The 60,798-nt window shown below is 33.3% G+C and overlaps 2 protein-coding genes across 3 annotated transcripts; both read right to left on the reverse strand.

Annotated features, from left to right (window-relative positions):
• Positions 1 to 2,701: 2,701 nt before the first annotated feature.
• LOC133190234 (jouberin-like) lies at positions 2,702 to 32,878 on the reverse strand. The gene is made up of 32 exons (XM_061325745.1): positions 32,849 to 32,878; positions 29,949 to 30,032; positions 28,604 to 28,670; positions 28,181 to 28,226; positions 26,562 to 26,694; positions 26,152 to 26,242; positions 25,339 to 26,047; positions 24,814 to 24,892; positions 24,127 to 24,310; positions 23,787 to 23,882; positions 23,608 to 23,701; positions 22,730 to 22,825; positions 20,374 to 20,472; positions 19,670 to 19,798; positions 19,186 to 19,247; positions 17,996 to 18,182; positions 17,493 to 17,608; positions 17,211 to 17,376; positions 16,769 to 16,910; positions 16,494 to 16,641; positions 16,078 to 16,211; positions 15,720 to 15,860; positions 15,510 to 15,603; positions 12,800 to 12,929; positions 12,539 to 12,643; positions 11,987 to 12,119; positions 11,820 to 11,890; positions 11,483 to 11,548; positions 11,185 to 11,347; positions 10,629 to 10,705; positions 10,427 to 10,515; positions 2,702 to 4,655 (listed from the first exon to the last, which is right to left on the reverse strand). The coding sequence occupies exons 1-32, from the start codon at positions 32,859 to 32,861 to the stop codon at positions 4,544 to 4,546; spliced, it is 4,056 nt and encodes a 1,351-aa protein (XP_061181729.1). The 5' UTR covers positions 32,862 to 32,878; the 3' UTR covers positions 2,702 to 4,543.
• Positions 32,879 to 40,559: 7,681 nt separating this feature from the next.
• LOC133190235 (protein grainyhead-like) lies at positions 40,560 to 60,544 on the reverse strand. Of its 2 annotated transcripts, none has more exons than XM_061325746.1 (18): positions 60,122 to 60,544; positions 51,823 to 52,074; positions 48,118 to 48,298; positions 45,503 to 46,495; positions 44,549 to 44,703; positions 44,239 to 44,333; positions 44,063 to 44,127; positions 43,827 to 43,938; positions 43,599 to 43,696; positions 42,962 to 43,018; positions 42,690 to 42,785; positions 42,446 to 42,518; positions 42,145 to 42,278; positions 41,968 to 42,020; positions 41,772 to 41,857; positions 41,573 to 41,658; positions 41,398 to 41,462; positions 40,560 to 41,282 (listed from the first exon to the last, which is right to left on the reverse strand). In XM_061325746.1, exons 1-18 carry the CDS (start codon positions 60,172 to 60,174, stop codon positions 41,144 to 41,146), a joined length of 2,793 nt encoding a protein of 930 aa, XP_061181730.1. In that variant the 5' UTR covers positions 60,175 to 60,544; the 3' UTR covers positions 40,560 to 41,143. The 2 variants fall into 2 exon arrangements, with proteins under 2 accessions (XP_061181730.1, XP_061181731.1); XM_061325747.1 differs by lacking the exon at positions 60,122 to 60,544 and adding an exon at positions 57,138 to 57,562.
• Positions 60,545 to 60,798: the final 254 nt, after the last annotated feature.

The following is a 60,798-nucleotide window of genomic DNA, read 5'->3' on the forward strand; positions in this document are numbered from 1 at the left end:
TAAATGTCCTTAAAGATGATATATTTATTACAATATTACAACACTGTATAACAGGACCCTGAAAATAATTCGGGGGGGGGGGGGGGGGGGGACTCAAGACAGTTCAATACCATTTGAACAATGATACACACGAGTTACAACTGTTCTTCAATAAATATAGCATTTATAAGAAGGTTAAGTGTTTCTTCTGACAGACAAAAAGCGGCATACAAGAAAACAAGAGGCCCATGGGCCACATCGTTCACCTGAGCTCATTGGCTAGGAAGAAGCAGAAATCAGTTCAGTATTGAAAGGGGGATGGGGGGACTTTAATCTAAACTACTTCAAGATGCTTCCATATCAATATTACTAATCATGGCTTTGCTGAATTAAAGAATTTTAGAGATTTGTTTCCTATGTTTTCCACCGTCTGTAGAGCTCTCGCTCCGTGATTGGAAAGTCAGGGGTTCGAGCCCCGGCCGCGACTGACTTAAGTCGATAAAAAATAGCAACTGTTCCTTCGCCAAGCGCTCGGCACTTTGAAGTGAAAGTTGCGGGTCCTTCAGATGAGACCTTAATAACGAGGCCCCATGTCACGGCAGGCGTAGGCACGAAAAGATCCCTCACTGCTCAATGGCCCTAAGTGCCGAGTAAAGGTCTAAATTTGAAGCCCTTCATCGGTATATGGTAAAGTCTCTATATGAGTGAAAAATTCTTGAACGGGATACAATCAATCAATCAATCCTATGTTTTCCAATGTATAACTCTGATCTCTCATTGTGGCCCCACACTACCCACCCTAAATTTGAACAAATTTGAAGCTACACTACCTGAGGATGCTTCTTGAATAATATGACTAATCATGGCTTTGCTGTTCTTGAGCAGAAGATTTTTTCAAGATGATTCCTATATTTTTTTCTAATGCAAAACTTAATCGACCCTCTGTTGTATCCCCATGATTTGAACAAACTTGATTCTACAATACCTAAGGTTGCTTCTGTATAAATATGACTAATAATGGCTTAGTTGTTCTTGAGAAGAAGATTTTAAAGATATTTCCTATGTAAAAGCTTTTTACAGTAGAAAAGGATTTATCAAGAAAAACTTTCAAAAAGGTAATTAACTAAGCAGTAATTAATTAACAAAGATTGCATTGAAGTCTATGGGGACAAGCAATTTGTTTAAAAAAATATTCAAATTATAAGAATATTAATAAATACTGTGGTGGAAAGATGCATTAAAACATTAGAAATAAAATGACAATTGAAAACGATTTTTTTTACCAGATAAGTTTTTTTAAAATTCATTTTTTTTTTATTAATTAAAAATAGAGGGAGATAACCCCTACATGTACCAAAATTCAAGGTCATAAATTAGGACACATCCCACCCTTACATGCTAATAGTAATAAATGGGAATTATGTCTAAATATACTGAGTTAATACACCTACACATCTGTTATGTATTCAATTTCATTGAATCTGTTGCTATTACGGATGGAATACCTTAACTTCTTTATTTCTGATTCAGCATCCTACTTCTTCAACTAGCTTCTGAATGCCTGACTTTCCCAAAGCTTTTGCCTTATATACCCTTTCGTTTGGCTAGTCCATTCCAAGAGTTGTCAGGTCATTCCATTATTTGAGGTCTTCAACGCGTTTTACTCGAATGCCGCTTAACCATTACACCTATATGTTCCTATGGTGAACTTTGACCCACTGTTGTGGCCCCGCCCTATTCCTGGGGGTCATGATTTGAACAAACTTGAATCTGGTCTACCTGAGGATACTTCTGTAATAATATGACTAATAATGGCTTAGCTGTTCATGAGAAGATTTTGAAAGAGATTTTCCTATATATATTCCTATGGTGAACTTTGACCCCCTGTTGTGGCCCTGTCCTACCCCTAGGGGTCATGATTGGAACAACTTGAATCTACACTACCTGAGGATACTTCTGTTATAATATGACTAATCATGGCTTTGCTGTTCTAGAAAAGAAGATTTTTAAAGACGTTTCCTATAAATTCCTTTATAAAATTTCGACCCCCTCTTGTGGCCCTGCCCTACCGTCGGGGGTCATGATATGTATAAAATTGAATCTACAGTACGTAATGAAGCTTTCACATAACTTTTATCTTTTCTTGCCAAGTGGTTCTATAAAAGATGCCACCAAATTTTCACGTATTCTTAATTATCTCCCCCTTGAAACAGGGCGTGGCACTTCCTGTGAACAAATTTTAATCCCCTTCACCCAAGGATGCTTTGTGGCAAGTTTGGTTGAAATTGGCCCAGTGATTCTTGAGAAGAAGTCGAAATGTGAAAAGTTTACGCACTATAGACGACAGACGGACGCAGGACACTCTTTGATCAGAAAAGCTCACTTGATCGAGCCTTCAGCTCAGGTGAGCTAAAAAGCTGTGTAAAAGAATGGAAGGACTACTTGTGCATGGTGTCCCCATCTATCAATAAATTTACAGCATATCAGCCTTTTTTTTAACCAGTGTAAACTCTGGATTGGTCCCTTGGGATCTTTACTAAGAGGGAAAAAACACACACATATATCATTCATGATTTTTCCGAACTTTTCTTGTATATATGTGACTGATGACTGATACATGAGCTAGATAAAACAAAAAAGGAATATAAGGTCTTAAAATACATTACACTCACTTAATAGGTTGCAAAGCACTACACACTACAGAAGAAGAAACAAGATAATGTTTCTGATTTAAAATTTATTATCTAATTTGTATGAATGACATCATTTTATATCAATTACATGTACATTCATATATCTATCTAATTTAGCCATCAAAAACTATTTTTGCATAGAATATGTGCTGAGTTAGTCTAATTTCAACCCAAATGACTAGTTCATTTCTAGGAGAAAAAGTGGACTTCATTGAGTTAAAATTAATGAATAAACTGAAACTTAGCAAAACTCTTGGTCATCAAGTTCAGTACAATCTTGCTTTAGATCTAAGTTAAAATAATAGCATAAAAAACCCAATAACCAAATTTAATATCTGTTGATAACTGAAATGTAAAATATTGGTCATCTAACTGGAGATTCTATTTAAAACTTACGGTGAGTCATAACTGAATTTAATACATGTATATAGATGTCTACACAGGAATATTTTCACATTAAAAAAAAACTATCACATTTTTTTTTACCAAAATGATCACCCACATACTAGTACCCATTTTTTTTAGTTTGAAAGAAATAAAAAAAAAAACATGTACATATAAATTAAGCCTCAACAAAAGAATTTCTGTATGTTGAAAACAGCTAGTCCATGTTCAAATACAAAGATGGCTGTATTTAAAGTAAGATAATGGCTACACAGGCAATGAGACAGAATCACCTATGTGTCACACAGTACTGAGGAGAAACTCATAGTTGTATGTTGCATCATGAAAAATCATCTGTTCAAACAAGACTCTTATCCAACCTTTCAATAATCAATGATTTGAAACTCAATTTTCTACATTATAAAATCAGCTGAAAAAAAACTTCTCTTTTTAACATCATTTCTGTGCAAATATTTTGATGTTTTATTTAAACGGTGCCTATTGATTAATGAAGATAGTTATGAGGTGTAATTGCATTATCGATGGTAAAACTTGTCAAATTTGTCAATATCATTGTCTGTACTCACTATAAAAACCATGTAATAGCTCCTAATGTGAATAAAAACCTGGGAAAACATGTCAATTTGGAGGGAAGCATTTTCTAAGTATCACAGTAAATTCATTTACCTAAGACAAACACAGATTGCATAATGCAATTGGAATTTTACATTTCAATGCAGGACGGCTCAACAAAGTGTACAATGAGAATTACACAGATCTACTTGAAGTTAATGTACATACAAATAAATACATCTACTGATTACTAAACGTATAAATTATGTAACAAAAATACAAAAATATCATCTGAGAATTATGTACAAGAAATATCTTTGGCACATTGGTAACAACCTGATAAAACGTTTAGTTATACAATATCTAATTAGACCTTCTTGATTAGCCAACAACTGCAAAATCAGCACTTCTCTAATTATTTCTAGCATGTATGCATGATTCCTGCATATATTTTAATGATTTAGAGCACCATTTTCTATAATTCTTTTTGATCATTCACTGCAAGATCAGTAAATAACTTAAATTCAGTAAACAAAAGTTCAAAAATGTAATGAAAAGCTTTGAACATTGTCACACATTTATGAATACTTTAATCCATCACAAAATCTTATTATGTGAAAAATAGGAAATATCACAAATTTCTTTCGTGTTTTATGTATGTATTCTGTTTCATTTAAAATATTGTAGTTTTGTTTTTTTTTTTTAACATTTCATGACTTTTACTTTCATAAATCAGCTACTGAATCATATCATGTTGTTTTAAAGATTGAAAAAAATCTACATAAGTCACATATCTAATGAAATTCCTGAACTAAGCTGCAGAGAATAATAATATTAATATATTGTAAATACAACCTCATTAGCTGATCACATATCACAGTGAAAAAAAGGAATAATATTGTTTTGTTTTGTAATCAGGCAGTTGACTCATTGATGACTACATGCTTTTTCTTCTTGCCCTTGCTATCCAGGGACCCCGTCAAGTCTACCTCGCTTCCTGTACCCACGTCTCCGCGATTCTTCTTTCTGTAAAAATAATAAACTTATGATAAATAAGTCCAACAAAATGGAACAATTTCTTAGAAGCTTGTGACTCTTTAATTTTTCAGGTATGAAAAACAACTATTTCCATAAAATGTCCTGCCTACTATTTTGATTGTTAGAAAAGAATATTGCTTGAGGAAAGTGGGACATTCAATTAACAGGTACAGGTATATATATAAAACTTCTTGTTAGACCAACTTTTCATGGTCTGAAGGTTAATGACTCTAAATATAATGGATGTTCAAAATTCTGCATTATTCAGATTTTTGGGAGAGAAAAAATGCTGAAAAAAAAAATGTTTCATTTTCTTGGAGCCCTTTAACAAAGTTGAAGCTAATATTTTGTAAGTATATGAAGTCTAACATTTTGATATCCATGAAGTATCAATTAATTACAAACCACAATATATAGCAGAGCTTGACATATGGATGAAGAGTATTCACCTTCATTCATTCTATGACCAAGAGATCATTGACCTTTTACCTGTTTATTTCTCATCAAGCTATACACTAAAACATGCTTAAATCAAACATGCTTATAATGAATTGACACCTACAGCGAAGTGATTTTCATTCCCCATGGCTTTAAAATATATTGTAAACTTAAAACAGATATAATGAATTACCTTTTTAATAAAGCAAAATCATCCAAAACTGGCACTTCATTATAAACCTGTTTTACAGTATTTTACTTAATTATCGTCTCCGTGCCCAGGAGGACTTCTGAGGCTATTTACAGTATTTTACCTACTTCCTTATCCTCTCCGTGCCCAGGAGGACACATGAGGCTGTTTACAGTATTTTACTTAGTACTTAATTATCCTCTCCGTGCCCAGGAGGACACATGAGGCCGTTTACAGTATTTTACTTTACTTATCCTCTCAGTGCCTAGGAGGACACATGCGGCCGTTTACAGTATCTTAAATGATTCTCAATTTGAATCCTAGTAAGATTATTTCTATTCTCTTCTTTATAACTGTTTGTGCTATTTTTTAATTTATAACAGGGTGTATATAAGTCTTTAGTCATTCATTTTCTCTTGAATTATCAGGACTAACTTTTTCAGTAAATTTCCAGTAAACAAAAAAAATGTAATACTATATAGTTATTATTACGTTAATTATTATTAGAGTATTACATTTTATTTGTTTATGGAAAATTTCGGTAAAATTTATGTCCCATGCAGCACCTTTCCCTGGCTTCACCGTGACCCAGGCAGCCCCAATCCTGGATTTCAACACGTCTCAGGCAGCCCAAATTCCGGGCTTCACCCCAATACCCAGGCAGCCACAATCCTAGGCTTCACCATGGTCCGGGCAGTCCCAATCCTGGATTTTAACATGACTCAGACAGCCCCAATCCTGGATTTCAACATGACTCAGGCAGCCCCAATCCCAGGCTTCACCCAATACCCAGGTAGCCCCAGTCCTTGGATTTACCCATTACTCAGATAGCTCCAAACATCCTACTTATCAAATGACTTTTTGCCTTGTGCCTGATGATTATTTTTATAAAAGAGAGTGGTCATTTCATTCTAAATCTTATTTTTAATTTAGACAACTTAAAACTTCCATTATCATCATACTTTTAAAATATATATTTTAGATTTTTAAACTATTGAATATACGCTCTTCAATATTATATACATAATTTTTTTCTCCAAGAATTTGTGATTGAAGTACACTATATTGCTCTTTTAATAAGTTTACTCATAAAAAATTGATATACATTACCAGTCATTTGTGCAAGATTCCAGAGGATGGTATTTCCTGTATAATTCTATTGGAAATCCCTTCAATTCCTGATATTACAATTTTTTGCTTTATATATTACTTAAGTAATTTTGAAAACAGTTTAGAAATCAGAAGATATAATACAGTCATGTACTTATAAATATTTTTGGTATATTTCAAAGATATACAAAACAGAATTTCTAGGAATGTGTCATCAGACCTTTACTACATGTACTATTATTTCATAGAAGATCCATGCAGAAGTCATGTGTACATGTAGCTTCTGTCTAACATGAAACCAATAAAATAGGACTTGAAGTATCGGGTAGTTAGTCAAGTGTCTCCTATGAATATAATGGAAAACTTTTATCTTTTAGGGGAAAAGCTCATGTAATTTACTGAGTGAACAAATCTAAAGGTTGACAGTCAGAAAGCACAATACACAGTAACTAATTTGATATTAATGATATACAGTGCTTTACTGGAACAAATCCTGAAAGATATCTATACTGAATAAAACATACACTGCATCTACAGATCAAACTGCCATTGTGTCCCCAGCTGCCTGTTTTAAAGCAGTAATGGTACACCTTAATTGTATGGCTGCTAGTCAAACTGCATTTCACTTTCCTCTTGGAGAAAAAAATGATGATGTCGTGTCCCATAAATAATTGATATTAAAATATTTCCTTTTGACAGAACAAATACCCTCACCAGGTAATGAGGGGACTGATGGACAAAGATAGGCAAACAATTTCAAACTAAATGGAAATGGGTTTTAATATTTCATCATCTTTGCCTTTCAACCAGAGCACTGAAACACAGCATGACTTCACAGGTGACTGCCCTTGAAAATATATGAAGTTAAACAAAAAATCTAATTCCTTTAGTGGAATGGAGTTCTCCAATATAGGTCTATTGTTTTTGAATAAATTACAATGAATTTTTCCTATCAAATGTGAAGTTGTCTTGAATGTCATTTATTATTCTGTTGTTTAGTTTTTCTTTACGACTCCCATTTTTAGAAAAAACTATATAATACTATAATAACTACATATATAGTATTACATATATTTTTTTTGTTTACTGCAAATTTCAGTAAAATTGATAGGTATGCCTACTTCTGTGGTTAAAGCAAATGAAAAATCTTTCTCTTCTCTCATTTGTCACACACTATAAAGAGAACACAAAGAATGCAGGTAACTGATGATTTATGAAACCTACCCAATTATACAGTTTTATGAAACCTACCCAATTATACAGTTTTAAACATCATGATTTTTTCTTTGTAATTTTAAAAGCTCAGCATGGGTAAGCAATAAAAAATCAATTTTAAACAATGAAAGTACTGGTCTAATCAGGTCAGTTCAGATCTTTATGCAATATTAATGACACAAACCAAAATGTTAACTCAAAATCCAGATGTTGTATCTTAAAAAGTTCTTAAAAAACAGATGTTGCTAAATACTCCACAATAAGAAAAAGCAAAACCAATCGTCTCACAATTGCAGTTAAAATGTTAAATTATTGATTTTATATATCCCCATTGGTGATTAAGTAGACAGCATCTTTAAAATGGTAGACTACTTTATTATTTCACTCAGAAAACAATCAGGGAATAGAATAGGTAAGGGGCAAAGATCAATATTGATGAGTTTTTAATCTATTAATGGCAGAAAAAGTGGTACATGTACTAGCATTGAAATTATGTTTAATTACATGGCGAATTAAGAAGTAATCTGTAGCAGTATATGTAAAGACAAAATCCTGAATTTCTGTTTTAAAAGCAAATTTTATACACATTGGATTTTCTATCTTTTATGGTATACTTCAAGTGAGCATACATGTTATACATGCTACAAATCCTACCCATACAGGCAACAGTGTCTGCAGAGCTGGGCATGAGGATTATTGACTGATAAAAACTTGGGATAACTCTTCTCAAAGTAAAAATATATATTAACTGGACTTCAGTTATACACTATAATGATAAAAACTTGGGGTAACTCTTCTCAAAGTTAAATATATGTATAACTGGACTTCAGTATATATATATATATAAGACCAGTATGTGGAGTAGTAGTATAAGGCATCCATTAATTGGGGTCTGTACTTCTGACTGTATTTTTGATTTGAACATAAACTTCAATATCTGATTTGAACATGAACTTCAATATCTGATTTGAACATGAACTTCAATATCCACAGCTCTGCTACATGTAAATTGTAAAGTTTATATACAGTGCCATCAAGTAAGAGATATATATCCAGGTTCAACTGTACACGATTTCACTGACCTATATATGTAGATACTTAAACTAAAGGGATGCCATTGCCCTCATTCCCTGCCAGGACTTCCATTATCGCCTATGTGCAAGTTTCTTTCAAAACACATTGACATCAAATTGTTAACCAAACCATGTTGCCTACAGTTATTACATATGCCTATCAAGATTTGTCTATCCCAACCAAAAAACATTAAATTTTCCAAAAACAATTGTGACAAAGTCAACAGTAGTGACCACTTCTTGATATTTGGTGGTATGACCTAGGAAAACAATTCTATTTTGTTTTCTCTTACATCCATCAAGGATATTGTCTGGCTGTGAATACACAAATGCATAGAACACAGAAAGCAAAATTGTTTGAAAGTTTGTTGTAGAAACTTGACCTTTGAACTGACTTTAAAAAATTTTTAAAATATCAACTTCTGGTCTCTTAACCCACTGAACTGTACAAGTTTAAAAGTATGAAGGTGATATATTATGACGAATGTGTCTGTGTGACAATAACTGAGTTGGTGTAACATTAAAGTTTCTCTACTCTCGTCCCTCAATAGGGATGCACATTTTTGGACCCTCCAACCAGAACGGAACAATATTAGATTGTTTTTGATCATGAAACTGTCTTGATTTTTATGCTCTCGTAATCAAAGATTCGGAGGTATATATATAGTTTTTCCCCTGTCCATCTGTCTGTCTGTCTGTTGTTTTTTTTTTTTTTTTTTTGTTTTGAAAAATAAAAACCAGAATACTTAAGAAGAGTTACTGTCCAGATTCCAAAGTGTGACAGATGGATAAGGTGGTCACTCTCACACCGATTCTCTGGGACTTGTCAGCAAGAGACAACAAATATTTGTTTTGTTTCATTCCAAGTTTTCATCCCATATCATTGCCTGTGTTTGTTTTAGTTACATAATCAATGTCCTCATACATCAATCAAATTAAATATTTAGGATTTCAAATGAGAAAATGATGTAATTTGCTACGTTTTATTAGTGATATTGATGATCATTTTACGGAACGATTGATCTAAATATAAGCCATCCTAATCACAATATAAGATAAATTCAATTCTGATGAAATATTCAGATACAGGCTACTGAAACTAGAATCCTTGCTTTGTGATAAAAAAGATTACGTAAAATGTTTTTTTCATGGCTGATCCCTCGACATTTACACACCACAGTTAATGTTATCCATCAAAAATGTTATTTTCAGTGAGCGAACAATAACATAAATTGCAATTTGAAAATTAAATTCCAAACCATAAATGTACCATCATAAACAAATTGTATATTAAAATAAGTGAATTATAGTTAGTTTTCAAACACTTTTTTTTACCCATTTATTCACTTGCTGAAATAAAATTGACAATAAATCTACATGTTACATACAGCTATTCTAACAGTACTTAAAATATAATAGAACGGGGTCAGCAAAACTGGCTACCTTCACAGTATGGAGTTGTTAAAACATTTGCTTTGAAAAATTTAAAAAAATTATTTGAAATTCCTGAAAATAATTTCCATTCTGTAATAAAGGATATTTAACTTCTGATTTTCAAGCAATATATGCAGATACCATGTGCATGATAACTTTATAACATATTCAAACAATTTTTTTTTTGTGTAGTGTTCAATAAAAAAAAGAGAAAAAAAACTACAAAAGCTAGAAACAAATAAAGATAATAAGTATACCTGTATAAGCCCTATACATGAAGAGATTAAATGAATGCTTACTTTGGCTTGGCTTCCAGTAGGTCTTCATCAGATTCCTCAGCACCAGACAGGAACTTCAGCTCACCGGTCTTAGTTCTGTAGGCCGTGTACTACATAACAGACACAACAATACAGGAATTAATGGTATCGTTATTGGTATCAGTAGAGCACTATTCATATGAAGCTAGAATACCCTACATTATGTAAGGAGTTTTCCACTCACCTTTTTCTTGACTGCTGTTTCATCATCATCCTCATCACTGTCATCAATAGGTCTGTTGTCTGCAATGCTGTCTGAATCTGGAAAAAGAAGTACCATACAGTAAAACATAAGACAATAGCCAGCAATTCTATAACACTGTCCTACGTATCAAGGTATAGAGTACCCTGCACTCAAAATCCTACGAAAATAAATCTGTTAAATTGACAAAGCATAGACATAGATTGTTTGTCATTAATGCAAGCTAATGGATACAACTGTGTTCCTACTCTCTTACTAATTACATACTATGCTTCAGTTCTGTAATATTCTGCTTAAATTAACTGAGAAAAAAGAAATAGACATACATGCAGTTCATACCAAGTCAAGAAAATGGACATAACTTTTTTAAAATAAAAACATTTTGGGTGATTAAATATTGACAGAGTTTAATATATTTATGGAAAACCTTTAAAAAAATATTTCAGCAATCGCACAAGGAACATCAGATTACGTATTTCACAATGAATGAAAGAATTACAGGAAAACATAGCTGTACACTCATGTGTAAATTACATACCCTCTTCAGCCACATAGCTGGAGGGAAAGAACCCTTGCTGACCATCAGGGAGTTCTCCCATCCACCAATTATCATTGTCTTTGTAAAGTACAGTTATAACATCTCCCTTAAATATTGTCAGCTCATCAGAACGCTGGGCTCTGTAGTCATACAGGGCTACCACCTACAGAAAACATTCAGATCAGATCATCACAATTCAAAGGACCAAAGATTGCAAAGGAAATTTAAAATTTTAATAATGAATGAATTCTATTTATTTAATCAAACCTGATCCTATTTATCAGTAAGATTTGCTCACCTGTTTCTGGCCGACTGATTTACCAGCAGGAGCTTGGAAGGAGAACTGGGCTTTCCCACCTTGTTGCTGAAAGTATATTACAAAGACAATTACTTTTTCATTGTCTGTTATGTACACATAATATTCATTTCATATGAAAAAAACCCATTGACTTTCAAAACTTCACAGGAATTACACAAAAACTATCTCAATTTTCTTTCTTTCTGTTTTGGTTTTTCTTTTTTCCTTTCATGTTTAGCATTACATGTATATTTGGTTTTCGTTTGTTTATTTATTATCTATCTATTTTTATTTTTTTTTCTTTTTGATAAAGAGAAATCTTGTTTTAGATACTTACTTGTGTGAGGGAGATTGTTGGTGCTCTGCCAACAAACGTTGGACTAGAGCTTCTTGCACCATGGCGACCAACTGAAAACAAGGATAAAAAACATAAATTTCTTGTACTTCAGTGTTTGTGAAAGTAATAATTTTTAGTTTATTTCTAAAACTTGATATGTGGCCTACCCTCTGTAAATCCTGGTCTCCAATCAGTATCTCCGGTCTTCAGATAAAGGTTTTGATTGGAGAACTGCTGCTGCTGCATGATACCAGTCATGGTACGAGATGCATGGGGTGAGAATGCCTGAGGGGAGGCCATCTAAACAGTAAGAAGTCTCATTTATATGGATGTACATGTAACCTGACTCAGAATAGTACCGACTCATATATTATGTTATAAATACTGAACAAGTGGAATATTTAGCGGGACGCAAATTTAGTGATTTATCCCAAAAATTTGGTATATATTTTCTAGTGAGAAGTAATTATAGCGATTTTATAATGTCAAGAAAGATAGCTATAACAACCGATATGGAATAAATTGTTAGTGATATTCAATTTTAGCAATCTCAAACCCCTCGCTAATAATGGCGAAATTGAATCCTCACTAAAAATCCTGCTTATACAGTGATACATTTCAATATTATCTTCATTCTGTTTCATAATAATAATTTCAACTGATTACATACTATTTTTCCACTTACAACTTCTGACTGATTTATAATAATGAATAAATACCATGGTTCTAGGGGTCATGGAACCCATCATCAATCCCGTGTGGCCCATGCGTGGGGTAGAAAGTGGAACCCCAGGCAGATCCATGGCAGGGGCAGTTATCTGAGCCTAAAGATAAAACACTAAACTGTAACATGGTGCAAGATTTTACTTTATAGCTTACTCTCAACAGTTAACAGATGTACTTGTACAGTAGTGATTTAAATTATCATGAGGAAGTACTTTGTACAGAGCTAAATTCTGTAAACTAGAGGTCATACTAACTGTAGCACTATTGAGTTTTCTCATCACTTTCTCAAATCTGGCGGTAGCATGTGCCTGGAATTCATCTTTTGTCAGAATTCTGGTTCCTAGAGTTGATGTGGCTTTCATTGTGTCCTCTTTTCTAGGGGACCTTAGAAATAAAAGATTTAAAATTCATTTTATAGATAGTTAAAAAAAATAATTACAAGTCTTTGAGATGGTTTTGAGGAAATAAAGTCTCAAGCATATATGTAGCTCTTGCCACTTAATTCCGTACAACACAGATCAATACATGAATCTATTTTTTACAGAACTTAAGATCTTTTTATCCTTATAATTTTCATTTGAGAGTCTCTGGATGATAACTATATATACCTTTAGTCTACGTATGTCACTATATACACCTTTAGTCTATGTATGTCACTATCTACACCTTTAGTCTACGTATGTCACTATCTACACCTTCAGTCTACGTATGTCACTATCTACACCTTTAGTCTATGTATGTCACTATCTACACCTTTAGTCTATGTATGTCACTATCTACACCTTTAGTCTATGTTTGTCACTATCTACACCTTCAATCTACGTATGTCATTATCTACACCTTTAGTCTATGTATGTCACTATCTACACCTTTAGTCTATGTATGTCACTATTTACACCTTTAGTCTATGTTTGTCACTATCTACACCTTTAGTCTACGTTTGTCACTATCTACACCTTTAGTCTATGTATGTCACTATCTACACCTTTAGTCTATGGATACACAATGGAGAAGTAAAGGTAAGATTGGTTCAAAAGGAGAGAATAAACAGACTAGAATTTACACAAATATATCTTTGACTTTAAAATTTAATTTTACTTATTCAAGGACACTACACATCCTGACTCATGATAAGAATGAACCAGACTGGGCAAGAGGAATAAAACTGACATTCAGCCTAGAGATTATAAAGGTTATACAGTGAAACCTGTCTTATCTGACATGCTGTTGGAAATAAAATCAATGTCGGATTAGGCAGTGTGTCAGATTATCCAGTGTTGAATATTTCTAAGCATAATTATCATCAGTGTCAGATGACTTCATACAAAAAAAAATCGTTTTTCAATAGGTTTAGAATACACGTATATATAATTGTCAAAGCGTTTGCATGATTGTGTTTCTTTTTTGTATAAGATATACCTGATTAGCATTTCTTTGAGAAACAACATTTGTGATATAGAATTAGTAACTCTGTAGTAATATACAATGATTTTTTTCATGGACAAAACAGATGGAATTGCCAATCGCTTCGCGATGTTGCAACTTAATTTTTACTTATTGACAGTATAGTAAATAAAAGTAAATATTTCGTTTACCTTCTCTACACCAGTGGTATTATTTTTTTCAAAAGATTTTCGCCATTGTTTATTTTTCAACATAGACTGTGCTATTAATACCATCTTGCAACTTTTTATACAAACGGGACGTACTGTAGATTCCTTATTTTTCTCGAGTACTTATTATCACGAAATGGGTCTTTCACGTCAAATCGCGAGAACAATAATTCGCGAGTGGACGGTTGATTAAGGGATTTTATATTGATTTCAGCACCATAAAAATAAAAGCGAGTAATTTTATTTCACGAGTGGTGCTTCTCGCGTAATTACGCAATAATTAATTCCTCGCGTATATTTAGGAATCTACAGTAACTCTAAAACATTGTGATTGCGATTGAATTTTAATCAAACAGACGTAATATTTTAAAATTTAGTGGACAACTTAAAGCGGTATTTTTTGGTTCCAGCAAATCTTTTATGTGCACAGCCTCGCTTTATTAAGTGTATATTAACCCAGAAATGAAATGTTTCCCATTAGACAAGATGCAGCCTTCAAATTGTGTATTGTGTACATGCTACATAGAAGTTCGCCATACTTATCTTTTTATTTTCATTACATGGCTTTACAAAGGACTCTGGCTGCATATTTGATTTTAATTTCAAACTAAAAATCTTATTTATTCTGTAAGGTAAAGGCGATCTTAATATCATGTACTATTTTTATTTTCTGTCGCTTGGATGCTATTTTGTCAATGCGAGAATAAAATTGATAACTACAAAGAGAAATGATTGCCTTACTTTCAATTTCAAAAACCGTTCATTTTTCTGCTTAAATAAACACTTTCAAACTCGTACGTGTAATTAACTACTCTCTAAGAAGACCAGTCTTGTGACCAAATGAGACATTCATGTTACCTGGCCAGCGGCCAATTACGGTACACCAGTGTAATTATGTCGGATTACTCAGGTGAAATAATAAAGTAATTATCTAGTTTTGTTGACAAAAAAGTGCTGGAATTCGGAATGTACAGTGGTCGGAATATACAGTGTTTTATTCTATATAAATCATAAAGATTTTTGGGGGAATAAAATATGAGGACAGAAAGTCCAGTGTGCCGGATTGCACAGCTGTCGGATTGGACAGTGGGCACTGTATTATGGTCTTGATCTTTCTGAGATTTTACACTTAAGTCTGTTTTTGATCTTGACCCTAAGTTAGAGAGCTGGTTTAAGGCCCTCCTTCATCAAAGGGACATTTTATGAGTAGGGCAAGAAGGTTTAAAGAACAGAGAAAGATGATATACATGTACTATGGACTATTCTTTAACGGATATACACATAGACTGGTATCACTATAAAATTCTTGCAGAGCTAGAACATGAACAGATATTCTAAAATTGATACACACCCAGGTAATGTAGTAGAATGTGAAATCTCTTCAGGTTGTGTGTACTCTGGTACATTGATTTGTCTAGGGGATAATCCAGCATCTATCTGAGCAACTACAATGCATGAAAAGATCCGATTTGATATGCATGTTAATGTATTTGTTTTTACTTGTTTCTTTAACAGAAAATGTGAATATTGTGAAGTTTGATTGTAGTAAATAAGGAATTACTGTGAGGATCATAGTTATAGATGAGGATTGGTTGGTTGTCACCCAGGGAACACAGCGCCATCATGTGGTCTCTAGGGTGATACTCCACATCTGTCACAGGGTACTGATAATTCAGCTCAGAGAACATGGCCACCTGGTCACCTGAGAAAAACATACAAAGCAAATAAGAATAATACAATATTTTTATTATTTTCCTTATCTTTTGAAGGGGAAGACTTAATCTGCAATCCCGCACATTTAATATTTGATTTTTTTTTTATTTGAATATTTATTCTTCTAGTAATATAAAATATTAATGACTGTTCACCATTACACAGTTATATTGATTTTAGCTACACATGATGATAAATTATCTTACCTGTCTCTGTGTTCCAGGCATACGCAAAATTATCCTCACTCCCAGCGAAGACAAATGACCCACATGGAGTCAAAGTACTGTGAATTTCTTCTCTAAAATTCAGGGCACCAATGTATTTCTGCATCACTCTTTGTCTGAAAACAAAAACCAAATCTTAATGATTAACTATTCAATATAATTTCATTTTAATTTTGTCACTTTAATACACTGCTTCCCCTGAAAATTCTTCCTTGCTCCTCCCATTACCCTTCCAGGGAACAAAACTTTGTCAAAGAGGTTGATTAATATGAATAAAATTTTTCATACATATATCTTTGATTCTCTTTTTTCCGATCTTTAAATATCTTTACCTATGTAAATGTATTTTACTGAGCCACTCTTCATTTGAAAACATCTTCTTCACAAAATTAACTTACACCCTGAGATCAAACATTCTGATGATGTTGTCCCTGCTGTGTACCAGGAGTCGTCTCCCATTCTGATGAAGGGTCAGGCAGTTTATGGGGACATCCTTAAGCTCGGGGTCAAATATTTTTTGGTAAAGCGTCCAGTCTCTCTCCCATCCTGTAAAAAAAAAATAAATTCTAATCAGTCTGCAAATACCAAGGGAAAATCAATTATTTATTCTAAACAAGCAGATCAATTTAATTAATTGTCAGTATATTTGTTACAGAATATTGCTGAATTTTACCTAATCTAGGTTCTTGTTCACCAACAAACACATTGAATATTAGGACATTTCCTGCACTGTCTCCAGAATACATCTTTCCACCATCTTCTTCAAATATCAGTGTGTTTACTAGCCCTCTATGGTCCTCTATTTCCTGTTTCAGCTATAGATAAACATTGCACTATGTATCCATTGTATGTCTATGTTTTAGTTCTGTTTATTTAACAATAGTGTGGGCTTTAATCAACTCTTAAAAGAGGTCTTTAGGCCTTACAATCATCTGAGCGTCACCAAGTAAGTATGCCTTGAATCATGTGTTCTTTTTATCCTTAGCTATCCCTTAATAAAACATGAGAGCCCTAATGCATCTTCTAAATATTTATAGGGCAATGAAGTGAACAAATTTTCCTTAGGTACGGACCTTAATTTTAAAACTTCTTCAAAATAAAAATCAGAAACTTACAACTCCATGTTGCTCTGGACCACTGATGTCCCAAACACGGATCACCTGATCATAACCTCCCGTGGCAATCACAGTGTCCAGTCGGGGGTGAAATTTTGCTGTGTACACAAAGCCAGGATGGGGAAGGAGTTTCTCAGAGAATTCAAAATTTTCCATGTTCCAAACTCTAAAAATGTCATAGTTCTAAATATTTAGTAATGTTACAGTACATAAAACTCAATGATATAATCATTCAGATCACACAATAAATTTCTTCTATAACATGGTCAGTAATGCTGTCACCTTGCTGTTCCATCTGAAGATGCAGACAGAAGATGTGTGTCTCGTTTGGACCAGCTCAGATCATACACCAGGCCAAAGTGGCCTTTTAATTTTCCTCTCAGCTCAAATGATGGCACCTTGATAAAACACAGAAAAATTTCAGAGATCTTTTTTTTGATTCACCAAAAATGTGTAATTGGGAACAGCTGTGTGAGACATGCAATATATTAGTGCTTCAATAGCTATACTTACAGGCCCCTGAAGTCTAAGTCAAAAATCACAGGACAATACAAATATCCCCAAAACTGAGGAGTTTTTTTCCACAATTAAAGACTATCAGATGCAGGGACATGTTCAATGTATATCATTATGTTTTCATAAAATTATAATTTGCAAAAATATTTTAAAATATATACAAGTATATACATATATTTACCTCGTAAATTAATATCAGATACATATGTATATGTGTATATTTACTTCGTAAATTAATATCGGATACATATGTATATACATATATTTACCTCGTAAATTAATATCGGATACTGATCTCTATCATTACAAGCACAAGCTAAGCTTCGCCCATCATGTGAGAACCTTAGCATAAAACATCCCTTCCTCCCAGCTGGGAGGGTAGCATGGAGGGTGTTCGGAATCCGGCAGGTCTGACCAGCCAACCGTGACCATGAGGACAAAGTTTTATGTTCTCCCCTACAACGACATCAAATATCTCTTACTGATCTGCTTCACTTACTGTACAAACTAGTATGAAATGTTCCACATGTAATTTATGTGGAATACAAAGCTATTCTGCATTATGTGTCCATATATACAGTTGAACTTCGGTATCTCGAACTCATATGTCTTAAATACCAAGGATATGTTAAAGTGAGTTGAAAGTCTCAACCACTATATTCTTATTGTATTTTAACCTCAAAATCTCGAACCTTTTGGATATCTCAAAGTTTTCCTCGGTTCCACTGAGATCGAGAAAATGAAGTTTAACTGTATATGCTTTCTTAGTATATATATACATAAGTTTGTGGATCAAAGACAAAATAAAACAGCATATCTCTGAAAATGGAAATACATCCAGCGTAGAATTGTAGAAAAGGAGCAAAATTTATGCTAATTGGAATGGTTATCAATATTCTTTAATGTAATCAAGAAATTTGAAACACATGCATACATTCTCTAGCTTATAAACTGAGTCCATTGCTGGAGTCTACTGATAACAATCTATCTTGATATTCATGACCTTTTTTGTTACTTTTTCATTTTTAGTTTATGAGAACACTTTCTTGGTCACAGTCTTCTGAGTGTTTATTGAGTTTTTTTAAAAATAAAATAGGAATCTGGATGTTACATGGAGGAATAAACAGGGCACAATATTGTGTTTGTTAGTCATGCTTTTGTGAAGGAAGAGAAACATCACTTGTGAATTTCAACTTAACGATTCAACATGATTGTGATATCAATCAACAATTAATTGTAACAAACTAGCCTGTACACAAGCTGAATGCTCAAACAAAAGTCTTACCATTTTTTCTTCCTTTAAAAACATGAAGTAAAACTGTTATGAGGACATTGATAAAGAGCAGCCTATACATGAACTACATTACTGAAAAAATAATGCAGTCAAAGAAATGGGTTACGTGTCTTGTCATGATACTGAACTTTAACTTAAAGGAAATTTTAATGAGAAACTCCCTACTTTTTCTTTTCTCCCCATTGTGTACTTTTCTTCAGATCTGTGTATGTACGGTGGCCAACCTCCTACAAAACATTCATTTGAGCAAACTTTAAAGTATAATCGACCAACAGGCAATATATTATACATGTGTATGAGAAAACAAACTCCAGCTTTCTTTAATCTGTATACATGTACTAGAATCACAGGAAAAAATTACTTAATATGATAATAATTTTAGACTTTCTTCTTCATTGAAAAACAAAACGATCTACAAGTAATCCCTTTAAGTGTCTTTATACCATATATACTCGCCTATAAGTCGGTTGTATTTTTTAAGCTTAAATTAGAGGGATTGACCCCCTTAAAAACCAATCTTTTTATAACTCGCATATAAGTTGGATAAAGAGTTTTGGACCAAAGTTTAACTCCCAAAAAACACTGACTTATAGGCGAGCATATACGGTAAGTGTTTTCTAAACATGCATTCTTAAAATAAGTAACAAACCTCCTGTGTAGCAAACATGGACCTCATCAGGGCTGGTTCCACATCCCGTGGGGGGTGGATTCCTTTGATGGTGACGTACAGAGTGGAGGGGTAAGGCTCCCTCTTCATGCTTCTCCACCACTTGTAGACCTGACCATGTGTAACAGGACAATGCCATAATTAACCCATAATGTAAGAGATACAAATATGTCTGAGCTAAGTTACATTGGACTAATCTGTATTACGTACATGTATGTGTAATCATAATTATTATATTGTAAACATACTTCTTTTAGCGTTAATCATATTTTAGCACCTTTTGTGCTGCTCCTTGTCCGCTAATTTATATACAGGCTAATATATGATTAAAACAAAAAACTGTTGTTGTTAAAACTCTAAAGCACTAATTTATGATTGTGCTAATCTGATGAAGAGGACAACTGCACCAAATTTAGATTGTGCTAATTTAAGAACATTCATAGTATGTCATGCCCCACAATGCCCTAATTTGGAAATAATTCTATTCTATTCTGTATATGTGAATATAATTAAGATGATTTAAACTGTTGTTCCTGAATAATGCAGATGGTTTAATCTGTGTTCCTGTATAAAGCTTTGAAACTTTTAAGATTGCTTACTGTCACTTTTCAGTGCTTAAATGGAATATAATATGAGTTTACAATGTTTTTTTAAAGATATGAAATGTTAAGCTAACAAAATTCTACCTCCAGCTGGTTGGGTTTGGGGCGAGAGTTATTGGGAGGGATGAATAACTGCAGCCTCACTTTGGAACCAACATTTAATTTGTCATTATTTCCACGAATCTGAAAAAAGGAAAAAAAGGAATGATTTGGAGTTGATTAATATACAACCACCAAATTCAATAATTTTCTTTTAAAGCTGTTAAGAATTGTAATTTTTGAAAATATAAGCCAACTTTTACCATACTTTGCATTAGGATGTTTTCTCTGAATCAATTTTCACCCTGTTTTATTTTCGCCTCTTTTCCCTCATTGGGGGCAAATTAAAAACAGAGAAAATTCAAAGAAGATACAAATATCTTTTAAACACAACTGTGTCTGGGTGAATTTAAAACGGGGCAAAATCATTTGCAAGTGTGAAAAGGCAAAAATAATATTGGGGTGAAAATAACCCTGTATACAGTATTCAAAACCAGAGATTTAATTACCCTTAATCAAACTTGAACTAGGTATCTATCTATTCTTCTATGCATAAAATATATCAACAGAAATTCTGAAAAACAACCCAGTCACAATCTAGAGCTCTCTTTATGGAACTTAGTCAAATAAGTTGCAAAGAACAATGTATGCAAACATATGATTATAACAGACTTGTCGAAATCCCTCGGTCCTGTCGGCAAGGCCGATAAAAAATTGTCTGGACCGATAACTCTCAAGAAAATGTCGGTCCAAATGACCGTTTGAAAAAATCGAGAGTGAAGCAAAGTTTAAAAAGATCGGGATCGTGGTGTTCAGGTGAAGGTCACAAAAACAGCAGAAATGGCCGTGTGGTGATGATGGTCGATTAAATTTGTTACAGCAAATACATTAAAACGTGCCATTTATGTGTCTGATTAAAGACTCTCTATTCTAAGAAAAGAAACTTGTGAGATTGAAGGCTGTTGATTATAATAAAGAGCATTTTAGTGCAGTTATTTATTTTCCTTTCTCAGCGTCAAAATAAAGTAAATGTATCTGGTCTGACAAAACTTTGTCCGGTCCAACAAAACATTTGACTTTGTCAGACCAAATGTCTGTCAGTGATTTCAAAATTTCGACAAGTCTGTTATAAATAAGAGATTTCTCAACTCAAAACACATTTAAAGGAAAAAAAATTGCTTGTAAGACAAATTCAGATTTTAAAACTAGAAATATGTCCATAGGACATGAATGCCCCACCGAGGGCATATCAGTAATGCAATATTTTAACACAAATTGAGAAAAGTGAGGTCAAGGTCAAAGGAAAGGTCAAGGTGAAAAAATATAGCTGCAGTTGAATAGCTTACATCAGTATGTATCAGCATATGAAGTTTGACACTAATTTAAGAAAAGTGAGGTCAAGGTCAAAGGAAAGGTCAAGGTCAAAAATTGTTGATGCAGTTGAAAAGGTTAGATCAGTATGTATCAGCATATGAAGTTTGAAAAAAAATATTATGAATGATTTCTTTAAAACTGAGCTAAACACTTTTTAAAAAAAAAAGTGAGGTCAAGGTCAAAGGAAAGGTCAAGGTCAAAAAGTATTGATGCAGTTGAATAGCTCTCATCAGTATGTATCAGCATATGAAGTTTGACACTAATTTAAGAGTGAGATCAAGGTCAAAGGAAAGGTCAAGGTCAAAACGTGTTGATGCAGTTGAATAGTTCTCATTATGTATCAGAATTTGATGTTTGATAACACTATCTTGAATGGTATCTTTAAAACTGAGCTAAACACTAATTTAAGAAAAGTGAGGTCAAGGTCAAAAGAAAAGTCAAGGTCAAAAAATGTTGATGCAGTTGAATAGCTTACATCAGTATGTATCAGCATTTGAAGTTTGATAACACTATCTTGAATGGTTTCTTTAAAACTGAGCTAAACACTAATTTAAGAAAACGAGGTCAAGGTCAAAAGAAAGGTCAAGGTCAAAAAAAGTTGATGCAGTTGCATAGCTCTCATCAATATCTATCAGCATATGAAGTTTGATAAAAATATCTATGATAGTTTCTTTGAAACTGAGCTTTGAACAGAGCTAAACGCAAAGTGTGACGGAAGGACAGACAGAAGGACGGAAGGACAGAAGGACGGAAGACGGACATGACAAACACTATATGCCCCGGCCATATTCATGGCGGGGCATAAAAATATTGTACATTGTGTCAGCAGAAAAGGATTTACAGTGTATGTTAAAATTTATTTACAAAGGAATTTCCTTGAAAACATGAACATTACAGTGTAGATACTAGTAGTTGACTTTCCAATGGTTGGACCCTTAGATATAGTCAAAAACTAATAATAAGGCGGCTTATTTGATAAAATTATTAAATGACTAAAGACAAAAGATGAGGTAAGATCAAACCATACCTTTAAGAAAGCCCACGCTATTCTGTACCAGCCTCCCTCTCGCTTTAGGTTGGAAAACTGTTTACTGGCAGTGTTCATGCTCACAAAATCAAGCACCTAATAATAACATAATTGAAATAAACATAAACTTAAGAACTCCCTGGAATATCTTCCTCTGATTATGAATCAACTTGATATTCAAACTACAGTCAACCTGTATTAAGCAGTCACTTGCGGGAACCATCAAAAGTGACCTTTATAGACAGGTGACCTTTGAATAGATGTTCATCTTTTTCAAGAAAAATTCTTTTCCAATTTATGTTAGTTCTGTGTTTTACAATACTACATCATAGAATATTAAAGAAAGATGTGTATTGGACAACAATGGTCTCACTATGATTTTTTATGAATTTTAAATAGTCTCAAGATTAAGTCAAAATAATTTGAACATAGTGTTGGAAAAGTTCTTGTATCCACCTGCATTCAATGGCAATCACAAAGGTCAAAGGGGAATCAATAAGTTTCACCTTTGTACAAATATAAAATTAAATCCTGAATCACCTTGATATTATGGCAATGAGAGAAATACAAAACAAGCACAAATTTCAACCAAGAAGTCTAAAACTTAAACCTCTGGCTTGTGTGAGTTCAGAAAGTCAATCTAAATAAAATTAAATGTTTATCTTCTTGAGATGCAGTAGCAGATTTGGAATATTTAACTTTAATTAGATTGTACAGAAAAGTTTATCTAAAGCACATTAACAAAAACCTAAAGCAGAAAAGATGGCATTTATAAAATTAACAGGTTCATATTATTAAATTTGCAATTGGATTCATTGATTCACCAAATTATTTTCAAATACACACTTCCTTGTCCAGGAAAAGAAGGAAAAATTTACCTCAAAGAAGACAATGACTTTAAGATCTGTCTCTATAAAGTAGTTGAAATTCTCATTAAACAGGAGTAGCTCTTCCCAGACAGGAATCACTGACCTTCAAACAAAAAACAAAGATGAGTACTATTCAATACTGACTGTCCCTTGTAAGTATACACAGTAATCTGTCGATAAGTACTTACTTTCTCTCTTTAAAATCAAACGGTTGGGTCATAATTGGAAGGATTTTGTCGACTTGTTCGTTCTCTGTCTCAAAATATGCAGTCACCGCTCGGTCCCTACAACAGGAAAAGAAATTATTACATGCAGTAATAAATATTATAAATTATGACAAAATACATGTATATGTACTTAGTCTAGTTTTTTGATCATCTACACATATACATGTGCATGTTTTTAACTTTATGCAAAAGCACAGCAAATATTTAACTACAAATTATAAAGGGAAAATATTCAGTAATTAATGGCCAAATTTTTTTTTTTTTAAATACACCAGAGAAATCTGGGGATTCTGATCCATACTTGTGTTGTTTTTGGAGGTAGGTTCCTGTCTCTTCATCCACAATGTGGACTCTGACCACTGGGTGGAGAATGTGGAAGTCGTTCTTTAGTTTATCCGTCCGGTGGATCGTCACCGACAAAACCTCACCCTCGTCTTCCACCTTCATCCTCTCCTCGCGTTTCCTCTCCAACTCTGCCTCATCCACTAAAAAATTTTATCAACTTTTATTTCTAATATTTTTTTTTTTAATCAATGAAAACTGTTACTATTACTGTTCATTAAGGATCCTCTCTACACCAGTGCAAAATGTTTTTTGGACACTGAGAAAATTATACTGTATACATGTGTAAATATTAAGCTTATCTATTGAGTTTTCAATATATGATATGTGGCATTTACCCCCAGGAAAAATGTTAAAAGACTGCAAAGTTTCAATGAACAGAAATCACTGTTGTTTACTTCAGTGGATAAAATATATGCAAATGAAGTTTCCAGTTAATTTATCTTAGCCTTTTAAAATGTTCAGAATGCTTGAATTGATCACAGATTGAGTAATACACTGAAGATTTCAATTTATTTGAATTCAGATCTAAGGGCAGATCACTCTAACTGCAGAAAAATACCACAGAATCAGAACTCTTTAGTGTGCAGTGTACAGAGGGTTCTTAATTCATCACAGACACAGAAATCAAGCTGGAAATACAGACCTGGCTCCTTTTTCTTCTTTTTGTCTTTTTTCTTGGCTGGCTTTTTGACATCTGTTTCTTCATCTGGTGATAAATCCTCCTGAAATTCATTGCAAAAAGAGACTGATAAATTATTTTCTGAATGGACTTGTCCTAAAATGTTCAGCACAGATAAAATTTATAACAATTCTTACTGGGGCATTGATAAACTACTGTAAGGTCTGTATGCATATTATATTTCGAATAAGTTTTTCAAATTTATTCCAATGAAAAATATTCAAGGTATACATATCATTATTGCCAAACCTCAGTAAAATAAGAATTTAAAGTTGTTTTTCCCATACTACAACCCAGAACTGAATTTACATATTGAGACTATCTCTGGAAATTAGATCTAAACAGTATTCTTGCAGACAGTACATAATTCATAGTATCACACTATATGTACTCTGATTCCAGAAAAATCTTTTCACCTTTTTTTCTCCTATGAGTACATAAAATAATAAACATTTCATACCTATAGAGGATTATATACCAGATACACACCTCTCCCTCTTCTTGATCCTCCCCTTCCTCTTTCTCTTCCTCATCCTCCTCTCCCTTCTTCTTTTTCTTCTTCTTCTTCTGTTTGGCCTCAGCCTTTTCCTCTGTCTGCTCCTCACCTTTTTCCTCAGTCTTGGTGTCTTTCTTTTTCCTCTTCTTTTTCCCTGCTGTATCAGATACCACAGACTCCTCAGACGGCGACATCGGTCTCTCTTCCTCAGACTCTTTCCCCTTTTTCTTCTTGCCTTTACTTTTTGTTGGTGTGGGGGGTACAGATTCTTCAGAAGGTGATAAAGGTCTGGTGTCCTCATCTTCTGTCTCTTCTCCTTTCTTCTTCTTCTTCTTCCCTTTCTTGGGAGCAGTCACTGACTCCTCTGATGGAGACAAAGGACGTTCTTCTTCACTAGCTTCCACATCTTTCATCTTCTTCTTCTTCTTCTCTGACCTTGGAGGAGATGTTGGCTCTGATAATGGCTGCTCATCTTCACTTTTAGCTGCAGGCTTCTTTTTCTTCTTCTTCCCTGTTTCTGCTGGTTCACTCTCAGCTGGGGATAAAGGTCTCTCATCTTCGGAGACAGCTTCTTTCTTTTTCTTCCTGGCTGCCTTTGTTGGAGTTTCTGTCGTGGTCTCACCATCCGGTGGCTTTTTCTTCTTTTTCGGTGTTGTGGCTAGCTCATCTATTGTCATAGTTTTGTCTTCAATCAGTGTGTCACTGTAAAAGATTGGGTTTAGAGATACATGTACGTTTGAATATATGAAACAGAAGAGCACATAGCATTGGAATAAATTTATTAGAAAATAAAAATGGATGATTACGTGTCAATTTTCTCAGTGGGCTTTTTCTTTTTCTTCTTCTTGGTATTATCAACTTTCTCCTCATCATTTACAAAAGCTGAATTGTCCTTTGCTGTAATTTATCAAAAATATACACAGGTATACATGTCAATAATTCTTTTTAAATAGTAATTACTAGTTTATATGAAAACTTGCATTATGAGTTGAAACACTGTCCAAATACAAACTGACATTCCTTAATTAGGTAACTAAAGGTACATGTACAAAAAATTTTACTTCAGTGGCTTTTAACATATTCATGTACATGTACAGTATATCAACAAATACCCCAAAAATATCATAAAATATCTAGAAAAATAATAATAAAAAAAGTAGAAGCTAGAAGTATTCATTATCCCTCTGATAAAGGTTGGTTTTTCTCTAACACTGACCTTGTTCCTGCAGCTTCTGTCGTCGTTTGTTACTTTTTTCATTTTTTGGACTGTTGTCGGGGTCGTAGGTATTAGCTTTAATGGCCGCGTCCTCTTCCTTCTGTAAACCCTCTCCTTTCCTCAGAGATTCCAGCTACAAAGTACGAATCATTCATCTAAAATCTTTTTTTTCAGATTTTTTTGGTTTTATATACAAAGTTTGTAAGGTTTAAAAAACAAATACAAATAAATATATACCTGTACAGTGCGGTCTCGTTATTACGATGTTCATTTTGTCACGGGAAAATATCGTAATACCGAGGGCAACGTAATAAAAGTTCCCAATAAAATCCATTAAAACATCGTTTTGAAAGTTTGTTATTTTTGTGGAAGATGTATTTTTGCCCTTTTGTTCCCTTCTTCTGTTCTAATTCCTAATCAAAACGCTAATACATATATAATTTATTAACAACTTATCTTGAATAGATATCTTCATAGTGATATTTCTTCTATTTCTTTCATTTTAAAAGAAATGCGTATATTTCTTATAAAAACTTCGGCGATCTATCGGATCTTCATTTATCTACCGCCATTTCCTTACTTTTACTTTCATTTCTGACTCTGTAGATAATGCGTTCATAAAAAATTCAACAAGCCGTCTTTGTATTCAATTTATAGTCGTTTACTACATAACAACAACAATTTTTAGTGAGCTTTTGGGTGTTCAATGAGCTTAGAGCAGCAGTGAACAACTGATGAAAGAGTTTGACTGGCATATTTAAGGACGGAATTTGACAATGTACAAGCTATATGTCAAAATAAATTTAATTTTTTAAATTACTGAACAGAGTTCAATTAGCAGTTCAGCAATTATCGATTTGTATTTCTGCTGACACCTGTGAGGTAGTCCAAGCCACAATCAAAGCTGTTAAAACGTAAGTGAAGTTCAAATTTGGCCAAAATTATGTTTGATACCCAAGCTGTCCATTACCGCAATTTAATTGCAAACGAAATTACACGTATTAAACATACATGCACAAGATTAAATGTAACCTTTTATTTAATAAATTAATTTTATTTATTAACCAAAGTATAAAAGATAAAATAAACTTTACAGACATACATAAACTTGAGAATACGTTTATAAATAAACAGTTTAAATTTAATTGTTTAACAATGGCTTTGACACGATGTCTCCAGTTCTGCTGACCTCGCTAGAAGAGTCAAGGTGGGTGCAGTCAAGCGTCACTAATCACCTAACGGCCCTGCAAGTTAACATTCTGTCAGAGCACAGGTGTTTCAATGTTTATTTAGCGTCTCCTTAAGTCTCTACCGTCGATCAACACTGAATAAACACGGAGTGAAAAAAAATTTTGGACAGAATTTTTACATCGTAATACCGAGTCCCGGCATTCTAGGACATCGTAATAAACGGTTCTATTTTGTATAGATTTGTTAAGAAATGGTTTTGTGCTTTGAATTTACAACGTAATAAGCGTTCTATCTTATAAAACCGTCACCGTAATAACGAGTCCGCACTGTATAAATTTTACATTGCACATTTTTCTTCAAAGTTAACATGATCAACTGTACAGATCTAAGTAGTTTTACACAATTTTTAATGATTCCTATTAACATACCACAGCCTCTGTCTCTGCCTTCTTCTTTTTCTTCTTTTTGGCTCCACTGAAATTTATTTAAATGTTTAACTTGCTTTTAAATGCCATTTAATTGTTCTTTATACAAGTGTTTCTGCTCCCACTGATAGAGGAATATTACTTTATAAAATACATTATCCATGATGATTCTAAAAATAGTATATATCTGTAAATTTTGATTCAACCATATTGAAAAAGTCAGACCATTTCCCTGTAAGGATTAGGGGATAGGGCATAATAGACCATTTAGCACAAGAAATAATTTTACAATGGGTCGATAATAATTATTACAAGAATTTTCTCCATTATCAATACAAGGTCAAGGCAAATTTTAAAAAAATGTCTACCTCCATGAAACAGATATTTTTTTTATATTCATTCTGAAATCTTCAGAAATGATCTTACTCTGTGGCCTGATCCACTGCCTGCTGAAGAAGCTGGTCAAACTTAGAACTGTTGCTCTTCATATCCGCTGAAAACAAACAAAAAAAGAGATTCAGTCTTAATAACATGTATTGATCATGTTGATAACAACATAATTTGTTTGTGTTTTTGTAAGTTAATGAATTTTATTTCCATCAGCATCAAATAATTGTAAAACTACATACATTTATCCTTGCAAGAATATTATATTTTTTATCAATACATATAATTCTAAATTTTGTTTCTTTAACAAATACAGTTCAAACATCATTATCTCAAATTTGATGAGACAGGAAATATACTTTCCGATTTCTGTGTATTCAAGACTTTGGGGTTAACCTATCGATTTTCAAGGTTCTGAAGTTTTTACAGTGTATAACCATTTGGAAATGTAAATGACAAGGAGTATGCCATCACTTATTTATCAAAAGGAAGTTGCTTGCAAAATTAAATGCACATGCATCTGTTCACATTAAAGATGGAACAGTAAGTAAATAATTTATACATAATTAGGGGGTAATCATCTGTTTTTTTATACAATATTGAGGATTGATACTTGATTGTGAATCTTTATTTTTGACTATTAGTATTTTTATTATCATATTTATTGTCTTTGTCTTGACCTATCATACAAAAAGAGGGTATGTATAGGCTTTGCCTGTTTCCCCATCCTTACTGATTTATTAAATAAAATATTGTTCACAAGTGAATCCAATGCATACTGTTTTCAGCCTCTAAGCTTTATGTGTCAGTACATGTACATTGCAGAGTTTCCAAACCACAAAACCAACAGAAAATCTAAAAGTCCAATAAAATTTGCTATATTACTGGTCCACATGACTGATTACCGGTATTATCTGCCTTAACCATATGCATCTGGCAGTTTTTGTTGAACCGGAAAAGTTTGTCTTTTCTTCATAATTTCAAAACACTATAGTGAGTACCCTTTTCAAAATTTTCTACTAAGTGTTTATTGTACTCTGATCTATGTATGTCTAACAATGGGTGTTGTACTGATCTGCAGAAACATTTAAACACTTGATGTAAACTACAACATGACCAGTCCCAACCAGCAGCTATTTTTTTTAATTACATCATGAATTATATTAGAATTTATTTAGACTGATAGACTTGCTTCAAACTGGTAATATTTGGTTTTCTGAAACTCTGCATTGTCATGACAATAACAAATATGTGTGTAGCAGGATGGAATTTGTTTCGAGTATACTGGAGAACCTCATACTAAGAACTACAAAGAAACTCTGCAACTAGCCAGACACATAAATATTAAACCCTATTATACAATATACATTAACATCTAAATTACCAAGTGGAATTTCATCTTCCTGTTTGGCCTTCCCAGACTTTGGTCTGGTCTTTTTATTCTTTTTTGCTTTGTCTTTTGTTGCAACTACAGATGAAAAAAATTGAAATATACATTAAAAATACACCAAAGACAGACTATCACAAACTCTTAAATAATTAATACAGTCGTACAATGAGATTCTCCATTTTAGGTAGTAAATAAGACTTCCTGTTTTAAAAATTGACTACAAAAATGAAGCAAGGTTTGAAAATAATTTGCCACTTAGTTAGAATAATCTAACTGTGTCTCGGGACAAGCCCTCACCACAGTTAGAATACGTCCCATATACTTGCAATGTAGCACATCGGAGTGGATTCACTCCGAAATGATTTTGAAGAATACAAAAGGAGTCGCACTGAAAATAACTACCAAATTAATCATAACAAACCTTTTTGAGATGGTATATGTCTTTTAACCTAAAAAATAATCCATATAAATACGAAAATTCAACTCATTTTCTCAACGTTTTTTCCTCGCTTCAAATTTAACGCCATATTGACATTCAAAACTTTCTGGATTGTTCATAGAAAATGCACAGAGTACGAGTTATCGCCCGTGTTTATTTTGCAACATTGCCAATACACAGAACGAATTCTATTGTTAAACCGGGTCTGTAGGACAATATCATTTTAACGATAGAATGTTCTATCTATTTGCCACTAGAAAGTTAGTTCATTGTTAATCTTATGAATAGCATTTGTTGAAAAGTTAAAGCAAATATTTGGAAGAACTTTTTTTAAGCAAAAGAAATAAGTACCGCGATATATGGAGATATCAGATTCAGTATACATGAATTATAGCACATATCATGAATTTGGCAAACAAATTCCATATTAAAGACAATAAAAATAACTGACTAGGTTTGAAATCAAAAACAAAAGTTTATAAATGCAATTAAAGGGTAAACATCATCAAAAAAGACTTTTATTCATAGATGTTGATAGAACCAGGGCTCGAGCTGTGATTCGCCATTTGCGCCAATTGCGAATTTTTTCCAAAAGTGGCAAAAAGAAATTCAAAAGTGGCGAAAATGGATATTTTTTTTTTAGATATACCATACAAAAGTGTGTGTACTCCTGGCTATCTCCTTTGTTTATTCAATGTATACAGATTATCCCCTTTATTTATTTAATGCAAGCAAACGTGTGAATTCAGGGTGTGAAAACTCCATGAAACTTACAAAACAATATGCAGGTAGGAAATCACGTCTCGCTTGAACGCACACAGCTGACTAGGTTAATTTAGCCTGGAGCAGTGAGGGGATACAAAATTACTTGAAATAATATAAGATGGATTAAACAAGGAAAGACAAAGTGTTTTTGGGAGATGAAGTTAGTTAATAAAAAAAATTTTATCAATAAAATCTGGATCTATATAGATTGTTTTTTAAAACCGAAAGTAGGAAAACATGACGAAAATTGCAGAGCATGGCTGCTAATTTTACCTGATTAAAGACTTAAAAGTCAAAATAGTGTGTTCATTATACCATAAACTGACAAAGAGTGAAAGATACTGGCTTGGAAACAATACAATACTTTTGTCAAATGCGCTGAATTATTTTCAGTTATATGAATTTACATGCATACACCAAGTGTCCAAACTGTTGAAGTAAGCCAAGTTTTAAACCTGATTTTCATTACCTCTTTTCACACTAAATTGTTGATATGATTAAAATTTTCAATTACATTATTTTTTTTCAATTTAAAAAAATGTCATATATCTTACTAAGTCTGTAACCCCCCCTCCCAGGGCTAAAAAAATGTTATGAACAAGAGGTTGTATGTTCGTTCGCCCTAAAACTTGTTCGCCCTTGACGCCGTTCGCCCTAATTCCCGTTCGCCCAGAGTCCGATCGCCCTAAATCTTGTTCGCACAGGGTCCGTTCGCCTTATTTATATTGCAGAAAGTTGAATAATGAACCAATGGATTTTTTAAATAAATTATATGTACATTGGTACATAAATTGCACACGGGAGACAACAGAAGTATGCATGTGTATCAAAGACCCGGCAGACCAACAGAAATTAACGTCTCAGTCCTTTAATTGTTTTCAAAACATAACGCAGATTGTATGATCCCCTAAATTACAGTGACATTATTAAGTATAATTAAAACAGTTAAGCATGTAACAGTGTAAAGAGCATAAATATCAAATTTGAATTATTTGATTAAGATTACGGTAAATAAAAAAAATTCTGTAGCAACATTTGAAAAAAAAAAACACCAAGTCATAAAATATTGAATAAAATTAATGATAAATGTTGATATTTACTATATACTATATAGGGCGAACAAGAATTATGGCGAACGGACCCTGCGCGAACGGACTCATGCGAACAGGTAGATAGGGCGAACGAACCTGATACCTGAACAAGAGGGCATCTACTTTCAAGAGTTGGCTAACATCAGTATCAAATTAAATGTATAAATGTAGAAATAATTCCTAATATATTAGTTTTGTCAGTGGATACAACGTTAAATTTTACAATTTTAAAACAATGCCTGTGATATAAACAAATTGAAATAGTGCTATTAGTGGAGTGTTTAGCATATATACACTTGTCGAGACGAGATGTAAGAATGCGATTCCTTTCATCGCGAAAAGTGGCGAAAAATATTTTCGCTCCAGTGGGAGCTCTGGATAGAACGCAGCAAATTTTATATATATACAAACACGTTTGATCTTGTTTTCGACACCAAACAGACCAAATTACTCGTCAATTCCATAAAATATTCTAAAATCAAAGATCATATGGTTGATATCCATATTTCTAAAGAAATATTTCAACAATGCATCCGAGATCTACGAAAAGATAGAGCTGCAAATGTACAATAAATATTGAAGTCAACAAATGTTCCTACCGTCGTCGGCCATCTTTGTTTACATTCTACTCCGCACCGAAAGGGTATTTAAATTTCATTTGCTGATAATTTTTCCGGATCGATGTAAAAATAGTTCCATGCTGGAGACAAATTAAAATATTCAAAAGTTAGTTTAACAACTGTTAAAAGTGGTATTATGCAAAATTTTGTTTATTTTTAACGGCGATTGAGTTAGAAATACGGTAAATGTATGTCAAAAATGAATTTCTAAATAAGATGTTCAATCAACTTCTTAATTTCCCTAGTTTGCGCTTTACAAAATAATAATACTTCCATATAAATTATATGTATAATAAAGTTTTTGTTAAAAAATATTTTTACTTAAGCTCGAAATACACAAGCAATAAAGAGAATAATTAGAATAATACGGGGACCGTAATGGTGGAGTTGCGAATCACAGAGATAGCATTCATACAACCACAGATGCATGGGGACGAGATACCCTAAGGATTCTTCGACTTTTTAAAAATAAAATATTTTTTTTCTTTGACATATTTACAAAGTATTACAAATGAAAAATCCACAATATTATCGAAAACTAATTATTATAAATATTATAACAATTCACACTCACTGATATATGGAATTCCATATACGACAGTCAACTGCTTACTGCCAACCTCTACTGGTTATAGATGATCTTGCGTGTTTTGTTATCTTTAATATCTTTTATGCGCATGCTTGAATATATAAACCCTATTATTGGAAGGATATTACAATAATTACAAAAAATTGGCTGATCCAGGAACTTTTAACAATAGCTTTTTTGACGCGGGAGAGATTAAAGGTTTATAACATCAAAAAACATTTTGGGGGGGGGGGGGGGGGGGCAAACTCTTAGTAGGATCTTGGGTTCATTCATTTATTTCCTCTATTACAGAGATTTTTTAGCATGACATCTATATATTTAATAAATTATAAATTAATCGAAATGTAAGGAATAAAAAGAATACATATTGTAAGTAGGGTCATTCTACACATAGATGCCCAAATAGTGTCCCGCGTGTTTATCAAGATTTTGCATGAAATTGATATAATTTTGAACATCGCTTTCTGCATCAAGGGAAAGATGTAATGTATTTATGCTTGATATTAGTTATGAAAATTTTTCAAAACAGCATATTCATTTAACAAAAAAAAATAAAATTATCAAGGATGGCAAAAAACACGATGTCCCAAATCTTGGTTTTACGCACATGTTGATTAAATAGTATTAATTAACTGTCCTTAAGTTCTTTTTTAAAAACTTATTAGCAATTGATAAACATACTGATTCATGCATTTAATGCAAATCCCAATTTCTACATTTGATTTTAGAAAAAAAATCCATGTAAAAGTTGTCCCAATTTTTTATGTCATTACCGTAACGTAATTTCAATTTTCCCTGTTTCTGAAAGACAAAGGCGCGTTTTTTATGAATATCACGTAACTGTATATACCCGGGAAAATTTTTGCAGATGATGCAGGGTGGACGCTAATTGGCAAGCGATGTAAGTAGCTAAAACTTAGTCCTACCAATTTAAAACTTTAATAGTATATTTATTGTGTGTCATTACCGAATGCAAAAAAAAAAAAATACAAATATATTAACCTGAATTGAAAAGTTGATTTAGTCGGCGATTTTGTGTATTTCTCTAACGACTCAGACCCTATCAGCAGCCATGATGATACGAATGGCCCTGTAGATCATTAAAAAAAATGAAATTTGTCATTACCATAACGGGTCATTACCGTGACACTTTTTGTGAAACATTATCGTTACGGTAATGACAATATGTGACGGTAGTGATATTTTAATTTATCTATGTAATTATATCTATCATGTAATAAGGTAATTCACAAATATACTGAATAACTTAGTGCTATTCATCAATTTATTATATTATCTACAGTAAAGACTACCAAATAAAATATCATATACTGAATATATATAAATAAAAGTATAATATCTATTTAGATTATAAAACATTTTATTTCAGGCTAAACTTGAAGAAGAAACTATTAAAAAAGATTTAATAAGAACTGAAAAATTAAACAGTTTTATCAGAGAAAACACTGGTTGGACTTTTAAGTAATCGCCCCAGCGATCAACATCTCCATATTTGGGCAGGTCTTGTGGCTGATGCTTTTGATAAGTGGGTACATACCAAGGAGCTTCTAATTTTACAAAACAAAGTAGCAAAGCACCCTTACTTAAATGGCACTGTCGGCAAAAGAGAGAGCGCGAAGATGAAGAGAGCGACAGAAGAACGATCCCGAAAAGCATCAGAAATACTTGCAGGCAGAAAAAGAAAAGATATATATCAAGAAAAAACAGCGGAAAATTGAAAAATGTGTCACAGATGACTGAGAGACAGAAACGAGCAGTGCGTAAAAGATGGAGAACAAATCAAAAACAGAAGAGAAAAATGGACAAATATATTCTAGATGTGTTAACAACAAACACTCCTCCAGATTCCCCAGACGACAGAGCATCAGTTGCTTTTCCCATGGACTCGCGGAAGTCTTCTGGAAGGAAAAAAGTCAGAAAAGACCGTGCAAAGGCTTACAGGGAAATAAAGAAATTAAAAGATAAACTGCAGAAGAAAGAAAAGGATATTGAAAAATACAGAAAACGTTTGCTCAGAGAAAAGGCAAAATACGCTAGAAATGCAACAGACTCACCGAGAACAAGAACTAAAAAATTACTCAGAGGCCAAAGTGTTTCAAAAGAAGTAAAGCGTATGCTGAACTTTCATCATGCAATCATAAAAGGATTGAGGGAAAAGTATAAACATGCAAGGAAAAGAAAAACCCAAAAGACAATTGTCAACATTTATTTATCAATTTCTATCTTGTCACGGAGGCAGAGGTGGAGGCAATTCAGAAGTATCTCCCATTGAACCTAGACACGGTGCCACAGACGATGAAACTTCACCAGGTATTCTTGTTCGAAATTTTCTATAATTTGTACAGTAAGTATATCAGTGCAAATTTCATAATCTCGTTTTATTTGTAGGTGTTCACAAATAGAAGACACGCCGTAGAAGTTCGTGTCCTGAGTTGCTTTTGCAGAAAACCAGGCATGTGCAATTGCTTTGCACCCACTTCATTCACCTTCACTTATGAAGCTTAGACAACCTCTCCGACTACATCAACTGAAAATTCAGTAGACACTTTCCAAAAGTCCATAGATAGCCAGTTAGTGGGAAAATATGATGATGTTCCATATCCTGGTATAGTACAAAACGTTGACGATGATGTTGAAGTACAAGTAATGCACGAAATCGGAAATAATCGATACTTTTGGTCGATGATACCAGATATATTGTGGTACGAACATTCACAACTTCTTTGCGAAATAAGTGAACCAACAAAGGTTGGTTCTAGGCATTATCAGCTTTTAAAGTCTGATTGGGCTAAAGTGGTTAAAGTGATTGATGTGTAAAAAATGTTAAACTGACAAAATTACGAGATTTTATTCATATTCTGTTCAATCTGCAAGTTTTGAAATTGCTTTGTATTTCATGTTTTTTAAATAAAACTTTGTTCTTGTGTGTATGATTATCAAGTGTCTCTTGTAAATGGTGTTAATCAATGTCCGTTAATACGTATTGTATATACGGTCATTACCGTAACGCCTTGTCATTACCGTTGGTCAAAGTCATTACCATAACACACACTAAAAATTGTAATATATTTTGAAATAATAGACACAAACAACTTTTTTCTTATTCTTGGAATTATTAAGACTTCTTTATGTATGACCAAGACGTTATGGTAAAACTATGGTGTCAATCAGACCAAAAAAGAACAAAGACATAATGCACAAACTTAAGAATTTGATATAACATAGTGTTATTTTTGCATACCATTAAAAATAATTATATGTCTCTCAATTTTCTTGATGTTTATAATTGCTTCCGCTTCATTTTATTAATGATATATAAAATACTTGTTGAAATAGATCATTTGAATGATTAATATGAGACTTGATTCGTGTCACGGTAATGACATACATCAACGAGTAATACATTTTAAAAATGTCAATTGATTGAATGTTATAACCAAGAACTTCACTGCTGATAGTATTAACTCATTGTAGTGTTCCTAAAAATAGTAGAAACATCGAAATTATCCATATTTATATATTTTTTAAAATCAAATATTCAAGATATTGTTTGGGCATCTCTGTGTAGAATGACCCAGTAATGAAAGAAAAACAAAATCAAAAAGAGAAGAAATACACGGGAGGGGGGGGGGGGGCTCAACCCGACAGAAATCTCTTGACAAGTAATAAAAAGGTCACAGGTGTCATTATTGAGGGTGCACTACTGTATAGTATATGTTGGTTATTTACTGGGGACTACCCCCACCACTCCTTGTAACAAGACCTTTCTTTGCGTACCAGCATTTTTGACCTCTTGGCCTTGACCTTGCAGCTTGAATTGCAGTTGAGAATCTAACCTTGGCCGTGAGCAGCTATACGGATGCATCATTGTTTCCCAAACACATCTTGTTTTCTATATACTAGTAATTCTGCAGCGTTAATTTTTCAGAGAAAATACATGTATAGAAACAAAAAAAAAATAATTTTTATGTAAAGAAAGACAGCAGTTCGTAGAAAAATCATGTTTCACTCTTCCAAACTGATCATTATATTGTGTGAGTGCTATATATAGAATTTGATATATAGGTAACGCAGCGTCTTCAGAGAATGAACATGGTGAAGAAAATAAAAAGTGATCTCAAAAAACCTACAAACAATGCAAATCTGTGAATAGGCATAAACAATGCAAATCTGTGAACAGGCATAAAACACGTACCCATGGAAAGAAGATGGGCGAACAAGGCGAGCGAAATGCCAACATGTAAGGTACGACAAATATGAAGGTGAAAAAATAAATCTTAATAACAAAATTTTCTTTGATATTTCATCTAACATTAAAGTATACTTTATGTAAAATCTCCAGAATTTGCACAAATCTCACAAAGATTGAAATTGTCATGCTGGATCACATAAGCTTTGTTGTTTGACTTATAATGACATGGACACGGATTTATCCAAAAAAAAAAACAAAACAAAGGAGTTATCTCTCCTTTTACACTTAAAATGCTAAGGTACCTGAACAAAACTTGTACCGTGATCATTTCCATTAATTTATTTTGGATGTCACGAGTAATTAATTGTATCAATGATACACATTTAAAAATAAATACCATTACAGTCACCGTGTTCGAATCAATACGATGTAAGACCAGAGACATACATGTATGATATTCATCCGCATTGTTGTGGCGAAATCCATCTCGCTTGGTGTGCGGAAGGAGGCAAAGTTCAAGGTAAGATTACAGGTGAGCATACAATGTAGAATTTCAGGTGGATAAAATTACTGTGAAAATTCGGGAACCCTTTAGCTTGGTATAGTACTCAGGTCTCTGGTGAATAAAATACACAGTATAATATACACAATAAACGGGAAGGAATATCGTTGTGGCCTTGCTGGGAAGGAGTCAGTAAAACTATAGGTTTCAGATCCATGGTGTTCACTATGAATAGGGATCTGCATAATGCAAACTTAATTTTGATTATGTTGTAATCCTCAAGGAATTTTACTTCTTTTATATTCCGTCTGTAGTTCATCAGATCCAAAGAAGTTTTTTTTTAAATAAGAAGGGGGGAGGTAAAAAAACAACTATCTTTACCAGAGGGTAAAGCCTGGATTGTCAAAACCATTGAATTAGGAGAGGCGTTGTTACTAATCTGGAAATATTATAATATTCTAAAGGTTATGGATAAAGTTCTATTCTTTCCTATAAATATTAACATAAATAACTCTGGCTTGTTTTAAAAAATGTTTGTCAATTGCACACATCTCTGACTTCGATAACAATATCATTACAACCTTGATGATAAGAAAAATCGCAATTTAATTGGTGTATCCTACAACCAGAGTGGGTGGATTGTACATGTATGTTGGGAAGCTGAAAAGATGTATCCACGTCGCTGGAATAGAACAGGTTTTTTTCCTGCTTCCAATACAAGTATCTGATTGGATATAAAATCGGTATAAAGTAAACAGTAATTAAAGTCGATAGAATTATTTCAAAAAAAGAAAATCTTTAGGAAAGGCCTCAATTGTAGTAAAAGTACGGCGCTTTATGTGGTTTACTTAATTGATTAGGGACCCTCTATACAATGGGCTGCATTTCATTTCCGGAAATTTTCAAAATATTCATCTTTTCATTTCCGACATTTTATAGTTTTCAATTCCGACATTTAATAAAGTTTTCATCTCCGACTTTTATCATAAAGTACTTTTCCGGCAACGAAAACACTATTTATGACTTTCCTTATAAAATATTTTAAAAGAAAAAAACATTCGAAATCTATCATAAATTCGGTGCAGTCACCGACATATAATTCAGGGACATTGAAGTTGGTGAACAAAAAATGCATGCTCATTTTACCCATGCAGAACTTTTTATTAGACTTGGTGCAGCATTTATATACGGTGTATGTAAAATATCTTTATTCGGAATAAGTGTAAAATTAATATCTTGTTAAAATTTTATTCCCATCTACATTTGTAAACATTAAATTGCTGGAAAGGTACCCTAGAAATATCCGAAAATGTATTTAAAAAAAAAAAGATAGGAAATGAAAATAAAAAATGTCGAAAATGAAAATAAAAATTGTCGGAAATGCAATGCAAAGTTCCGGAAATGAAATGCAGCGATACAATAATGAAAATTGTTTCTTGGACATTGGAAATTTTATGTCATATCACGGTGTAAATTTGAGTTTACTAGTATCTATTTCAATTTTAGACCCCCCCCCGGAAAAATTTCAAGGAAGACAATGAAGTATTGATGTATAGAAATCACTGGTGCTCTCTCATCCCTCTGTTTCACTCAAATAGGATTTTCTCTAAATGCTGTTGATTTTCCAAAAACAATGTAATCTCAAATTTAAATGCGCATAATTTAAAAATACTTTGTGGGGCAAAAATAAACAGAAATTTTCTGTTAAGGTAGTCCGATCCTCAGGTTCTGAAACTCTTCAGTTAAGGAATTGAAAATTCTCACAAAAATATCTCAGAATTCACAAAGTAATGTCTATTTACCCATTGGATTTCTTTTTATTTTATCATTCATTTTATTTTTTTTATTATTCATTTTATGATTTATCCTATTATAAGGAAAATTTCAAATATACATGTAGTTCCAGGAAACGTGGATAAAAGCACCCGCTATGCATTTTCATATTGAAAATTGATCAACAATTTTTTTGAGGACAATAACGTTTAGGTATCCAGGCATTTGCATATATATATATATATATATATATATATATATATATATATATATATATATATATATATATATATATACTAGTATATGACGGGTTTAATGAATTGCAATGATCAAAATCGCGCAAAAATACGTATACATACATTGTATAACATTTTATTGAAAATATCTGTTTTACCCTCTTTTTAATTTTTCTCCACCTTAAGATTACTTTTTTTTGTCATTTTTAAATCTCAATGTTCAAAAAGTGTCTTTCCTTTAATCTGAATTGGTTTTGTGAATTCTCTTTCCCCACACCGTTAAAAAAAGCATGTTTATCCTTTCAATACTCTGCAATGAAACAAGTCCACCCAAAACCTCTAGTGCTGGTTTTGCACAAATAAATAAACACCTTACACACTTCTCTACGATTTAATTTTCATTTCAATAGAAATCAAAACAATAGACATTACGAATCATCAGACAATGCTTGTAGAACTATACATTAATCAGCAATATGTACAATTATTTTTTTGTATAATTTACTGCAATATACAACGTATTTTCTCCTTTCCAAAGACAAAAATAAAAAAAAAAAACAGTCAGTATAACAATAACAAAATAACACTATAAAATTATATCTCATGTTTGTAACAGATAAAAAATATCATATTTGTTAACAAACAATATCGCTTGGAATGTTTTGGTCTGTCATGGCTATACGATTTTCCTGAAAGGGAAACCACTTCAATATCTGCCATTACAGTTATATATAGAATATTGCATATATATGTTGCAACGAGCTGATGAGGCAAATGATATTATGCAGGTAATGAACGAACATACTGGTCATCGCACATGTATATATAAAACGTCAAAAATGAATTACTGGTTTGGACTAGTTTTATACATCCTCACAATAGGGATCGCCACCTATTTCCGGGAAGACCACCGTTATTGCGGGAGGGAGCACTGTCATTCAGAGAGACAACAATCTCGCCCCTAACACGAGGGCACTGCATCAATTTCAGTCAAAATGATTTCATAGTCTTGACTGTCAGTGATTTTGTTCATTTCAATGATAAACGTGGACTCGTGAGAATAATGCCGTACGATGTTGTCATCCATTTTGACAATGATCCTGAAATGAATGAAAAGAACACTTAGTCACCAGACAATTCAGTTGTTTTTTTTAATTTTCAGTTATTTGAAATGTAATTTAACCTTTAATCAACATGTCACAATATTTTACTTACCCTTTTTTGGACCGTTTATATGTTATTTTAATGTTGCCTGTGGGGATTCCGTATTTTTCTTCTACCTGGTGTGTCAAATAAACAGTTGGTTAAAATAGCAAGTAAAATCTTTTTTAACTTAAAAATTACAGGTGTAAAAACAATTAAAAAGGCAAAAAATGATATGATAACTAACCGCTTGTAACAGGCCGTGCAGGGTCGGGATGCGCAACATCAGCGCAGTGAAAACAGACTCGTGGCGTTCCCTTACATATAATAGCACTGGAATAAAGCGGATAATTATAAAATTACATGTAAAAATTGTTTTTAACATAACAAGAGAAGAATAAAATCCGGATATGGTGGGTTTTTTTATTTTCACAATAATACAATACCTTTCTGATAGGACTCATAGGAGTCGCGTCGCTGTCTCTTTAATGGTGGATAGATGTCATCGAAACTATCACCCAGAGAATTCAGACTGCAATGAATTAATAAAATTTAGATGAAAACAATTAACTATTGATATTCAATGCGGAAAACTTATGAAATATATCAATCGTTAACTTTTAATTATTTATGAAACCTTACCTAGAATTTCCATCATCATCAATTCCGTTCATTGACAAACGCGATGGACTTTTCTGAAAAATTAAAGTATCAAATAAATAGCAGAAATTAATTAACAGTATTTATACATGCAATTATTATTAATAGTCAAACGGTATATCTTAAAATCAATGGATTAAAGTTGTCGTGTTTATATACCTCAGATTTCTTATTGCCGTCTTCATCTACGGATGGAGTATAATAGAAGGGGACAGACTTGGTATCCTGCATGCTGTAAAACTCGGACCTCTCACTTGGAGGGTGGTAATGGTCCTCATTACTGCGTTTTCGACCTAATTACAAAAATTAAAAACTTTTATTTCAACTGAATTCTTAGTTTATATATCAAGTTTATCGTGTTTTTAAGTTTAAATAACCTTTAGCTTAAGAGAAATAATTGCAGCACGTGTAGTTTACGTTAACAAGAGCTAAGAAGGAAAGTAAAAGCTTTATATTTTACCATGATGGTGGCCCTCGGCATTCTGCCGTGACTTTAATCTTCTTTCTTCATCTCGAGTTTTCCTTTCAGCACCCTTAAAAGAAATGACACAATCTTCACAATGGCCGCTAAAATTGATATCCCAATTATCAGATAAGTTTATATTACGTTGACATTGTAATAGAAGAAAAACATTTTCTGCTTTTGTGTGTCAAAATTGAACTCCCATAAATATACAGTAAAGTCGCAGATGGCTAAGACTTACCTTATCACAGAAAACTTTAATTTGGGCGTACCCTCGATGAACCGGACTCTCTTTGGAGTTTTCATATGTGTCAATCTGAACATGCAGAGGCAGACCCTGAAAAGTATAGACACATTAATAAGAGCTTTTTTTCGATATGTTTTATCTTGTATTTATCAATTAATTAACTTTTTTTTTTGTTTGTTTTATTTTTTTTTTATTTTGGTTTTATAATAAAATCTGAGGAATGTTTAATGTGACGTGAATGACTGATTTGATGTAATTAGTTTTACCTTGACTCCCTTTTGATTACTGAAGTCAGTACTGAGACAGTGGACTGCTACGTTAACCTGAAGAAGAATTGATGCATTTTTTAAAATACAGGAACAAAAATTTGAAAAGCTTGCACTAAAGGTTTTCTATTCTATTTTTAAATAGGTAAAGTTGTTTAAAGTGCATTTTACCTGAAACATATGGTAAACATTTCTGATTGAATGAATTAAATTCAAAATCGAAATAAAACGATTTGTATGCTAATACGGAAACTTTTTTTAAAGCCAAAATGCACTTAAACAATTGAATGAGAAGGATTCATATATTTTTTTGTGGTTAGCATAATTTAACAGAAAATTTCCGTGGGTGGAATCTATAGAGAAATACATTGACGTATTTAATTTTTATCCAGGCACTGCCACCCATAACCTCTCTTTCTGATCTTTAATATTTTGACGGATTATACCTGTCACCGCCCACTAAAGGTATAATCATTTCAACTCCCTTTAAACACTTACGCAAAAAAACACAATTAACCAAATTCAAATATTTAAGACATTTTAAAAAAGATTCATTTTTAGAGAAATTGAAGACTTTGCTGCACAAAAGCTGCATTGTAAGATTAAAATCAGCTGAGCACTGTGTGAAATTGCTTACCCTTATCGGCGAATCTCGAGGGTTCCAGCGCACGGACACCGCGTTGTAGGATACCTCAGTTATATTGCAAGCCTGCACTCCTTGGCTGTCTTTTGTATCTGCACAAAAACACCATAGAAAATTAACTGTCATATATGGGGTACGGATTCGGGTTGAATGGATATATTTTGTGCGGTTATATCAATCATCAGTGACTCGTGACCTTGAAGAAGCAGACTACAATTTTACCTATGTCTATAACACGCTGCTTATGACTATGTTGCCGGCTGTGCCAAAACTCCCAGGCTTTTTGTTCATCTTCCACAGACTTGTCGTCGCGAAAAACCACCATAATTACACTCTGTGAAAAGAAGAGAATTATATAAATTTCAACACGATCACTATCACTTTTCTTTCTTTTTCTTTCAAGTTGTAGCACTCAAAGAGTAGATAGACATTCTGAATTCCAGATTTCTAAAGCTCACCTTGACCATTCCATTCTGGGGTAGCTGCTCACCGTTGTATTCTATGGTCAAACCATAATACTGACCTGTTAGGAGATATTTAAGATCATTAAAAAGATTAATCTATACGTGTAATTGCATAAATTGGGAAAATAAAGTTGTCTCTATTGAAATAATAATTGCTGACTAGTAATTACCTTTATTAAGATAAGTAACTCTGTCTTCGTCTCGCCTACAAGCTGACGAGATAGGGGTTTCAAGAATACACTTATATCCGACGGAATCTTCCGGTCTGAAAAGAAGCGGAAACATGTCGTATCAATTGTTTATGACACTGACTTTTTGGTCTGGAATTCAGTTGCGTTTTATTACAACTCGTAAAATATACAGAAAACCTTTATAAATCACCATAAATCAAACGGAAGAAAGGAACAATTATCCGTATAATTTACTCTGCATATTTGAGCCTGTAATTATACGCGACTTTATTAGGAAGGTTATACTTACAATTTTGGAATGACAGTGCCGAAAGAAGGGATTTTCTCGCATGCCGGCCACAGCGGCTTCTGATAAACGGCCGGAGCTGATTTCCGCCTCTTGGACACTTTCTGACAGGAAGTAGTCGTGACTTCCCCATAGCTACCGGTGTCTTGATTGTACATCTGAAATGTGTTACACGCTTGAATTTAAAAATTCAACAGAATGGATGCTCGGGTTTCGTTTATTCATTTGAATACAAAATATTTTTATGGCATGAATATTTTTAAAATCATAAAATGCTAATAAACAATCCATAATTATCGTTCTAAAATGTGATTTTGAGACAGTCTTTGAACCTAGTTTTGGGAGAGAGAGAGAGAAAAATTCAATCTGTTGGAGTTGCCAATAATGGATTTGATTTAAGCCTTGAAATAGGGGAAAACATGAATTAGTATAAAAATCAATAATATACACTGTATGTGACTCGTGCAATACATCATACAATCACTGCAGGTGAAAAAGATACGCATTGAACCGTGCCATTTGAATTCACAACCAAAACCTCAAAATTACAGTTGCGCAGTACAAAACAGAGACGTTGCATATAAATTGTGTGCTTCAATTTCGCGCCTGTCCCTTGTGACTAATCATTCATTTTATTCATTTTTACACCTCTTCGCATTTCAGATCAATCGTCATTTGAACGTCAGTGATGATAGACTTTTTCCTAATGCTATTCGACATTAGTTATTCTAAATTATCAAATTTTATTATCACGATTCATCTGCATAAACTAAAAAAAGTTAAACCCGTAGGAATGTATTGGTAGTGACAAAATACATAAATAATCTTGGTTGCGTGCTTTTCTTTAGGTTGAACTCTCAATCCGAAGTTTTCACAGGACCAATGACCAAGCATGGTAATATCAAAGATTTAATCCTTTTAATTAAAAACATTTTAAGAATGAGATTCAAGCCTTACCATGTTTATTTGATCGGTGGGGGAGAGACAGGGTTCCTGGTAACCACTATCAGGAGATTTCATGGCGTAATTCTCTTTCATGTTGACGTTATAGTACCCGTAACTTGGCGACTGCTCCGGGTGGTATTGCTGTTGTTGTTGGAGATACCGCTCCATCATTTCATTGCTGGGAGGAGAATGGTTCATTTGGGGAGGGGTGATAGGGTAGATGTAGCCATTGCTGGCGTAATTTGATGACTGACATGAAGACACAGGGTATGAATTCTGTCTCATCGTCTGGTGATGGACACCGTTATTTTGTATAAGACCCTGTTCTGATTGTCCTGCTATAATTTGATTGGGTCTAGCGTCCATAAGACCAGAATAGCACTGTTCATGAGGATGATGCATTGCAATGTCTAATGGTGAAATGGAATTTGAGAACGTGTTGGCCGCACAGGCCATGGACATGCCAAGCGACATGGCAACAGATTCTTGTAATTCTGTCTGTTCCTCGGAGTAACTTCCGGTGGGCGAGTTTGTAGAAACACTGATTTGCTGAAGTTCTGCTGTCTCTAACACTGCGACAGCATCCTGCGAATATCCAGAAATTGAATCAGGAGTTGTCGCTGACGCTTCGTTCAACAAAATGTCCGGATTACTTTGGTTTTTACGGAGTTTCTCGTGAAGCGCCTTTTTGATTTTGTTTGTAGATTCTTTCTGGTCCTCAAACTTTTCAGTGGTTGAACAACAGTTTAACAATGGATCGTTGTCACTCTGTTCGATTTCACCAAAGTTCCTGCAATCTTCAGCAATTGGCGAACCTTTATACAAAACCGAGGTATTCCCCGAGGATGTAGATTTACCGTTCTTAGTGTGTTGATTGGTCATTAATGGAGTTTCTAGAGGTTCATCATTTCTCACTGAAGCGGAACGATTCTCTCCCGCGCCAACGTTTGGCCCTTTGGATCTGCCTGATGATTTTTTGCCCCTAGACCTGGTTGATTTTGGACGCTGAAATGATAATTGCATAAAAATCTAATAACCGTAAAAAGCAATTATTAGTCTATTAAGCAATACAAAGAACTAAATATTGAATCTTCATAAAAGTAAAAGAAATTGAATTTGAAAATCGGTAAAAAAAAAAATAAATAAATAAATAAATAAATAAAATAAATATATAGAGTATTTTCTGATACTTTTCACATGTTAAGATATTCATTTGATATATCCCTAACAAGAGAAGTTACTAAAATTTGCACAGTATTTCTGAATGTAATACAAAAGAGACAGATAGAAAATTAATACTCTATTTTAAAGTTAATTATGTACAGTCAAGTTAAGTGTGGAAGTTCGTAATTTTAGGTATTTTTCTTGTATGAAAAAGTGCATGTGTATATAAGTTATGGATTTATATTATTAAAATAAATGAAATGCATTATATATGCAAAACTTGTCTTTAAGCCACAAAACAAATAATTAGCAAGTACAGTAAATTTTAAAGCACGATTTTCCGCCCAGGGTTTGACTATCCAAACAAGCTTCACAGTTTGAATGTTTGTATTTTCCAAACACCTTTGGGTTTTTCTACTTATATTTACAAATCAGTTTTACAAAACTGGGAGGTTTTTTTTTTTTTTAAAGTGAAACTGGTGTAATTCATAGTCAAAATATAAGGTTTCAAGTCAAAAGAAGATATCATATTCATTAAGACGTTTACATGCATCACAAACTAACAAATTTCATTATAAGACTTCTAAACTTTCTCGTGATGCGGAAGATGGAACTTGGAGTTGTATTTTTTAAATGATTTTTTTAAAGTAAAATATGGAACTTGAATGAATATTTCTGCATTATCATCTGCATACCTGTGAAAATATGGGTATAAAATTTGAATTTGCAAAATAACTTTTTAATGGACATTCAAAAAATCGTAAATATTATTTCTTTTTATTCTTTGATAAAAAATTATATTTCAACCTTTTTTCCCTCTTTATCTTTTTTGGTAAGATTATACATGACTGCATTTTTATTTAATAATTTTTCTACAAATAATTTATTGTTACTTCAAATATGCTTAAAAAACAGTTGTATTGGCATCATCTTTGATCATATTCTTAATATTTTATTTTCACAAACTTTGTACAAACGAAAAAAAGACTGATAAAATTCGCAGTCAATTAAACAGATTAATGATTTCAAGGTCCAGGGCAATATGCTCATAATAGACCTTGTCAGCCACAACACCATAGGTCACTGTGTTGAAAAGTGATTAGTAACGCCTGGGTCAGGCTAATGACAGCCTTGTTAAATGACCCAAGGCCGACATCACATTAGTATCCAATTATCGCCATACCAATACTGTATGCATATTGCACCGCTTACTGTTAACGGTTACTGATAAATTTAATTTTTTTTTAATTCCTGTCATCTATATTTACCTCCAGGACAGTAGGTGATAAGCTTATAATGAAATCTTGATCTGGGGTGCTGATTACTGTCACACCTCCTTGATTTTATAATATTTTGTGGTACCCCCTTTTTATCTTTTTTATCAGTGAGAAATTAATATTAGTCTGGACCGTATTCTTTAAACATATTAAGAAATGTGATTTTTGTGAGAGAAAGCTACAAACCTTTTCATTCTGAGAGACTGTGTGTGTGCAGACCTCAATGACCTGTTCTATCGGAGGGGGTCTCTCTTCCACGTCACAATTTTCCCCATTTATAAGGAATTTTCCATCGATTGCGAGGTTTAAAAATTCACTGTCATTTTCTGAATCCTCAACTTCCCCATTTTCCGAACTTGTGTTTGTTCTGCAAGAAAAAATCAAAATTTTATAAAGCATGCTAGCCATAGTTCATTTGACGCAATGTGTCTCGATGCTTGCGCCAGTTGCATAACATTAAGGACAAACAACACCCCAATCTTACCGTCGAGAGTTCAGCTCTGACATAATTCCATAAATTCACTTGCGTTGGTCATATGCAAATTTTACATTAATTAATTATATTACATGCACGAAAATATGAGACCATAAATTAAAAGTAGGCTACAGACATATTTTTCTTCTTACTCATGGATATCTAATGAGTGGAAGAATTAACGCCATGAGTTATTGCGAAACAAACAGAGCTCCCAGAATGTTGCCTTTCCGATGACCGTGAGAATATGAAGTTCTCAAAAGACATGGCGTGGAGCATAATGTACGGTAGTTCACACCAAACGACAGAAAAAGAGAGGTCATGACCAAACACAGCTCCATTTTTTACATTCTATCTCATTTTCGGTAATTTACCCGATATGTGGTCATAAAGAGCACCCATCGGAACTTAGAGAGATCCTTGTTTACATCTTCACTGACTCAGCAGAGTTGAACGATTTCATCTCTTGTTATAAACTGTTAACAATTTGAAAAATGATCAGCTTCTGTTATTTTCACGCAACCTTGGGTGGATATTTAATTTTGTACTTTAATAAATCTTTTGAATTCTTCTTGGGATGAAATTAAAAAGCTGTGTAAGGGAAAAAGCATTTTAGTTCATTATTTATGCAAGAGATTTTGTGATTAAAAGTAGATTAAAGACCTTCAGGACGATGCTGAGACCAGAGTAAGACATGTTTGAACCCTGTGGTTTTCACTAATTTGAATTTGTGTTTATAGTTCAAAAGCGTTACTGAGCCAAGAAGATGTTTACATATATTCTTAAACAGAATAACTTAATCCATCACCTGAATGCATTGGTTGCTGACTGTCCATCCGTGGTTTTCTGCTTGTTAGCATTATGAGTGGCGAAAACAAACATCAACCTTTTTTATGCAGATACTTTATAAATAAATAACGTTAATCACAATTTTCATTTGGGGAGGGGGGCATTGTTTAGTACAGCTTCATGGAGTTGTCTGTGCTTCCAAACAATATATGCCCATCTAAAAAAGTTGATCCACGTACCAATATACATGCAGCGACCATGGAGTGTACATTATATTTTCAGTTTCTAGCTTGGCCCCTCGTCTAATGTTGATTTTAGAATGAATTTTCAAAATTTTAATTAATTATAAAAAGATAACACAATTTAAGCACGTCGTTAAATTTCTTCATAATATTTGATCCGTAACATTTTAAATATAATCACCCATTTTTCTCCAATGATATTTTAAAATTACGTTGCCAAAACTGACGTTTTATTTTCATAGGTACCGAACTGGTTATATGGTGTGCTTTTAGTATAATGAAATTTTAGTTTCAAAAATTCATGCATTTGGTATTGGGCCTTTCTTTGATTTTTTTTCATAACTAAAAGTAAGTTAAGAACATATGTTGATGTTGAACCCCCTTTTTTGCAATCTCGCGGCCCCTTTTACTATATAAGAAAGGAAATACTACTAAAAAGGCACATTAAAAAAAGTAAATGTGTATTACAATGTATGCTGAGTAGCAAGTACCTCAACTTTACCTTCAAATTCTGGTAACAAAAAGAAGTTATGATACCCTTCACATAAAACCTGACGTAAACGGTGTTCTGGAGCGAAGAATATTGCATTACATATATCCATGCAGGTCTTATATCGGTAAAGAGAAATCTCTTCACAAGGTCACCCTTAGAAATGCTTGACCCATTTTTTTTCTGAAAATTTACTGAGGTGAAAGACACAGTTTCGCTGAATTCATAAATTATGCAACTTATTTAAAAAGAAAAGTAAAACAAGCCTGAAAAGTTGATCGGAAAGAACATTCTTGGAACCAAGTTAAAAATTGAAATTTTCTCCTGAGGTGTTTGTATATATATAACATTATGTAAATATTGCGAATTAAATTGATTAACATTTTTATTTTTTACGATCCGCTTGAGAAAAACAAGGTCTAAGCACTACAGTATTTAAAACGTAAGTTAATAGTCGGTCATGCCATCCGGCCACGAAGCTATTTCAATCCCGATCAGAAAGCTATTACACTTACTTCGAACGGTATCGAAACATTCATTATAGACTGTCAAAAATAATCTCTCTAAGAAAACAGCCTAAAGAGGTTAAGTCTAATACATTTATAAATAGTTATTATTGCAATATTTGTACATACTAAAGCGTCTGTGTATTAACAAAATCAGCACCAATTTGTTTGCATTGTATCAGCGTGACATAAAATAGCTGAGTGTGTGGTGGTGGTGGTGGTGGTGGTGGTGGGGGGGGGGGGTCACAAACTATACCATATGCACTCAATGAAATATTTTTCAAATACTAAGTACCTAACAAACAACAACCCCCCCCAAAAAAACAAAAACAACAACAACAACAACAACAAAACCCATACACTGCATGATGAGAAATTGTATGAAACTATATATCTACGATAGTATATATCGAGACAGTTTGATTAAGAAATAAGAAGTGTACATAATGATATTGTGGAGAAAATACTGGTTTGCATTTGTTCAAAGACGATGAAAATATGTAGATACTTTGTTGCTGAGGACAATAACAGTGACCAGATACAATTTTGTCTACACTGGATTAACCTGTCTACACACACTCATACTATACAAATAAAGTATTCAAACTTCACTGTATAAAAAAAGTCCATATATTTTGAACCTTTGAGAGCAACTAAATATCGTCAAGAAATTTGCTGTTTAATGACGATTTATCTGAACTGAAATATGGATTTTTCGTAAGGTAATACATATGAAGTACCGAGCTCGAGATCTTGCTATCTTAGAAGATTATCATTATAGATGTTGTACTACACAGTTATTCCAACACCAATGGTACAAACAATAAAAGTATGTGCCCTATCGCTTGTAGATGTAAATCTAGTAGTCTTTCAATTCAGAGAGAAAAATAAAGGACAATTATTGTCAATTTATTTTATTTATTGGTCTCTTTCTCGTTTGTTCGTGTTTTAGAAGACTGGTATAATTCATACTCAGCGGCCTGTGAAGCTTATAGTAGCACGATAGTTAATATTTATCAGTTAGCCCTAATCTTTATAGACTATTAAATAAAGAAAAGAATGTGAATTTACCTCATGACAACGAGGTTCAAAAGACGCGAAATAACCAATAAATATAGGAAATGCTTTCTTATCTTGGAGAAAAGCAAAAGGAAATTTAAGCTCATTATTCAAAATATTCTCTCTCTTTTTTTTCTTAACAGCACTCTCAAAAATGATTCTAACACATCGGGATATATACCTCTCATCTTTACAAAATGTTTTGAAAAATGGCACTTGAATTGAATATTTCTTAAACAATTAAAGTTTTGATGTAAAATGTAAAGAGTTTCAGATCGTTACTTACTGTATTTAAATACTAAATCAAAACGTATGTAACAAATTGATTACCTCAGAATATCCTTGTAATTGTTAGTTTCTCCTATCTTCATTCCACTTGAATCAAGCGCTGGTAACTTGCTGTATTCATACGCCAAGGCGGACGCTTCACTGCTGATGGCAGTCTCCGCAGCCGTAAGAGGATGCCGAAAGTACCCATTGGGGTCATTTGGAGGACCATCATCATAGAGCGTTCTCCCGCCTGATACTTTGGGAGAGAATTCCACAACTTCGCCGCTCTCGGATGGTGTGCTTTCGTTTTCCCTGTAGCAAGAGAAAAAAAAACTTAACTTTCACCAACATAAGATGGAAAAGACAAGACGAAGTCTTAAATCGTCGATCCAGTACCAGATAAATATTTTGCCAATATCTTTCAATGCAACATCCAAGTCATCGTCAATTAATACCATGTCGAACTGTTGCATGAACTTTCTGCAAGTTCTTGACTTTCTGTTGAATCATCTGGTAATGCTTCACAGAGTATGATATACCAGACTCGTCCATTTATATTTTTGTTGGGGCATATTTTTTTGTAAACACACATAAATGAAAGTCCCCATTTATTTCACATGAAATTGAAAATCACCCAGTGATGAAGCATAATGTTTAAATTTGCATACAGGCTACAGATAAAAAGATATATCTGGGCGATACCCGCCACGAATATAAGCGTCGAAGCAAAATGTAAAAAAAAAAAAAAAAAAAAAAAAAAAAAAAAAAAAAAAAAAACTATCAGGAATACATCATATGTGTTCAAAATCTTTTGATGTCGAAATTGTGTAATACAGCATTTTTTTTTCTTTAAAAAAGTTTCAGAATATATTTTTACCTATCCATTAAAAATGAACCAAAGCACAACGATTCAAGCTCTAATGTATCAATGTATTCCATTGGTAGCTCCAAGTTCAAAAGGGAGGTTGTTATGCATTTCATTTCGGGAAAAAAAATGAATCACCAACAGCGCTATTCACCCAGAAATAATAATGAAGAAAGAACTTGTATCTTTGGCACCATTGTAAAATGTTAACTATCCACCGAACGATCACTTCTTGTCGGAGATGTTTAAGAACAGATACTTACGTACGCAGTGCAGGAGTTTAAAAAGGCATTTGTCGGAATGCATATTTAAATTTTGTAGGTAGGTGGGTGAGAAATAACATATCTGACAAGACAGAAAATACAAGGGCGTACATTATTCTTTGATTAAAGTTTCTCGTATATAAATATATAGTGTACGTTTTTAGATGTATTTGCCGATACGTTTGAGCGAACACCTTTGATTAATGTGCTCTTCTTCTCTGCAAATACTTGTCATTCAAATCAGCTTAACACCTCTCGTGTTTCCTAATTAGGATTTGCCGGAACTATCAAAAGGTAGATTCAAATGAGAATAAAATTTAAATCACATAAAATCTGGCGAAGGGAGGCTCAAAATACGTTTACATAACACTTAGGTAGGCACTACGCTGACGCACCTGGAGTTTTCATCTACGACAAGCAGTCTGAACATCCGTCAATGCAAACCCATCTTTCTAATTAAGAACAAGCAGGGATCAGTAGCAGTACGTAGAGTTTACTAGCTGACAACTGTGGTAAGTTAGTGAGTAACTTGCGGTGACAGAGCTTGTTACTGGGGAGTTGCAAAGCACCTAAGCATGTCATACAAATGAAAAAAAAAATCTTTAAAACAAAAAAACAAAAACAAACAAACAAATCTTGACTATTTATATCAGAGGCTAGCTGGTAAGAGGAGAATTCTTCAAAGCCTTGTTTTACAAAATGTAACATCCGGCAAACTATATTTTCAATTTCATCAGTAAAAAACACATACATGTATCTAATTTGAACATCGTATTTTTTTCCCTACCGCTCTCATTACAACTTTGAATTACCCTATAATACCCTAATCTCATCACGTGACCGCTAAAGCGGCCCCCCTCGTGGTATTACGATTTAAATCTTCTATAGTATCCTTTATTTCATATATTTGGTATTCAAATAAGAAAACGAAGACAAATTTTGATTAAGTTAAGTAGCCAACAATAACCACTCCCCGAGCACAATGTAAATGTTAGGTCATAATTAGAAAATGGGTCAAGGTTAGAAACTCCCGCTGCTTAATAAGATGACCAGCCCAACTCAGTAACAGTATTCCAAAACATCTACGAACGGATTAAACCCTCTTTTGAATTAGTGTTAAGTGTTCCTATCCCATGAAGCGTGTCTTTACAAGTCCCCAAAATACTTTCTGAGCTAACAAAAAAGAACAAGTGCCCTTTCAGAGTTGAAGTGCATGTAATCCGCGTGCATTTTTTACTTAAGAATTCGTTGAGAACATTTATATGCTACTCCTTTGAAAATTTTCTAAAGAATCCAGATTGCAATTTTTTAATAATGCTCTTCTGAAACCGATTATTCCTGCAGGGTACATTCATATGAAATTTTTCCACTCAGCTCTATTATGATGGCATTTGCGAAGAAGAAACAAAATCTGCATTCAATACATAAAGAATACGAATACTTTGTTGTAAGATTTGCAAAACACGTGTTTAATGAAATGCAAATTAAATTCACCATCTTAAGGTAAGCCTCACTTCCTGTGATGTCAAAAGCTATATTTCGATGACGGACCAGCTACGACGTGCACTTCCACATGTTAACCTCATCTTATGGCCTTAAGATCAATAGAAAAGACATTGATAAAATCCTCATTTACCTTTCGATCGATTTCACAATGATTGCAAATAGATATCCATGCTTTCTCACTTTCCTTAATCAATATATTTTCTATTTAGCACGTTGATCAACCAGTAGCCTTGCAAATGGTTAGCTTATAGGCGATGATGAAGGTGATGATCACGTGACCAGAAACTAACCAGAATTTGAGCCAATTCTTTTCCAGTATTAATTCTTATCTATTTCTACAGATCCAATTAGCAAAGTCATTATTTCTATTTTATTTGAAATGGTTCTTACAGTATTCAGTTTCGATATCACGCAAATCTTCCAATATTATTATCAGGTTGAGTCTGGAACAGAAATTACAAGAGATTTTCAATCGCCTCATATATAAATTGATTTTAGTAAGAAAATCTGCTGATTAGTAAAAATGATTTAAGAACATGACAAAAAGAGAAACTGTTTTTCTTCTCAAAATTTGATTCATTGAAAATTGGTAGTATGGTAATCAGTCCTAAAGATTTGACAAACACTTGCCTGACTCGGATTTACACACGTGGAAACTTATGGAAAGTAAGGACAACTCATGTTTACGTATTATTATTAAAAATTATTCGGTAGGGTGAAAACCGAGACAAGGTTTGTAATATAACATTTTATCATGCATGAAATAAATGTATTGTATTTTTTTTTTCAAAAACCTCTAGAATCTATTATAAAAACATGACCATAGGATCTGGGAGGGGAGGGGGCAATGATTTTGCCGATATATAGGATACTATAGAAACATAGCTACCATATGCTTGTGCCCCCTCAATATTAACATCTGAGAAATTTTGAATTTTTGGTAGTGCCCAACAAACTGAAAATGTTTGGTTGTGCCCCCCCCCCCTAAACTGAAATTGATTCCTACGGACCTGCTTTCTTCTTGAAAGCTTGATATCGTACATATATCTGTATCTGCTATACTTGCATCAGATTTAACACTGTTCCTCAGATAGCACTGAATACAAAATACAAAAAAAACCAAACAAACATACAGTCAACAAATAATAGTAAAAAACCAACTGTAAATTATTCTTCATCTATTATTAGTGTTTTGATGATCCTACATCAACAGATATGTATTCTAAATGATTACAATGGTCCACAACAGAAACCGACCACCTGTCAATTAACTACCCGGACCTCAACCTCTAATGGTCAATACACATATATATCTGTAACATTATAGTTCCTTGCTTCAGATAACAGACATCAGGCACCAGTCCAATGTCTAACCACCCAGGCCTACCAGAAGGTGTTTTGGTTGGCAATTTAATCCTCGATAACCACAAATTATTTACAAATAAAACATTACAATTATCGCACTTCCAACTGGATGCTATGTAACTTCTCTTTCTTCCCACGCCAGATATAGAATTAAACCAATTTTCTTCACTTTAAGGGGACAATATAACTTCGTAATCTTGGTTCCCGGCGTTTATTGCAAATCGAGTTCAACTGTGTATAGAAAATCTTAGTTAACCATCCAAAGGCTAAACAATTTGACTATGAGATGATTTTTTTTCTGAATTCGGCTCTGGTTTACCTAAGATTATTTTGTTTGTGCGAACCAATAAGAGGAAGAGAAAACAAATTGACTATAACATTCGTCCCGCCGTATAAAACTGTTGTCAGTGTTCTGTATGGTTCACTTTAGTAGACCAAAATGTGATAAGTTATTTTTAACAGTGTCTGCATCAAAATTTTGATTTTACTAGCGCAGAAAATTGATTCAAGAAGTTTAGAATCCTTACTACACCCCTGTATTAAAACTTTTTATATATTACTTGAGTCGTTTCAGAATTTTAACAAGCTTTGAAATGCAGATTTTCTCTTTAATAAACGCCTCAACATGAAAAGTTTCAAAATAAATTGCGATATGAATAGATTTTATCTTTCAATAAATGCACAGAATCGCTATAAATTTTCTCGAAAACAAATTCACTATTGCACATAAACAGAAAGTGGTGTTGACATTAAAATGTGTCATTTGAATGAAAAAAAAAAAAAAAAAAAAAAAACAAACTAACGACCACTTTTTTGGTGCATTTGAGATTTGCATGCAAATTTTTCTAAACCAGACAAGGAGACAGTTTGAGACCTTCACGTTAAGGTCTTGCCATTACCATATTTCTCATCCTGACACTAGTGCAACATTAACTATTATGTCGCTCTTTAAAACAGTATAATTGGAATGATTTAAGTTCTCAGTTAACTTTACATGCTTCATTGACAAATGAGCTTAAGATGTGCAATTAAAAACACCTTTTCCTAGTCTTAAGTACACTTCAATCGTATTTTATCTGTAAGTTCTATATATTTCATTGCATCTCCTTAAATCCTTAGTATTATTATAAATCCTCTCTGTAGAATTCTTTCAGAAAACACAATGCAGGCTATGCTTTCTCTGATGATAATTTCAGCTATAAATTTGCTTCAATAGTTAAGGTTATCAAATACATGGCATTAACTCTTTTAAAAGACAGTCAACCCATCTAGCAGGTGGGGAAAGCTATGACTAAAAGAAATGAATACTTGGTCAATGAGCGCCAAAAAGTCAGAGGACGGCGATGACCCCCTGCAGAAAATATAGGTAAACTTACCCAAAGGCCATGCTACTCAAGTCCGCCAAGGTTCACAGAAATTGAAAAGTCCTTGTTAAAAACGCATCTCAAAAAAGCTCTTATTCCATTTGAACTATTTCATGGTTACTTTACCAGGTAAACATCTTCTGTCCACCTTCTTAAGACTTGGATGAGAATTTTCAACAATCGGTTAGAAAAAACAAACTAGCGATTGTATCGCGTAGAATAAACACTTAATTTATAGAAAATTTCCAATTACAAAGGTAAGGGTTAATGAGATGGCGCAGCCCGAGGGCCAAACTGATCGCATGGCGGTGCGTTCGAATAATACGCTACTGCTTGGACGTCTTTATCAATACTGATTCCGATGACCATCTAGGTAATCAAATGTGTCGTGCTGCTCTTTACTGCTTAACGCCTAGACTTTACTCGCTTCATCGACTTTCACTCTTTCCAATATACACAATGAAATATTTAAGTTTTAGTTAGACATTGCATGATTTGCATTTATTACTGCGGGCTTTCAGCTGTGACGAAAATATTGTCTAATAGAAAACAAAATTGCGGTCAACAAATTTGCACATTAAAATAACGCTGACATGTATTTTAGAATGAAATTTTTAATTTTGTTTTTTTTATTTTTATAAAGAGCTATGTCAAAGGGGTAGGGGACAAGCAACTTTATTGCAAAATACATGTACAATTCCTAAACCAATATGTAACTCCAGAAACCAATTTAATCGATAAAGCTCTAAAATGATTTATCTTTTAGATCATTAAAATTCTACAATCGGTTTTCTGTGAAACGCACTTAATTGAATGAAACTTAAGTAACTGAACCGGGTCATGTATTATCTTCCTACTTCAGAATAGCAATGACTGTATTTGTGGATTAAAGACCCTGTTTTGTCACAAAAATAAGTAGGGTCTAGACTACAATTAAGTAAGTTCTATAAAATTCAACCTTGTTAAGGTATACTTATTTTTGATAACCTGTATTTTACATGGAAATGAGAAAAACAACGTCGTTTTTTTTTTTTTTTGCTTTTGGGAGGTTTTTTGGAATAGTTAAATCTAGAATTTGGCCTGTTGAAAGTACACTTGTATTTCAAGTCTTTCATATGATAATGTCTTCTCTTTTCTGATATGATTAAGCCTTCATGTGTGATTTCTCAAGCATATGCAGTAAATTGGTTTAAATGTAAGCTCTCTCTTACTTTTTAGCAATAAAATGTAGAAAGCATGATGTACTTTACTAATCTTAAATGCAATTAAATATACCCAACACTGCAGATGAACCAAACAAGTATTAGCTTTGGAGGGTCTTGAAAGCGAAGCGTTATTGAAACCTAAACAAGCATCAGTCCTGCCGAGTTAAAATTGTTTACATCGGGTCAACAAAACTCTTTGGATGGGGTGTCCCCCCATTAGGACCAGCACCCCAGACCGCTTCAAAATATTTGAACTGTACATCACACCCGATCTATCCCAAGGGTTTGGTAAATATCTAGCGATTTTTCCATATAAAAGCTTAGAATTTTCAGTGTTTGCTCAGTTCTGTTTACAGAGGTAAAAGGTTGTAGGGGATTAAAAGGGCGAAACGGTTCGATGAAAGTTAAATTCTTGCACAATTAAGAGGTTTCTGAATTTCATTTTTCGGATTTGCTTTACTTTTCAAAGAAAATGGTCATACAATTCACCCAAGAAAGAAGCTATTATTAGGGTCACTGAATAAAAATATATCATTTGCAGATGATAAACATTCATTTCACAAATAATTTTCACCTTATTTAATTAGAAGAGGTGGCAATAAATTTCTTCTTTTCATGTTATGGTATAAAAAGTTTTAAATATTGAAATAAACAGCAATGAAACTTCATTTTGGCTTGTGTGAAGCATACATAATTACCCTAGCTACATAACTTTTGACAAGTGTGATTTATTTCACTGTTGTAACTGAGAAAAAAAAACGGACAATTTATACACACGTGTGAAACATTATACAATATCAGATACTAATGTTTTATTTGTTTGTTAGATTGCTATCTTCTGCAACGCTACAGTGCAGATAAAAAAAAACAACAATATTTCTACGTTTCCCATTTACAAACCAGCACCAAATTCAATACATTTCTTATGATACGTTCTTTGTTTTTCAAACAGTACAGGAGAATAGCTGAAGTTTGGGTCTGATTAATTTGGCGTTAAACCTTTGCTTGACTGGCTAAGTGTCAATATTCCACCTATTGAAAAAGCCTCCCGTTCTCTTTGACAATTGTGGGAAAGCTATATTCAAGGTGTTACATTGTAAGGTATGTAGACCGAATGTCCTCGATATAAATTAGGATTATTTCCATCGATTGGTTCTGTCACAATTCCTGACGGCAAAAAATCTCTACTTCCAATCAATAATTGCCATCAATTGAAAATAATATCGTCCTGTACACTATTTTCAATTATTTATAGTTTCCATGACGCCCTTTCTTGGACCAAGACGGATAGCGCGAAGTTTTGTTACCTACAATCTTACCACGTGCAATAAAAATGTCATTCAGTTAAAACGAATCCCATTTGGATTGGTTTAATTATTCATGCTGACTTAATTACGACATTTACGTAAAATATATAGATATAGTCTATAGCTTTTTTGTACCTGGTGGATTTTTCTCAGTATATCATCTTTTATTAATCATATCCGACACTACCATCACATCTTTAGATTTGTTTCAAGATTAAAAAAAGTTACATCGTGCATGTCTTGTATTAAAACTCCATAACGTTGTCAAAACAAAATCGATTTTTCATCAATGCTATAAATTTCATTCACATATGAGCTGTACCAGGATATTTTACACGGCACAAAATCATACTAAAATTTGCATATTAGAATTCCATTGACTGTACATATGAAGCCTATTCTTCACTGCCAATAAAAGGTATTATCCATTTGATTTAACTAGTACACGAACTGTCACGCTACACAGTTTCTTACCGTTACTTACCCTGTGTGATTATTGTTCAATTCCTCCTTGACTGAGCTATGATCGCTGCTCATTCTATATTCCAAAATCTTGACAAACTTGTCTTTCAAGTTCTGAGTTTAACCTTATTCACAAAACTATTTGAAACCAGTTTCACACAATCATCCAAATACAGAAGACGTCGATCACTCACGGGAGTTAATGCGCTTCCAAATGCCCATTCATGTGTTTCAAACTGATCGCTTTAGTAGGAAAGTTCGCATGAACAAAACGGTTCGCGCATGCTAAGGAACTCGATGTCGGAAGCCTGTAACAGGCATGACTGTTTACTATAGAAAATTGTGAACCAACAAAGCTATGTTTGGATAAAGTCTTTGGGTATGGGAAATGTCTTTTTAGTGTTATACAATCGGGTTTGTAATACATCGGAGGTTTATTCAATGTATTGTGAAAAGATCGTTGAATACACCGTATGTCCTGGCGAGAAGGGTTTAATATTTTTGGTTCAATGGTTTACAATAATGGCACAGAAGTAATGACTTTAAACGCGAGGTTACAAGGAGGGTTCAAAACTGTCAAAATTTGGTTTTCACGAAGAAAAGTATAACTAAAAATCATTTATTCAACATGGACTACCAAACACCTTGCTTTTCTTGACCAAGCGCGCGTTTTTTGTTGTTTATTTAATAGTAATTTTA

Source organism: Saccostrea echinata, unplaced genomic scaffold (assembly GCF_033153115.1).
Source record: "Saccostrea echinata isolate AGI-Se365-2 ecotype Australia unplaced genomic scaffold, CSIRO_AGI_Sech_v1 ptg000022l, whole genome shotgun sequence".
Classification (NCBI taxonomy): domain Eukaryota; kingdom Metazoa; phylum Mollusca; class Bivalvia; order Ostreida; family Ostreidae; genus Saccostrea; species Saccostrea echinata.

What these genes read in the sequence shown, in the direction of transcription:
- LOC133190235 (XM_061325746.1), bottom strand. Translation starts at nt 60,174, where the DNA reads ATGAGCAGCGATCATAGCTCAGTCAAGGAGGAATTGAACAATAATCAC. An exon ending in AATTACAAGGATATTCTGAG is followed by an intron (nt 48,299 to 51,822) that starts GTAATCAATTTG and finishes TTTTTCTTGCAG; the next exon opens with AACAAACACAAGTTCGGAAA. An exon ending in TATAAACGGTCCAAAAAAGG is followed by an intron (nt 41,283 to 41,397) that starts GTAAGTAAAATA and finishes CATTCATTTCAG; the next exon opens with GATCATTGTCAAAATGGATG.
- LOC133190234 (XM_061325745.1), bottom strand. An exon ending in AGGATCAAGAAGAGGGAGAG is followed by an intron (nt 24,893 to 25,338) that starts GTGTGTATCTGG and finishes AATGAATTTCAG; the next exon opens with GAGGATTTATCACCAGATGA. An exon ending in CAGCTATGTGGCTGAAGAGG is followed by an intron (nt 10,706 to 11,184) that starts GTATGTAATTTA and finishes TTCTTTTTCCAG; the next exon opens with ATTCAGACAGCATTGCAGAC.